Genomic DNA, 72,089 nt, shown 5'->3' with positions numbered 1-72,089 from the left:
GGGAAGAGCCAGTTTTGCGTGAAGCGTGAGAACCAGAAGGTGACATTGAATGAAATTATCAATGATTTGTAAGAAGATGTGGTGTCTTTGCAAACAAATAAGGAGATGGGGGAGAAGGAGAGGAAGGAGATGCAACAGAAGGTGGAGGGGTTGGAGATGAACGTTGCAAATGTACGGAAGCAGAAGCTGGAGGTAGAGCTTCAATTAAGCGCTGAATTGAAGGAGAAAAAGGAGGTCATAGCCAAAAATGAGGGGCAGTTGAAAGAAATGTGCGAGGTATGTGCTATATAGACTATCATGATGATTGTATGGTTGAAGCTTATGTTTCGAGTATTAATTGTTCAACTTGTTTGTTTTACAGGAGATGGAAGAGGCAGCAGTGGAGGCCACGAGGCAGAGCATTAGAGATCACAAAATTACAGAACGAAAGTTCGTAAGAATTGCCTAAGAGGACATTGGAAAGTATTTGGATCTTGCGTTGTGCAATAAGAAGCAGACCCTAGAGGAGAAATGGGCTAAGCTGGAGATGTACTGTAAAAGTATAGACATGAAGGTTGGAGGATAGGACATCGATCAGTACCTCAGTGAGCTCAGGGATCTGTAAATGAACTACCCGGTGTAGCATCTGGAGAAATTGAGGCAAAGGGGTGATGCCCTGGGTTCGATCTATATTGCAAGTGGAGAACCTGCTGAAGAAGGCGATGTTGCAGGGCAGGTGGCTTCTGTCTCGGGTACTGTTATCATTGCAGAGGCTGTTGGAGAGGCATCTGCATAAATGGTAGCAGAAAAAGAGGTGGACACTGTAACGACCTAAATTTGCTAATAAGGCTTGGAACCTTGATTAGTATGCCTGGAGGGCAATAATTGTTATACTGCATTAATTTATGTGAATTTAATGAATATGTGGTTAGAATGCATGTTTAGGTGAAATAAATATGCATGTGAACCCCGTTTGTATGATAGGGGTAAATTGGTAATTTTAGCCCGCTGAGGGCATAAATGTGATAATTGTATTATGTGATTTGTACCACGTGAGTGTGGTGATATTATTGTGATGCACGTACCGAGACGGTCCTAGAGAGCTAGTTAACTTAAAAGTCACAACAAGATTTTTATACCCAGCTCGGGAGGAGCCTAACGGTACTTTGAGAATTTCATGTTTGAGTTGAGAATTAGTGGTTATTGGTGATTGAGTAACCTGTGTAACCATTAGTAACTGCTGAGAGTAACAAGTTTAGATGGAAAATGGTAAAATTGTAATATAGGAGAAAGGACTAGAGTGCCCATGAAGGTTTAGTTAGGAAATGTTTTCTATGAGGGGTAAAATGGTCATTTGGCAGGGGATTAGATAATTTTCAGCTGGGAAAAAGGGGTGCACGGTTTAGCACTTAGCCATTTGGTGGTTTTGTTAAAAATTGAGAGAAGAAAAGCTAGAAGGAAACCTAGGGCAAGAAGAAGAAGAAGAAGAAGAGGAGTAGAAGGAGCTGAAATTTGGAGACTTAGGAGATGAATCAAGGAAGCTTAAGGGTGAATTCTCCACTTGAGGTAAGGATTCTATGCAATTTTAAGATTTGATCCTGTTGTGGTTTAAGAAATTAGAAGCATGGTTTAAGTTTTTGGTTTATGGGTTTAAATTTCTGAAGTTGAAATCAAATGGGTGGATTTTGAGTATGATTGTGTGTATGATCTTGATGCTAGTGTGTATAGGTTGTTAGATGGTTCATTTGAGGTTTCAAATTGGTTTTGGTGTTTAGATATGTGTTTGGGTTGGTTTAGAGGTGTTTTGGATGATGGAATTGCAGGAGAATAACCCATAATTTCTGGGTTCGCATAGCGGCACCGCGGCGCGCGGCTAAGTCAGGGGGGGGGGGGGGTAGGAACTTTCCGACTTCTCTGGGCGCCGCGGCCCTTGCGGGTAGCGCCGCGACGCTAGGCTATTTTCAGGATGGGAAATTTTGCATTTTTCGGCATTTTTTCCAGGGGCTCAGGGGATGTTTCCAATGCATTGTTTTAGAAATTTGGAGGTCCCGAGAGTACGGGATTGGTACCGGAAAGTGGTTTTGGAATTGGTTAGTATTAAAGAGTGTTTTATATGTGTTGTGACTAGGGTTTCGGTGACGCTCAAGTTAGAGGACCGTGCTCGTGACTTTGGTGCACTGTGAAGCTCGGGATACAGGTAAGAAAACTGTAGCACCCGTAGGACAGGGCATGGACCCATAGTGTTAATGCAAGGCACGACCCTGAATTGTATTACATGTTATGGTATAGTTTTGATTGAATTGTTATATGTTTGAATGTTATTTGAATTGTACTATATGTGATTATAGTAGAGAGAACGACAAAGGTGTCGAGAACGGCAAAGGTGCCGAGAACGGCAAATGAGCCGAGAACGGCAAAGGTACCGAGAACGGCAAGTGAGCCGAGAACGGCCAGGGAGCCGAGAACGGAAAATGAGCCAAGAATGGCAGCGGGGCTGGAAGTAACACTTAGCACATGGAATATTTGTTTAGTCTAATGGACTACTTGGTTATCTGTGGATTATTTGATAGGTTGATTATATAATATGCATATGAAATGTGTTGTTTGAGTTTTCTTGCTGGGCTTCGGCTCACGGGTGCTCTGTGTTGCAGGTAAGGGCAAAGATAAAGTCAACCAGCCATGAGTATGGAGAGCATGAAGCGGCGCGTACATGTTTGGCCTGCCCGACTGCTTTGGTTGGGGGCATTTTCTAAATGGTTGTATTAACCTGTAATTTGATAGTCAATCAATTGTTAATTTATTTCAAGTTGTAAACATTTTTGCAAACCTTATTTTGGGATCCCAAATAATAGATACTTGAAGTTTTCAAAAAAATAAAGTATTTTCAAAAAGATTATATCCTTAACTTTTGCTTAGTCACACTTTTGTTTTAAAAACCTCGGTTAGCAAGTTAATTGCACAATTTTTTGTTTGTAAAACTCACTTGGTAACGGCTCGAAGGTAGTAGGGCGTTACAGACACAGTGTCGATGCCAGTGACAGAGGAAATATCAAGGACTGAAAGAGGTTCCATAGAATGGTTGACATAGATTTTATATGTTGTATATATGTGTTCACCTCCCCTCTCATTTTCATTTTTGGACAATGATCATGTATAGTATTGAGACAATGTATATTGTTTATATAGTATTGTGTATCATATATAAAGTTTTTGGTTCTACCTGTTGTCGAATATGTCTTTTTGATATGATGAAAATGATAATATTGCAGCTTGTGAGGTACAGTTGACGTGTATTGATGAGAGGCTTCACAAGCCCTTTAGGCATATGTGTGAGAGATATAGGAGAAGCCCATACAGATGGTGGTAGAGAATGCCCAGTTAAATGTGGAGTGAGTTATGTGTGCATAGTTTTAAGGCAATCGAATGGTTATGATGATATTTCCATTTCAGGTGAGCATCGTGATTGGGTAAACGTGTCGTTTCTGAGGCGGATCTTTGATAAGCCATAGTGGCTGTACTCAATGTGGGCGTTAAATTAGTTAGTGAGAAATGGAATCCCATACTACATATCATGTGAGCGATACGGGATAGGTCATCCGAAGCTAGAGAGTGAGATGGCAGAGTACGTGCATCGCATTGAGTTGGTTTATTAAATAGCAGAAGGTGTATGGAACTAGTAATGTTATATTTGTCTTGCACAAAAATGACAATGAATTATGTAAGTAATTGTAATGTGATATTTAATAGAACGCATTTTATAAATAAAACTAATCTTTCGATAAGTTATTGATTTACAAAACACGTTTTCATTATCCTTGTGATTATTGAGAGAGTTAAGTGTGTTGTTCTTGTGTTCATTGAGAGAGTTGAGTGCATTGTTCCCTCCTTAGTACTAAGTCGCCCCTTGGTTGTGTGAAAGAGTAAGTTAGATGCTCTACCACTAGCGAGAGGAGACGACGTGGCTGAGCTCAGACTCAGAACGCAGCGTGCGAGGCGGGGCTCTGAGGCAGAGCTGAAAGTGGCAGAGCCTAAGATCGGTTATCTTTCCGTTTCCCTCATAACTTGGTTTATTAGATGCCTTTTGCTGAGATAGGCTCCTCGAAGAAAGGGAATGGCCATTAAAACAAACCGAGGCAGCCGACGGGTAGGACGCGGGTATGAGTGCTGGAAAAGTACCTCCCATTCTTGGATTTCCAAACCAGTTATTCTGAAACTGAGGTAGAGCCGAAGTGGGATATCCGATGGTTCTGTTGTAGTAGTTAGGGTGAATTAGACCGCATAGGCAGGGTTCCTTAGTTTGCTTGACCCGATGGGCAGATTGTAGTGCAATTTGTACACACATAATCTTTCAGCAAAGCAAGAGGACAGGGTAGATGGTGAATTCTACCTCGACAGGACAGCCGAATTCGCGTAGTCAGGTCACATTAGACTGCGAAATGGCTGGCCCTAGCTCCCAATTGTTTTAGTCAGGTCAGATTAGAACACATTTGGTTGTGTAATGCGTCCCCTGATGTGGAGCGCGTTGTGTGGATGCCACGAGTGAAGTAGAACGACTCATTGTTTAAGGGTTGGCTAGGTGAAATCATATGCCTTTGCTTGTAAGAAAACTAGTGAAATGAGGAAGGCATCATGCCTCTTTGTGTGTTTAATTGATCACCACATGGCCATATCTATATTGGACGTGGTAGGTGGGGTGTAGTGCACGTGAATAATGTTTTATCCCATATAGGTAGATAAGAATATATAAAAGTATGCATGTTAATAATAGCTCCTAGTGCGGACCAAGTAGGGTGGCAGTGTTCACATTTGTGTACTGCTTATGGTGCGTCAGGAGAGATTCCTTATGCAGATTTGCGTCAGCAAATGTTGACTATGTAAAGTATTATGCAGTGATGTAAAAAAAGGAAAGTTGTTTTATTACTTTTGAACTATGGAGTACATACAACTTTTAACAATAGTAATGTGTTAAAGACATTGAGTTCCAAGTACGTGGTACATTTTTACCAATATGTATGTTCTTCAGAGTGTAAGACCCTCATCCCAACTCTTCTGTGACTTTAAAACGACCCTCCCAGTTAGGCTATAGCTTCTTGTGATTGCCAATAACTTTGCGCAGAACCCAATCTCCCTTCTTAAATGAGCGTGAGTGTACCCTATAGTTGTAACAGCGTTCTGCTACTTTATGGTAGTTTTCATGTCTAATTTATCCTATCCTACGTAATTTGTCCAAGAGGTTAAGTTTGTGGGTCAGCTGCTCGTTGTTTGTGTTCAGATCAGAATCAATTTCTATGTGAAGTATTGGCAGGCCCACCTCTATGGGGATAATGGATCTGTTCCGTATACCATAGCATAAGGCGACTCACCTGTGGAGGTCCTTTTTGTTGTTCTGTATGTACACAGGACCTTTGGTAACTCTTCTACCCATGCGCCTTTTTTATCTTCCAAGTTCTTTTTGATGTTGATGAAAATGACCTTGTTAGAAGCTTCTACTTGGCCATTGTCTTGGGGATAGGTGACAGAAGCAAAGCTTAACTTTATTTTGTATGTATCACACAATTTTTGTACTTTGGCATTTTGGAATGGGGTCCCGTTATCAACGACTATTTCCCATGGGATCGCGAACTGGCAGATGATATGCTTCCATATGAAACTCATGGTGTCTGTTTTGCTGACTGTAGCGTAAGCCTCTGCTACAACCCATTTTGTTAAGTAATCAATCGCTAACAAGGAATATCGTCTTCCTCTAGTGGCCCTAGGGAGTTCACCAACTACATCCATCCCCCACTTTGCGAATGGCCATGGGGTGACAACAAAATGCAGAATTTGCGTCGGTTGGTGTATGGTAGGTGAAAATCGCTGGCATCTGTCGCATTTTTTCGCATAGTCACATGCCTCTGTCATCATATATGGCCAGTAGTACCCCGCTATTAGTGCTTTGTGTGCTAAGCTACGTCCCCCCGTGTGGTACCCACAGGCTCCTTCATGAATTTCTTCTAATAATTTTTTCGCTTCTGTGGGGCGCAAGCACCGTAAGTAGGGGCCATTAAAGGATTTGCGATACAATGTCCAAACAATAATGGAGTAGCATTGAGCTCTAAGGCGTAGAAGCTTGGCATCTTTTGTATTGGCAGGTAGTTCGGATTTGGTCAGATACCTGATAATTGGGTCCATCCAACATTCGGGCTCTGTCGAGATGGAACAATCTCTCGTAGCTTCTTGTGTATGGGTTGTGGAAATGGATGAGTGTTGCGAGCATTCCCCCATAGAGAATTTCTTTGCGAGGGCATCTACCTTCTGATTCAGCTCCCTGGGTATTTGTATGAGCTCGAACTGTGACTTTAGCGTGGACACCTTTTCCAATAGGTTGGTCAAATGGGGTGCCTTAGTGTCAAAATTACCAGCCACTTGTTCAATCATCAGTTTAGAATCTCCTCTAACTCATAGTCACTTGACGCCCATGTTTCGTGCTAATTCTAGTCCATAGATCATGGCTTCATATTCGACTTCATTATTTGTAGCCTGCTGTTCCAACCATATGGCTTCCTCAATTTAAAATGCAGAGGGTGCCTCCAATACAATGCCAATCCCAACCCCTTGCGAATTGGAGGCCCCATCTGTATGCATCGTTCACATCCATTCTTTTTCAAAATTCAGCAGTTCAGGAGCGGTCTCGGGCGTAAACTATTGTATTTCGACTAAGAAATCAGCCAATACTTGCCCCTTCTTTGCTTTTCGTGGTAAGAAGCGTATGTCATATGTACCGAGGTCAATTGCCCATTTGGACATTCTTCCAGAGAGGTCGGGCTTACATAAGATTTTCTTCAATGGATAGTCTATGTATACTACAATTGTATGTCCTACAAAATACTGTCGGGGTTTCTTCTCTGTTGTAATTAACGCGAGGACCAATTTCTTCATCATGTTGTAGCATGTCTCAGCGTCCAACAACATCTTACTACAGTAAAACATTGGCTTCTGCTGGCCTTCATCTTCTCTGAAGAGTACAGAGCTCACAACAAAGGTGGAAATAGACAGGTATAAAAATAGGTCTTTAATTGGGATGGGAGAGCTTAATATGGGCAGAGTACTTAGGTGAGCTTTTAATTCCTCGAAAGCTTTATTTTGATCTGCCCCCCATGCAGTGTTGGTGGTTTTCTTGATGCACTAAAAGAAGGTCTGGCAACGATCTGGCATGCGGAATATAAATCTGCTCAGGGCTACTACTTTGCTAGTTAGAGTTTGAATATCTCGGATGGTTCTAGGCTCCTTGATCTCTGATAGTGAGGCAATTTGGGTTGGATTGGCTTCGATGCCCCTCTTGCTAACCACATACCCCAAGAATTGTCTAGAGGATACTCCAAAAATGCATTTGGCTGGGTTCAACTTCATTTTATAGGTATCGAGTATGTTGAAGCACTCGGTTAGATCTTCCACATGTGTGACACCTTGTCGAGATTTGACCACCATGTCATCGATGTAGGCTTCCATGTTTTTACCGAGCAAGGAAGAAAAAAGCTTATGCGTTAGCCTCTGATATGTTGCCCCTGCATTTTTCAGACCAAAGGGCATGACTTTGTTGCAATATAAACCACGCTCTGTGGTGAAAGATGTGTGAATTCGATCCTTTGTTTTCATTGGGATTTGATTGTACCCTGAGTAGGCATCAAGAAAGCTCCTCCTTTCGTATCCTGTCGTGGCATCTATCATTTCATCAAAAAGGACTAGCACAAAGGCTTAAGGACGACCCAAAATCACTAACATGGCTTAAGGGCCTTGATTAGTGTGCGGGAGGGCATATTTGGTCCATGTGTGGATTAGTTGATTAAATACATGATTATATGTTAAGAATGCCTGTTTGATTATACGAATGTTAAATTGTGAATAAATGTTGTAATTGTCAAAACCACATTATTATGTGGGCAAATCTGCAGTGTACAACCTGAGGCGATTCTAGTGAGCTAGACAGTGGGAAAAGTCACAATGGGGCTTAATAGTTGACTTTGGATAACTCAGGGGTATTTTAGGTATTGGGTAGTTATTTAGACTATTGGGTTATGAAAATAAATATATGGAGATATATTTGAGGTTAGGAAGTCTAGGCGGGAATATTGGGGAATTTTACCGTTTTGGCCTCAGGGACGTTTCCGGCACCCCGAGCCTCGGGATTGACTTAATGGGATAAGGATAGGCTAAAGTTAAAGGAAAACAGTAGAACAAAAATTAGACCAACCCTTTATTCTCAGCCTTTTCTCTCTCTTTTCTCTCAAGGAAACACAAGAAAATAGAGGAAATTTGGAGGATTTGTGTTGGGATTTCTGAGAATTGAAGGTGGGATTTAGCAAATTAACTCAAGGGTTATCCAAGGAACTTAACCAGGACTAAGGTAAGCATTGAATTCCCCTCTTTGTGGTTAGAAATTCTGAGTTTTGGACCCCGCGTACCCATGATTTCAGCGTTGAGAGCCAGAGACTTGCTGCAGGGGGATGCATTGGTTTTCTGGCCAGTGTAGTGGACACTATTAGGGTTATGCCGGCAGGGCAGGGAGAGTCCGGATTGGTATGTGAGTTTTTGGATGTATTCCCTGAGGATCTACCAGGGTTGCCACCGCGCAAGGAGATTCAGTTTGACATTGAGTTAGCAGCGGGGACAGAACCAGTATCAAGGACACCATATAGGATGGCACTGGCAGAACTGAAAGAGTTGAAGATATAGTTGCAAGAACTTCTGGATTTGGGATTCATCAGGCCTAGTTATTCTCCATGGGGCACTCCAGTGTTGTTTGTTAAGAAGAAGGACGGGACTTTGAGAATGTGTATAGATTATAGAGAATTGAACAAGTTGACTATCAAGAATAAGTACCCTCTACCAAGGATTGATGACTTGTTCGATCAGTTGCAGGGAAAGACAGTGTTCTCAAAGATTGATCTTCGATTTGGTTATCATCAGCTGAGGATCAAAGATGAGGATATACTGAAGATGGCTTTTCAGACATGGTATCGGCATTATGAGTTCTTGGTCATGTCTTTAGGTCTGACCAATGCCCCGGTAACTTTTATGGATTTGATGAACAGGGTGTTCAGGGACTTCTTGGATCAGTTCATCATTGTCTTCATTGATGACATCTTGGTTTACTCTAGTTCAGAGGTAGAGCATGAGCAGCATCTTTGATAGGTTTTACAGAGGTTAAGGGAGCATCAGTTGTACGCCAAGTTTAAGAAATGTGAGTTTTGGTTGCCAGAGGTGACTTTTCTTGGGCATATAGTTGGAGCATAAGGGATTAAGGTGGATCTGTCCAAGGTTGAAGCAGTAAGAGATTGGTCGAGGCCAAGGAACGCCTCAGAGGTGCGGAGTTTCCTTGGGTTGGCAGGTTATTATAGACAGTTTGTAGAAGGGTTTTCAAAGATTTCTTCACCGATGATAGAATTGACAAGAAAGAATCAGAAGTTTGTTTGGTCAAAGAAGTGTGAGAACAGTTTCCAAGAATTGAAGCGACGACTTATTTCTGCACCTGTGCTGAGTCTTCCTTCGAAGGAAGGAAAGTTTGTGGTTTACTGTGATGCATCAAGGATGGGTTTAGGTTTACTGTGATGCAGAATGAGAAAGTTATAGCCTATGCAGAATGAGAAAGTTATAGCCTATGCATCTCGACAGCTGAAGGAGTATGAGCAGCGATATCCTACTCATGACATGGAACTGGCAGCAGTGGTATTCGCACTAAAGGTTTGGCGGCATTATCTGTATGGGGAGAAGTGTGAGATATACACTGACCACAAGAGTTTGAAATATTTCTTCACTCAGAAGAATCTGAACATGAGGCAGAGGCATTGGTTGGAGTTGGTTAAGGATTATGACTGTGATATCCTTTACCACTCAGGGAAAGCCAACGTGGTGGCGGATGCATTGAGCCGGAGAGGCCCAGGGCAGTTGTATATCTCCACCCAGATCTCGGAGGAGTTAGCTGATGAAATGTCCAGAGCAAGGATAGAATTGGTGGTGGGCCAGTTAGCTAATATTACCTTGCAGTCGACCCTGCTGGAGAGGATTAAGGAGGGAAAATTGGTGGATGCGAAGTTGCAGGAAGTCAGGCAGCATGTTTGAGCGGGGACAACTAAGGATTATTCCGTCTCTGAGACTGGTATGCTTCGATATCAGGGGCGGATCTGTGTTCCTGCAGATGAGGGGATCAGACAAGAGATACTGGATGAGTCTCACACTACGCCATACTCACTTCATCCGGGTACCACGAAGAGGTATGAGGATCTACGTACATTATATTGGTGGCACGGGATGAAGAAGGATGTGGTAGAGTATGTGTCTAGATGTTTGATATGTCAATAGGTAAAGGCTCAGCATCAGCGACCTGCAGGATTGCTTCAGCCTTTGGGTATCCTAGAGTGGAAGTGGGAGGACATCACCATGGATTTTGTAGGAGGGTTACCCAAAGCAGTGGGACTTTGTGACTCGGTGTGGGTGATAGTGGACAGATGCACCAAGTCAACTCATTTTCTGCCAGTGAAATCGACGTACTCAGTGGAACAGTATGCAAAGTTGTATGTGAGGGAGATAGTTCATCTCCATGGGGTTCCAAAGTCTATTGTATTTGATCGAGACCCTATCTTTACCTCCAAGTTTTGGGGAGCTCTGCAGAGAGCCATGGGGACTCAGTTGAAGTTTAGCACAGCTTTTCATCCCCAGACTGATGGACAGTCTGAGAGGATGATTCAGGTGTTAGAGGACATGCTTAGGGCATGTATGATTTATTTCGAGGGATCTTGGAGTAAGTACTTACCGTTGATTGAATTCTCGTATAACAACAGTTATCAGTCCACGATTGGGGTGGCCCCTTATGAGATGTTATATGGGAGAAAATGTAGGTCACCCATACATTGGGATGAGATGGGTGAGAGGAGGTACTTAGGACCAGATATGGTTCAGAGGACTAATGAGGCTATTGAGAAGATTTGAGCCAGAATGCTTGCTTTGCAGAGTAGAAAGAAAAGATATGCTGATCCTAAGCGTAGGAATGTCGAGTTCTAGGTTGGGGACCATGTGTTTCTACGAGTCTCACCCTTGAGAGGGGTAAGGAGATTTGGAATAAAGGGCAAGCTGAGCCCTCGTTTTGTTGGACCTTTCGAGATTTTGGAAAGGATTGGACAGGTGGCTTATAGGTTGGCCTTGCCACCGTCGCTGTCAGGAGTTCATGATGTGTTTCATGTCACCATGTTGCGGAAGTATGTTTCAGATACGACACATGTGCTAAAGTACAAGGACTTAAAGTTACAGACAAAATTGTCCTACGAAGAGCGACCAGTTCAGATTTTCGATCGGAAGGACAAAGTTTTCCGGAATAAGACGATTCCTTTAGTGAAAGTGTTGTGGAGAAATAGTAAGGTCGAGGAAGAGACCTGGGAGTTAGAGACAGCGATGTGGGATCAGTATCCCGAGTTATTCAAGTAAATTTTGAGGACGAAATTCTCAATAGGAGGGGATAGTTGTAACGACCCAAAATAACTAACATGGCTTAAGGGCCTTGATTAGTGTGCCGGAAGGGCATATTTGGTCCATGTGTGGATTAATTGATTAAATACATGATTATATGTTAAGAATGCCTGTTTGATTATATGAATGTTAAATTGTGATTAAATGTTATAATTGTGAGAACCACATTATTATGTGGGCAAATTTGCAGCGTGCGACCTGAGGCGATCCTAGGGAGTTAGATAGCGGGAAAAGTCACAACGGAGCTTAATAGTTGATTTTTGATAAGTTAGGTTATTTAGACTATCGGGTTATGAAGATAAATATATGGAGATATATCTGAGGTTAGGAAGTCTAGGCGGGAATATTGGGGAATTTTACCGTTTTGGCCTCGGGGACGTTTCCGGCACCTCGAGCCTCGGGATTGACTTAACGGTTAAGGATAGGCTAAAGTTAAAGGAAAAAAGTAGAACAAAAATTAGACCGACCCTTTATTCTCAGCCTTTTCTCTCTCTTTTCTCTCAAGGAAACACAAGAAAACAGAGGAAATTTGGAGATTTGTGTTGGGATTTCTGAGAATTGAAGGTGGGATTTAGCAAATTAACTCAAGGGTTATCCAAGGAACTTAACCAGGACTAAGGTAAGCATTGAATTCCCCTCTTTGTTAGAAATTCTATGTTTTGGCTGAGTAGTGAGATAGTTGTGATTTTGATGTTTAAGGGAAGAATTAAGGTTGAAGCTTGGCAATTAGTTTGGATTTTTCTTGGAGAAGTGGTTCAGTAGAAGAGGTAAGCTTCAATTTGTGAATTAGAGGTTCTAATTTGAGTTTTGCATGGCTGGTTTTAGTGTTTAAATCATTCTAAAAGTGCTGGGATTAATTTGTTTTGAATTAGGAAACTTTGGGAAGATTTTGGGTAAGTTTTAGGTGTTCAAAATGGTGGAATTTCTGGGCACGAAGGGTAGGGCCACGGCTCTGTTCTAGAGCGATGTGGCCCTAGGATGCGAAGGACCCAAGGAGGCTCGGCCAAGGGTGAGCGTGGTGTGTCTTCTTCCAGGGAGGCCCTAGGTTCTGTATTAGGGCAGGGCCGCGGCTAGGCTTCAAGGGCCGCAACCCTTAGGTGTGTACTTGAACGTTTAGGGTTTTAAAGCACGGGAATCTAGCCTAGAGTGCTCGGGATCGATTTCACCACCGTGCTTGGTGAAATTTGGTTTCCCGAAAGTTAGTTCTATATCCGGAAACCCTTATCTGAATATTAATGGAACCCTATATCTTGGTTGTGACTAGGTGTTGAGGCTAGGGCTCGGGAACGGATCGTGCTTGAGAAGCATTGCTCGTAAACAGTAACTGCAAAGATCAAAGGTATGAAAACTGCACCTGGTTGTATATCTATAATGGGACTAAGGGTTCCCTATTGTGTATGCTTGAAAGGATGGTATTATGCCACGAAAACTAATCAGTGAACCAACGGCCTAAGAGTGCCAAGGGTTACACTAGCGCACAGGGCGCGGCTTGGCCACTGGTAGCCAAGGACAACTTAATATGCACTGAGCTCAGTTTAAGCGGGTCGGAGTCAGTGGGGTAAACAGAGGGTGCGGCCTAAGTTGTCGGCCATGATTATTGTGTGATTTGGATGCAATGAGACTTGAATGTTATAAGTGATTAATTGCATCCTTGATTCTCAATATAAACGCTTAATGGTTAACGTGGATTATTTGTTAAAAGATCATTCTAAGTGAATTTACTATTTGTTATTATTGTTTGTGTTGCACATTATGTTTTCTTGCTGGGCCTTGGCTCACGGGTGCTACGTGGTGCAGGTAAAGGCAAGGGCAAACTTGATTAGCCCTGATTTGGAGAGCTCTACGAGCGGAATGTACATGACCAGTTGCTCAACCGCCACGGTTGAGGTTTTAGGCAGGGACGCGAGACCCAAAAATGTTCATTTTGCCTTAGTATGGCTGACAATTGTTTGTATTTTGGAGAGTCTGTAATCCAACTTTTAATCTCTGTTTCTTATGGGATCCCTTGTATATAACTGTTTAATTATATAAAATGTAACTTTTGAGACCAAAGCCTTTTTAACCCTAGCTCATACATGTTTAGTGACACGTTTTTAAATTAATGACTTGGTTAGCAAGTCTTGCACCTTTAGAAGTACACAGTGTAGCGGTCTTGGATATCCAGGACGTTACACTATCTTTGGGGCATGCCTTGTTCAAGTTAGTATAGTCTATGCACATGCTTTTTTTCCCGTTTTTCTTCAGGACCACCACTGGGTTTGCTAGCCAGCTGGGATATAGGCATTCTTTGATATCGCCTATGCTCAATAACCGTTGCACCTCTTCTTGTATTGCCTGGTTGACTTCGGGAGCGAACCTCATTTGCCTCTACTTGACGGCTGGGAAGTTGTTTGATATATTGAGGCTATGACACATGATTGTGGGATCTATACCTGGTATATCATGTGGGGACCAAGCAAAATTCCTAACTCTGGTTTTGAGGAACTTGATTAGACCTTGTTTTTTTTAATCTGGAAATCGGGCACTTACCAACAATTTTTTGGATGTATCATTTTCATCTATGCAGATCTCGTCCAGATCGTCGAGAGTTGTTTGTGGCCTATCGTAATCTTCCTATGTTTCCATGCTTCTGAGATATGGATGTAATCTGCCTTCTGATTTCTATTTAGTGGGGTCGTCGCCAGGGGTGGAAGTGTCAATTTCGTTTATCTTCTTCAGGGTCAAGTAGCACTTCTTTACCTGCCTCTGACACCCTTTTATGTAGATGGTGTAGTGTCCATTGGGAAATTGACATCGCATAACTTGGTGGAAAGTGGAGACGACGCCTTGCATTTTGTGGATCCAATTTCGTCCCATGATTGTGTTGTAGCTTGTGTAGAAACTACTATCAGGAAATCCAATTCTAAAGTGCGTTTTGGATCGACTACATTTAGCCTAATAGCGTCCTTCAGGTATACTCGTTGGCTGTTGAATCCCAGGATTGGTGCAACAAAGGGTCTGATCTGACTTTCCTCAAGACCCATTTTCTGGAAGGCCTCCCAGAAGAGGACATCAATGCCACTGCACTTGTTGACTAAAACTCTCCCCAACTGGCAACAATCTACTTGTATTTTGATGACCAAAGGGTTGTCATGGGGTAGGTGTACCGCCCGTAGGTCGTCTTTTATAAAAGTTATTGTAGAAGCGGGGTAGCACCTCTCTTTCAGCAGTGACAAAAGTGACAGCGTGCCCTAGTAATCTATATTGCTTTACTCTTTCCTCTATCCGCTTATGGTTTTTGGAGTTCCATGGTCCCGTGTATCATGGGAACTTGTTTGAGGGGTTCTTGTGAACTTGTATAAGCCACGTTTGTGGAGGCCGGGGCTATTGCTGGTGTTGGGGTAGGAGTGGTATTGGGATGTGGAATGTCGGGCCTGTTAGATCCTTTAATGTACTGGGTCAATCATCTGTTTCTCATAAGGGCCTGAATTTGGTTGTGGAGGTTATGGCATTCAGAAATTGTATGGCCATGATCCTTGTTGAAGGTGCAGAACCTACTCTTGTCTCTCCTTTCTAGGGTTGTGGTGATTTTGTATGATTCCCGCCAGATGGGTCTGTCTTTGTTCTCTTCATAGATGACCTCCTACGGGACAGTGTACTCGAAAGAAGAGAATCTTGATGGGTCTCGACTCGCTCTTGGACTCTTTCTCCCCTTCATAGGGTCTGACTCCTGCCTCTTTCTTTTTTTGTCCCTTGTAGATGGAGGGGATGAGTTGTTTGGTGGTGTTGTGGAAATGAGAGCAGACTTCTTCTGTGCGTGCTCTCGATATTCCAAGACTCTAAAGATGCCCTCAGCTCGGGCCTGAATTTCAACCATGTCACATTGTGGAGTCATAGTGAGATTTTCATGAAAGAGGGACCCCACATGCCTACTCTTGACGAAGAGGTTGGCCGCGGTTGCTGGCTCTACATCGTGAATTTGGTGTACAAGATCGATAAAGTTTTTAGGTATGACTTTTGGTGATCATTTTCTCCTTGCTCAATTCGATAGTGAACTGCCATCATTCTTGGAGCTTCGTAGTTGGCATTGTACTGCTGAAGAAAAGCTCTGCGAAGGCCGTCAAAGCTGCTGGCAGAGCCAGGCTTTAGTTGTCTGAACCACAGCAGAGCTAGTCCAGAAAAATTCATGGAGAATACTTTGCATTGTATGGCTTCATTATTTACTTCCAAGGCCATCTTCTATTGGTACTGGAATAAGTGATTAAGTGGGTCTCCCTTCCCATTGAATTCTGGTAGAGGGGGAATCACGAAATCTCTCAGCTTCGACTCATTCTGTATCCATTCTGTGAAAGGTGATCTCACATTAGTTCTTGAAACCAATTCCACGTAGTCAGAGCCGTGCGCATATCTCCCATCAGAGAACTTTTGCATCACCTTTCGCAGCATTTTCTCTTTCCAGCTTTCCAAGAACCGGACAGAGGGGGTAGGTTCTTCGATTGCTACAGCTTGTGGGACCCATGCCTGGGTTTGTTGTCACCCATTCTCTATGACAGTTTGGGCTATTCTTGTGGGTTATGCGTCAGTTCATAAATGTGTTTCGTACCACTCGGCACGTCGCTCGCCAGTCCTTTGATGGTGGCATGCCGGGGACGATGGCACAGGGCCCTGAGATCCCTCTCCGACATGATGAGAGTTCCCTTCGGGTGGGTCGATCTGGAGGACCTGAGTTCCTAATCCATCGAGGTTGGGACTTTCTTTGTCTTGAGTTTTGCGCATGGCTTCATTGCTTCTTTGCAACTCAATGATCTCGGCTTCTAATTTGGCCTGGGCTGTAGTCAATGCTTTGATGGCCTCATCGGATCTCTGTTGACTAGCTTCCAGTAATCGGCACATTTTGTCGATTTGGTCACTGGCATTCGTCGTAGGGGCGACCAGAGCTACCGTGCTTGATGCTCCATTGGTCTTTGGCGACATGGATTTTGTGTTCGACTGAATCTTGATCGTTCGAAAGTTTCGTGATTCAAAGATTTTATGAGAAAGAGTTCCCACAAACGGAGCCAAATTGTTGATGCAACAATCTTGTCTTTCTAAATTGGGTGGTACTTGTCGTCAAACTCTAGTTCTCTAATCTCTTTCCAGCAATGAGGATGGCTCTAGTGATCGTCGAACCGTCTAGGAGTACCTGCAAGAAAGGCACTCCAATGCTTAAGTTATATTCCGATCTTTTCTCTAAATGAGATCATGATATTAATAGGGTCAAAAATACTAAGAAGTTAGTCTGTTAGGTCTACTTCCTGATTGGTTGAATGAATAACTGAATTTCCTGCCAAAACGCTTCTGGATCTTTCAGGTATACAGAGGACAGAGGCAAGGTTTACCTCTGATCCGCGGCCTCTGACTCTCGCTCCTCTAACTGAACTAAAATGCTCTATTTTACTTCACCCAAAATAGCAAAACATTTGGGCCGAATATTTTGTAGAGTCCCAGAACTTTACTTAGCAAGTTAGATAGTAGTAGTAGTAGTAGTGGTGGTGGTGGTGGTGGTGGTGGTGGTGGTGGTGGTGGTGGTGGTGGTGGTTGTGGTGGTGGTGGTGGTGGTGGTGGTGGTGGTGGTGGTGGTGGTAGTGGTGGTGGTCGTAGTGGTGGTGGTGGTAGTGGTGGTGGTGGTCGTCGTCGTCGTCATCGTAGTATGATAGTTACTTTGGATTTTGGTTCAAGCCGGGACTTAGTTGTACACTCGTAGCAATACTTATAGATTTTATAAGTTCAACCTATAATTTAAGAATATTAATTATAACATAAGGTTTGATTAATATAGCTTATTATAAAGATGTTATTTATTATACAATAAGGTTTATATAGAATTAATAAGATCATGACACTTGTTGTGTGTACGTTTATTTAAGGATTTAATTATATTTTAAATAAAAGAAAGTTCAAGAAAGCTCTAGAATCTTCCAAGACCATTAAGAGCTTGACATTTGTCACAACCTTGTTTATTTGAGGATTTAAGCATTTTAAGTAGATAATTCAAAAGTATAAGTTTCTAGAAGCTCTAGACTCTTCCAGAACTTGCTGTAATATAGAATTACTCAGTCAAACCTGATTAATCAATTCAAATTATGCTGAAAAAGTGCAATTACGTGTTTACTATATTCACGTATGCCAATATATCACAGCATAGGAGTCGATGTATCTCCACATGGGGAATACGAAAAACATGTCAACTTCGCACAAACGAAAGGACGAGCACTCGGGACATAAGGCCAGGCAATATATCTCCTATGATGGGAAATATATCGGCGCTAGGGCCATATTTTCAAACGATGTTGAAACCGAGCTTGATTCATTTCCTAACCTCTTGACTGGCCTCTGAACATTTTGAATGAGTCTTCAGCACCTGCTGAATGAATATTCAAATATTTTTCAATTAATATTCATTATTTTATTCAAGCTAAAAGGAGGTAGTTTCACTCCTTGAACTCTATAGATAGGACCTAGTACCCAGCCATTTTTCTCATTCTTCAAGCTGTGTTCAGAGCCTTCAAGCTGCTAGGGTTACTATTGAGTGATAAACACTTGGGTTGGGATAAAAGCTTTATCATATTAAGCTTTATAAACACTTGGGAAGTGAGATTTATAGTGTGTCTTCAATATCAAGGTGTAGTTCGGTTCTAGTACATTCAATGGTATTCCTAATCTTAAGTTCGTTTTTATGGTTCCTTAGTTTCCTTTAGTTATCCTTACTCAAATCCTAACTCGTTGTTTCCATTCTTGGTTAGGTATTTAAGTTCTTTGAACTTAAGGTTTCTTTTCGGTAAGTTTCCTCCTGGTGGTTTAGTTCATTTCTGTATCATCTCTTTCTTTAGAAATACTCACTTTCTTATTGTTGGTTTTACGTGTGTTCCAAATCTCGTACTTGTTCTCAAATATCTCGGTATTGGTAAGGAAAATAGGATAGATCTTGTATGCTTTTATGTTTTGATATGTTTATGCTATATGTATGATATGTTTTTAGTTGTTTTAGTATATGAATTGTTTAGATAACAATCACATAATTTGTTTACATAAAAAATATATAACTTGTTTAGATAACAAGTCCGAACAATTTATTCCTTGGGCATATAATTGTTTAGACACCGTGCCCCATAAATTTATATGACTTGTTTAAATAACTAAGCCTCGTAAATTTATGGGCATATGATTGCTCAGCTAGCAAGCCCCAAGAAGTATGATGGCCATTATAATGCATGTTTTATAGTCATATGTTTTGTAGTCTTATGTTTATATTTTATGTTATATGTGCTAGTAGATTTTTCCTTGCTGGGCATTAGGCTCATTCCTTTATTTTTGATATATGCAGGAAAATAGATATGGGTGGAAGGATTCGTAGTAGCTTGGCTTGTGTATTAAGGATGAAGGGATTCGATGGACTGCGTGACGATTCGAGGACGAAGTTATTTTTAGTCTCTTTAAATTGTGTTTTTATGTATTTTCTGCATTTAGCTTTGTAAACAATTTCCTTTATTTTAAAGTTATGTTTTATTTTAAAACAATGGGATCTCATACCCCGCATGTATGTATTTCAATATTTACTTTGGAGTTTTCAATAAAGTTGTGAATATTTCAAATGTATGTTTTCTTCAAAAGTAGTAGCTAATTCTAGTAGTTTTTAATGTTACAAGGTCTTAGAATTATATGATCTTTGGGTATATATATTGTGTTTTGAGATCTCTATATATATTTGGGTTCAAAACAGAGATTCGAATTGTTGGATTAATTATTTTCCTCAGTTTGTTCTTTTGTGAGATGTAATGGCTAGAACCCGATTATCATCTTCAAAATTTAGGTATTGTAGCGCAACTTATTTCCTCAAGACGCTTAACTTCTCTGCTATGAACTTCATTGATTTATGTGTTAGATATTTATTTTTTAATCGTCAAATTCTACTTTGGGAGCACGAGGTATTTGTATTTGATTTAAATTGTATATTTGTTTTAATGATTTGATGCATGATCCATCTCCTATTGTTTTATTTTTTATTATTGTATATGGATTATTGGTAGTACTCCAAATGTTTATTTGTTCGAAATGTTGAAGAGGAATTTCAAAATTGGTTGGCTTTGAGATTAATTTTCAATACTTGGTCTTATATAAGAACTGAGTAGCCAAAAAAACAAAAATGAGTATCGTTTTAGGAGTAATGTATAAAGATGAGATATGAGTATTTCATGATAAATACATGGGTATTTATGGTCATCTTTCTTTTAGTCTTGCTTTTGGTCTTGCTGGATATTGTTGCGATATAGGCACAATTCTTTATATACGATATATAATAAAAAAAGATTGACTCAACTATTTGTTATATCTAACAACTAAAATTTATCTCTTCTCTAGAGATTTTCATGATCTTTTTCTTTTTCAATTCTCCTCTTATTACTATGCTAAACCCTTACATCTTGCTCCTGTCTTTCCTTGTCTCCATCTTATTCATATCTTAATTCTCTTTAAATTATTTAAGGCCTTCATCGAATTTTCATTGTTGAAAGGTAAGTGCTCCATTTTATTTGATGCATTTGTTTTTGGTAGATTGTAATGCTTTTCAGAATAATAATTTTGTTGGGTTTTTTTTATCAAATGAGGGATTTTTTGCCTTTTGGTTCATTGTTGCTGAGTTGAATGTCAGCTCTTCTGTTCTCTTGTTTAGGTTTAGGATTATATTTTCTAATCTTTGAATTTGAGAAATTAGTTTAAATATCTATTAGTTATATAATTCATATTACAAGAATAAATGCTGAAAATGTATTTTTTTTTTTTGTAATTTCTTTGATTTTTTTTAGTATAAATTAGAATTGTGGATTTATTTTAGTAATTAGGAAGTTGACCACAGCTGTATATATGAATCAATTTCGTGTTAATACCAAATATTTTGTATATTTATTCTTTCCAAAATTAGGGGATTTTAATGGTGTACTTTCTAGAATTAGCTATTTGTATTTATTAGGTCAGATTCTAGGTTATATATATACCCTCTCTTTGAGATAATAAAACATAGAAAAATATTCAAAATCTCACATGGTATCAGAGCTAGGTTCCGCTGCCTAGTTCTCCAAAAAAAAAAAATTCTCCTCTTCTCTGTGTGTCCATCTCTGTCCTTCTTTTCTGACTACCATGGCTGCCGAAAAAGACAGCTCCATCTCAGAGGTAACCTCCATGATCTCCTCACCAGTTCAGCCCCTCTCTAGTCCAACTCCCTCTCACGGCAATGAAGCTATATCCCTGGTTACCAGTCACAAATTTAATGGGCACAGTTATCTTCAATGGTCCCAATCTGTGGTGATGTATATTGGTGGAAAAGGCAAGGAGGAGTATCTCACAGGTGAAATCTCTGCTAAAAAAAAAGATGATCCTACATTCAAAGCTTGGAAATTTGATAATCACATGATTAAATTATGGCTAATCAGTTCTATGAACAATGATATAGGAGAAAATTTTCTCTTATATACCACAGCAAAGGAATTATGGGATGTTGTCAAAGATTCTTATTCATGTTCTGAAAATACCTCAGAACTTTTTGCAATCGAAGCTGCCGTGTTCGATCTTTGCCAAGATGATACCCCGGTCACGTAATACCTCAACACTCCCACACGGTATTGGCAGCAGCTAGATTTATTTGAAGAATATGCTTGGAAATGCAGTGACGACACTATATCGTACTATTGTGGAGAGAAAGAGAACTTTCAAATTTCTTCATGCCCTTAACAAAAATCTTGACGCAGTACGGAGTCGAATCATGTGCACCAAGCCACTTCCTAAGGTCAAAGAAGCATTTTCTGAAGTCCGTCTTGAAGAAAGTAGGAAAAAGGTTACGATGGGTTCTCAAAATTCTTTTTCAGATCAAGAATCATCTGCCCTTGCTGCCGAAAGACAGTTCCATGAAGCTACCCCTGATACTCGACAAACTAAGGGGTGCCCCTGGTGTGATCACTGCCGAAAACCTGGACACTACAAAGAAATGTGCTGGAAAATCCATGGAAAGCCTCCAAATTGGAAGCCAAAGTCTTGGGGTGATCATGAGAGTAAGGGGAATGTTGCTGCCACTACTGGTTTCACAGCTGAAGGAAAAATTGAGGCAACTGAGTCAGCTCCATTCACTAAAGCTCAACTTGAGGCCCTTCAGAATCTTCTACGTTAGTCCTCGACTCCGTTGACTGCCACTCATGGTACTGGAATGTTGGCAGAACGAGGTAATAAATCAATAGCTTATTTTGTCAATAAAAGAACTACTAAATCTTGGATTCTTGATTCTGGGGCTTCAGATCACATGACAGGAGATGCATCAAATTTTTCTGAGATTCACATGAGTACAGGAAATCATACTGTCAAAATTGCTGATGGTACACTCTCTAAAATTGAGGGTTTGGGTTCAGTCATCATTAATAAGGACCTAACCCTCATTTCTGTACTCTATGTATCGAAATTGGATTGTAATTTACTTTCTATTAGTAAATTTACTCGTGACCACCATTGTGTGACTAAATTTTTCTCAAATCTTTGTGTGTTTCAAGACTTGGATTCGGGGAAGAGGATTGGCAGTGCTGAGATGTGTTCTGGTCTTTATGTTCTAAGGAATGAAACTCGATCTACTAGCACAACCCAAAAGTTTAGTTTGCTTTCTTTGAATAATCAATCCATTTCTTGTTCTAATAAAGATAGTGATATTATGCTATGGCACTATCGTCTTGGTCATCCAATTTTTTTGTATTTGTAAATAATGTTTCCCTCTTTATTTATTAATAAAAATCCAAACTCTTTTTGCTGGGAAATTTGTCAGTTTGCAAAACACACTCGCAATAGTTATTCTAGATCAACATATAAACCATCCAAACATTTTTCATTAATTCATAGTGATGTTTGGGGGCCTTCGCGGGTCAACATTATATTGGGAAACAGATGGTTTTTATCTTTTATAGATGATCACACGAGATTAACTTGGGTGTTTCTCATGAAAAATAAAACAGAAGTGAGTGAAATATTTCAGCGCTTTCATTCTATGATTCAAACACAATTTCACACAAAGATTCAAATTCTCAAAACTGGCAATGCCAAAGACTTCTTTAATTCTGTTCTTGGTCCTTATCTGATACAACAAGTCATCATTCACTTAAGTTCTTGTGTTGATACTCCTCAGCAAAATGGAATTGCTGAACGCAAAAATCGACATCTCCTTGAAGTTGCTCAGTCTCTCATGTTTGGGACTCATGTTCCCAAATTCTTATGGGGTGATGCCATTCTTACTGCTGCATACCTCATCAATCGGATGCACTCGAATGTGCTAAAATTTCAAACTCCTTGTCAAACTTTTTTGCAACTATTCCCTCATACTCGGTTCATTAGCTTTTTTGACCCTAAAATCTTTGGATGCACTGTTTTTGTCAATCTCTATTCACAACATCGTAGTAAGTTAGATCCTAAGTCTATCAAATGTATCTTTATTGGTTATTCCTCCCATCAAAAGGGTTATAAGTGTTATTCTCCTACTACTCAAAAAACTTATAACTCTATGGATGTAACCTTTTTTTGAAAAACATGCTTACTACAAATCTGAGATTCAGGGGGAGAATGTAAATGAATCTCATATTTGGGAGAGTATTCTAGGTACCCATATTGACATTATTCTGGGTACTCATGCTAATACTCCACCTCTCGATCAATTTTCCAATCCAGTCAAGGACACTTCGACTTCTTCAGTCATGGAAAATCAAGGTCCTTCTAGTTCTTCCCAAGTCATAGAAAATCAAGATCCACTTATGACTATTGAGCCTCAACAACAAGAACTTAAAGAGATCTGTGTCTACCAAAGAAGGAAAAATTCTGACAAAGAATTAAAAGATCGAGCACATCTTGAGTGCCACCATGAATCGGAACTGGATCCACATCCTCCAGAAATACATTCAGGTTTGAGTAATCCTAGTCATGATAATGTTATTCATATAAATGATGACCTGCCTATTGCTTTAAGAAAAGGTGTTCGAGCTTGTACTCAACATCCTATTGGCAACTTTGTGTCCTACAAAATCTTATCTCCATCCTATCAGGCATTTGTTTCTACTCTTGACTAGTCATGATAGTGTTATTCATATAAATGATGATCTGCCTATTGCTTTAAGAAAAGGTGTTCAAGCTTGTGCTCAACATCCTATTGGCAACTTTGTGTCCTACAAAATCTTCTCTCCATCCTATCAGCCATTTGTTTCTACTCTTGACAGTGTACGAATTCCCCATACAATTCAAGAGGCGCTGATTGATCTTAGTTGGAAAAAGGTTGTACAAGATGAGATCAACGCCCTGGTGAAGAATGGTACTTGGGAAATCACAATATTGTCAACTGGGAAGAGACCCGTGGGATGCAAGTGGGTATTCACTATTAAGCATAAAGCAGATGGTAGCATTGAGAGGTTTATAGCTTGCTTGGTTGCCAAGGGTTTCACTCAGTCTTATGGGATAGATTATCAACAGACCTTTGCACATGTTGCTAAACTCAACACCATTCGTGTTCTTCTCTCTCTTGCTGCAAACCAGGACTGGCCACTGCACCAACTAGATGTTAAGAATGCTTTCTTGAATGGAGATCTTGAAGAAGAAGTCTATATGGATATTCCACCTGGTTTTGAGAATTCATCCAACCAGGATAAAGTATGTAGACTCAAAAAATCTCTATATGGCCTTAAGCAATCTCCACGAGCATGGTTTAGAAATTTCACTAAGTCAATCATTCAGAATGGCTATACTCAATACCAGGCAGATCACACATTTTTTGTCAAACTCAACTCAAATGAAAGGATAGCTATCCTAATTGTTTATGTTGATGATATAATATTAACAGGCGATTACAAGGAGGAACTAGTAAGGTTGAAAAGTTTCTTATCAAAGGAATTTGAGATTAAAGTTCTAGGGTATCTCAGATATTTTCTTGGCATGGAAATTGCACGATCAAGACATGGCATTTTTCTTTCTCAACATAAGTATGTTCTAAACTTAAAGAAATAGGAATGCTTGGGTGTAAACCAGCCTCAACTCCAATGAATTTGAACAAGAAAATTGGCTCGGGGAGAGATCAGACCCCTGTGGACAGGGGGAGACATCAAAGGCTAGTTGGATGCCTTATTTATTTATCTAACACTAGACCTAACATTGGTTTTCCTATTAGTGTGGTGAGTCAATACATGAATAATCCAACAGAGGAACACATGGAAGCGGTTACAAGAATGCTAAGATACATCAAGTTGGCTCCAGGAAAAGGTCTGCTATTTAGGAAGAATGAAAATAAGGAAATCAGAGTGTACACTAATGCAAACTGGGCAGGAGATATAACAGACAGAAGGACTGCTTCAGGTTACTATTTTTATGTTTGGGGTAATCTAGTAACATGGAGATGTAAGAAACAGATAGATGTTTCCAGAAGCTCAGCTGAAGCCGAGTTTAGAGCTCTAGCTCTCGGCATTTGTGAGGGAATTTGGCTGAAAAAGTTACTTGGTGAACTGGGAGTATTTACAGAAGAGTCTATCCAAATGTTTTGTGACAATCAAGCTGCCATCAGTATTGCAAAAAATTATGTTCATCATGATAGGACTAAACATATTAAGATAGATAGACACTTCATCACTAAGAAGATTGAGAATGTCATTGTTCAAGCTATTTATATTCCATCAAGATTTCAAACAGCCGACATCCTCACTAAAGCTCTCCCAAGAACCAGTTTTCAAGATTTAATTTGCAAGCTTGGGATGTTTGATATACACAACCCAGCTTGAGGGGGAGTGTGGATTTATTTCAGTAATTAGGAAGTTGACCACAGCTGTATATAGGAATCAATTTGGTATTAATACCAAATATTTTGTATATTTATTCTTTCTAAAATTAGGGGATTTTAATGGTGTACTTTCTAGAATTAGCTATTTGTATTTATTAGGTCAGATTCTATGTTGTATATATATTCCCTCTCTTTGAGATAATAAAACATAGAAAAATATTCAAAATCTCACAAGAATGTTTCTGAAAAAGTTTCCAAACCCTCATAAGCGGATTATTTACGGTTCTATTATAACAAGACTTTTATATCTAAAAGTTTCAAACTGGGATGCATTTTCTAGTGATTTATTTTGTATTCAACCTATACTCCATTAAAAAAAACATTAGTTTTAGATGTGATGGAATTGGTATTTAAGACATTCGTTAGGACTTAATGTTTATTAATGATTTGAATCTCACTCTATTTGATGTGCTCATTATTTATATTTACTTTCTAGCACAAATATAAATAGATTGTAGATGACCATGTTTTTTCTCAAAAAAGATGCAAAAAAGATGTGAGAAATAGATGGAAGGTGTTATGGTCTCTAAATTTTTTATTAAGGGCTTTATCTAGAGCTTCAACTGCCAAATGATAATGTATTCAAGCAGTCTTTGTGGGATAAGGTGGATGAAGATATTCAAAATGGTACCATAGTTTGACAAAACAAATTCCTACAAATTTCAATTGTTTAGTTGTACTTCACCATGTTTCTAACATTTGTCCTTCGTAGGCATTAAATTTTTTATGGAAAAAGCAATTAACTACAAACAAAAAAATGTGGTTCAACTTGTGGTTTTGAAGCCATGAATTTTTCTGAAGGAAACAGAGTTCATAGCCTCTTTTCATTTTCTATGTTTTTCAGCCATTGAACTCACAATCACCAAAAGGGCTGATGCTTAATGGTTGTCAATTTCTAGCTTAAATGTCACTGTTTTTTAGGTATGTTCAATATTGTCTTTGCCATTTATTGGATCTTTATCCTCATCTTTCTTTTCAGCCATGTTTATATGTTTACACTTGCTGTTATATTTGGTTATGTTTACGTGGGCACAAGATCAAAGCTATTATTTTCTTGTCATTTTTAGTGTTCAAGTAAGATATGTATAAGGTCTTGATTAATTTCCCCACTGCACCTCTTTCTTGCCCACTCTAATCCTATTTGTTATATTAGAAGGTGAGCTACACCAAATAGCGAATGGAAAAGGTTCAATACGACTATATTCTTGGTGTAGAATAATTCATATAATGCATATATTTATGTGTGGAATATGTTCTCAGTGACTCTTAAACTCTTGGTTTCAACTAATTTTATGTTATCTTCTACAAGTATAATTAAGTTTCTTTTGTTAGCTTACTAAGAGTACAGTGCACATTTTAATGTGTGAGTGTGAATGTAACATATAGTTGATATATATGATACTAGGTTCTCTACCTCAAAATGAAATTGCTAAAAAATCCCTTTGAAAATCTTGAAGTAGAACTAATTCCATAGAACACTTTAAAGGTTGTTGCAATTAAGCTAGTTATATAAGAAAATATCCCAATTTTTTCTTAGATTTTATTTTTTAAATGATTTGCTCTGTTTTTGGTTATTGTGAAATTGAGTGATTTCATATTTCAATGCACTTTTGATCAAGTATGGGTAGTTTCCCTTTACATTTCATTATTGAGTGGCTTTTTGTAATTTAGGAAAAGAATCTAAGAAAGTTTGAAATTCTAGCAGAATCTTACACCGAAACACGGTAGTGATATTATTGGTTTTTCTTGTGCTTCATAATAGTCTCTTTCAATGGAATATGTAAGTTTGTTTTAATGATTGGGATTTTTAGTATTAAGGATTATTTTTTTTGGTAGCTCTAATGACAGAATTGTTGACAGGAATGTTTCCCAACTTTCTTCAATATAGCTGCTTTTGGCTTATCTAGTTATTTGACAGTTTTTTAATATAGTGAATCATCCAGTTAATGTATTTTCAATGGAAATGCTTGGTTTACATGTCTGTTTCTTGTTAACAATGCAAATTTATTATTGTCTTCATAAATCTACATGGACTTGTGATTTTAATTAGTTTTTTCTGTTTGTAAATTTTATAGTAGTTCAACCGATTTCTTCAAACTTGTATTACAAATATCAGCATAATCTTATTGCAATTGAGGTATATTTCTTTTTTGTTTGTTTGTAGATTTTATTTTTATTCGTTCCTTGTTTTTTTATAGAGGATATTAGATTGTTTGTGAATAGTTCTTCTTTGTCTACTAGAATATCAGGTACATTTGCTGGCAGTAGTATTATTATTTATGATACTTGCCCCAAAGTGTCGACTTTAGGAGTCATTCGATTAGACTATATGTTGAATCTATTTGTGGCGCTAAGCTCTTGATTTCATAAAATGAATGGAGCAGAGTGGTCAATCAAAACCAGAGGATCAATAACTTTAACGCTTTACCAAATAAACTATCAAAGGGTCTCAGTATTTCAAACAAAAATGGGTAAGTATTTTTTTCATTTATTATTTCAACAATTTTCTTATTTTTTATGTTATTTAACTGTTTATATTTTTTGTGTTAGCACATAAAATTAACTAAATTTGATTTTACTTTTGTATACCTTATAAAATTTAAATTTCTTATTATAATCAACTCTTAAATAATTAACAAACATCAATTAGTGCACTCTTCCTACTTAGTGAGACTATTTAAAATTGCTTGGTATATTATGAGATTTTTTTTTCTTCTTCATAGTAATCAATTAATCCCACTTTCAAATTTTACTTTCTCATAAACTTATTAGGTTCTAGTTTGAGGAAGAGTAGTCAGCAATAAATTAATTACAGGAGAATACATAGTTGGTCTCATACTTTTTTTACATTCCTGAACAATTGAACTATGGTAGTTTTGCTCATTTTCTCTATAATTCAGTGTGTAAATCCTATAATTGGCATTTTTATAGAAATATCGTTTTTCTTAAAAGAGAAATTGGTTGATTTAATTCTTTCCTTTTATTATAATTTTCAGAAATATTTGTATTCCTTTTATTATAATTTTCGGAAATATTTGTTTTCCTTTTATTATAATTTTCGAAAAATAGATGTTTTCCTTTATTATATTGTTCGGATTTGTTTGGAAATATTTGGTTTCCTTTATTTCATTTTTCGGAAACCCTCTTTCCTCTTGTGTGTTTTTTGGTCAATAATATGCTTCCTTATTTAGCATATATTGTCTCATTTTGTTTATAAAGGAAACAAAGTTTATTGCAAATATTCTGTACTTGCCCAAAGTTATTTTTGGATTATTTGCTGATATATTTTCGTGCAGCTCAATGATTGCAATCAGGAAACTGGTTCTTAATATCATTAATTATTGTTTCCTTTTTGAGCTTGTTTTGATCCGACACAGGTCTGAGCTGTCCCCACCGATATCGCATCTATCGGATCAGCATCTTCTAAATAAGGCAACTCTTTGACAATCAAGAATATCTTCTGTGATTTTTGCCTTTATTAGAAGAATTCTTTCTCTGCCTTTGTGAGCACGAAAAAGACTCTATAAATAGGGCTCTAAAGGCAGTGAGAAAAGTGAACTCTTTGGTGCATTATTCGTGAGCTTTATTGTAATATTTGTGAGAGTTCCTCTTTGTATTCAAGATCATAAGTATTCACGTGATCTTGTAGAATTATGTGTGTTTAGTTTTTAGTGGTGAGTTTATACCATATTCATGAGTGAATACACATTGTAATTTGAACACAACATTTATAGTCTTCGGGAGAAGATTTTTTACAAGCCTTGCATCGGGAGGATGCAAGCACTCGCTGGCCATTGAAGGGAGTTCAAGTGGTTGAGCATTTCAATCAAGATCAGATTAGTGAAGAGAAGTACAACAAGTTGCAGCAAATCTCAAGAGGGAGTCTTGCTTTGTTTAAGTCAATGTTTTTGTACTTGTGATTCTTTATTAATTGGTTTTATTCTCTGGGCGTGGCCCCAAGGAGTAGGTTATCCGAAAGGGTTTCTGAACCTTGTAAAAATTCGTTGTGTTCTTTATTGTTTTGCACTGTCTTTTTATTGTGTTCAGTTTCTGTCGTGACAAGTTTGGTGTCTGTCTCGATAGAACTGTAATCTGTGTAAACAATTAATTGCCATTCCGCACTTTAGTTAATTTACTTGGTTTAATTAATTTGGTAATTACTAAAAACGGAATTTCAATTGGTATCAGAACGAGTCACTCATTTCTGAGTGTGATCTTGGTTTATTCCGTTTGTTGTTCTTGTTCTTGCAATGTCTTTTTTCACAGAAGGAGGTTCCATAACTCGCCCCCCTTTACTCAACGATTCAAACTATCCATATTGGAAAGTTCGAATGAGAGCCTTTATCAAATCTCAAGATGAAAAGGCTTGGAGAGTTGTTTTAAGTGGTTGGATTCCTCCAGCAGAAAGCGATGATATAACTAAGGTAAAATCTGAACTTGAATGGATTGATGCTAAAGATAAACTGTCCAGTTACAACAATAAAGCATTACATGCTATTTTTAATGGTGTCGGTGAAGGTTACATTAAATTGATTTCTTCATGTGTTTTGGCCAAAGATGCTTGGCAAATTCTTCAAACTCAATTTGAAGGAACTGCTGATGTCAAGCGTTCTAGGCTTGTTATGCTCACAACAAAATTTGAAAATTTGAAAATGAAACCCTCACTGAATTTTATGAGAAATTGTCAGATATTGCTAACGAATATTTTGCTCTTGGTGAAAAACTTGAAGAGAATGTTTTGGTTCGAAAAATTGTTAGAGTTCTCCCTGACAGGTTTCAGACAAAGCTAACTGCAATTGAAGAAGCAAAAGATCTGGACAAAATAAAAGTAGAGGAACTGATGGGTTCACTTCGAACTTTTGAACTAAACCAACAAATTAGACAAAAAGGTAAGACAGAGGAAATCAAGGAAAAATCTATTGCCTTGAAATCCTCTAAAGAAAAGAAGGAAAGTTCGGATGATGAGATGGCTCTGTTGACAAAAAATTTCCAAAAATACATAAAGAAATTGGGAAACAAAAAGGCCATATCAAAAAACCCAAAAGGTAATTTTTCTAAACCCTTTGAGACTAATAAAAAGGGTATTCAGTGCAGGGAATGTGAAGGATTTGGACACATTCAATCTAAGTGTGTAAATACCTTAAAGAAAAAGAAAGTCATGACAGCCACATGGAGTGATCAAGACTCTGAACAGAGTGATGAGGAGGAAAATAGTGTTGCCTTAACCTCTGTTCACAAAGGTATTATTTTTTCTTCAGTCGATTACAAGGATGTATTATGCCTTAATAATTCTGTTCAGAACAATGAGAATTCAGACAGTGATTCTGATGATTCTGATTTAGATGAGGAGTCATTGAAAGAGTCTTATAAAATAATGTATGATCAATGGCTGAAAGTGTGTTATGAGAATCGTCTAATGGCTGGCAATAATAAAATTTTTGTTGAAAATATTGAAAAACTTGAGATGATTATTGCTTCCAAAAATGATGAAATTGTTTCTTTAAATAAAGAAATTGATTTTTTGCAAAAAGGTGTCAAAATGCTTAATCCTAGATCTGGAATTTTGGATGATATTCTTTCTGTAGGAAAAAAGGTTGGTGACTACAGTGGATTAGGATCTAATGGATCTGAGTCCTCAAGAAAAATGGTTTTTGTAAAATCTATGAATTATTAGTCTGTTGTGTCAACTAACCATGTTGCAGGAACAAGTCACGTTGCTGAGAGGACAGAGTTGCCATCTGTTGCAACAGATCTACAACTAAAGAAAATTTCTCCAAAAAGAAACATTGAACATTTTGTACTAGTTTATCATTTTTGTGGGATGAAAGGTCACATAAGACCTAAGTTTTTTTCTCTGTTAAGCTTGTTCAAAAAAAATTATGATAAACACTTTGGTGGTATGAATCAGTTCTTGACCAAAAGAAATTCAAAATCAAAAACAGTATAGGTCAAGAAAGTTAATTCTGTTTGCTTGGCTACTTTTACCTGTCACAAAATGCATGCATCTAGTTCATGGTACTTTGATAGCGGTTGTTCGAGACATATGACAGGTAATGCCAACATACTTACCAACTTCAAATCCTTGATGTGTGGAGTAGTAACTTTTGGGGATGGAATGACAAGAAATATTTTGGGTAAAGGTACTCTAAACATTGAAGGGTTACCGAAACTGAAAAATGTGCTTCTTGTTGATGGGCTGAAAGCCAACTTAATTAGCATAAGTTAAATTTGTGACCAAGGTTTTTATGTTAATTTTTCACATGATGAGTGTAATGTTTTAAATCAAAATGGTGATATTATTCTCAAAGGCTCTCGTTCTTTGGATAATTGTTACACTCTCACACAAAAATTCACATGTCATGCATCTTCATCAAGTTTTAATATTACTGACTTGTGGCATGAAAAAATTGGTCATATAAATTTCAAAAACTTGAAAAAGATTGCTAATGCAGGTCTCATCCGTGGTATACCCAAGTTGGGTAAAGAATCGCTTGGTAAGTGTGAATCATGCCAATTGGGAAAACAGTTGAAAATTTCCCATAAAGCATTGTCTGATGTTAATACTTCAAATGTGTTAGAATTATTGCATATGGATCTCATGGGTCCTATACAAGTTGAAAGTATTAATGGCAAGAGATACATTTTTGTTTGTGTGGATGATTTTTCTAGATTTACTTGGGTAGATTTTTTAAAAGAGAAATCAGATACATTTGAAGCTTTTCAAACTCTATGTACAAGATTGAGAGTTGAAAAAAATTGTAACATTGGAAAGATTGTACGAATAAGGAGTGATCATGGTAAGGAGTTTGAAAATTCTATTTATGATGAATATTGTAAATCGTTTGGAATTTTGCATGAATTTTCTGCTCCCAAAACCCCTGAACAAAATGGGGTAGTGGAACGAAAAAATCGTACCTTGCAGGAAATGGCCAGAGTTATGCTTAACAGCAAAAAACTCACAAAGAAATTGTGGGCAGAAGCTATTAATACAGCTTGTTACACAATTAATCGTGTTTTTCTGCGTCCAGGTACAAACAAAAGTCCCTATGAAATCTGGAAAGGTAGAAAACCCAATGTTAACTACTTTCATGTTTTTGGGTGTCTATGTTATATTCTTAGAGATCGTGAGAATCTAGGAAAATTTGATGCTAAGAGTGATATGGGAGTTTTTCTTGGTTATTCCACTAATAGTAGGGCTTTTCGTGTCTATAATATGAGAACCCAAACTATTATGGAATCAGCTAATGTGGTTGTAGATGATTTAAAAGATTTTTCTGAGTACTCCAATGAGGAGGAAATTGACAGGCTCATTGATGTTCAACATCATAAAGAAATATTAGATCCGACAGCACAGCCTTCGGAGGGGACAACAGCCACTGCTGACGTATCAAATGCCAATTCTGTCGAAACAACAACTGGGCAAACAGAGAAGGAAAATCCAATTACTTCCTCTGACTCCGTTCAAAAAGAACCATCAACCAGAGTAAAAAAGAATCACCCTTCTGATCTTATTCTGGGAAATCTTGAAGAGAGTATGGTCACTCGAAAGAGGTATGTAAATTTGTTTCAATTTGTTTGTTTTACTTCCACTTTGGAATCAAAAAATGTGAAGGAGGCCTTAAATGATGAATCATGGATCAATGCTATGCAAGAAGAGTTAGATCAATTCACAAGGAATGAGGTATGGATTCTTGTCCCTAGACCGAGTCATACCAATGTTATAGGTACAAAGTGGATATTTAAAAACAAAACTGATGAATTTGGGACCATAATAAGAAATAAAGCTAGACTAGTTGCACAGGGGTACACTCAAGTTGAAGGAATTGATTTTGATGAGACATTTTCCCCTGTTGCAAGACTTGAATCCATAAGATTATTGCTAGCTATTTCATGTGTTCTTGGTTTTAAATTGCTCCAAATGGATGTAAAATCAGCCTTTTTAAATGGATTTTTGAATGACGAAGCTTATGTGGAACAGCCCAAAGGGTTTGAGGATCCTTACAATCCTAATCATGTTTTTAAATTGCAAAAAGCTTTGTATGGGCTGAAACAAGCCCCACGGGCTTGGTATGAGAGACTAACTCAATTTTTGGTCTCAAAGGGGTACAAGAGAGGGGGAGTAGACAAAACACTATTTATCAAAAATGTTGATGAAAATATTATGATAGCACAAATCTATGTTGATGATATAGTGTTCGGTTCTACTAATGATTCTCTAGTGCAGGAATTTGTGAAACAAATGCAGGAAGAATTTGAGATGAGCATGGTAGGAGAACTCAATTTCTTCCTAGGACTTCAAGTAAAGCATTCTGATGAAGGAATTTTCATTTCACAAAGCAAGTATGCAAGAAGTCTTGTGAAAAGATTTGGACTCGATGCATCTAAACCTGCTAAAACTCCCATGGGTACCACGGTCAAATTGTCTAAAGATGAAAATGGGAAGAAAGTTGATCCAACTCTTTACAAGAGTATGATTGGGAGTCTCCTTTACTTAACTGCAAGTCGCCCTGACATAAGTTACAGTGTTGGAGTGTGTGCTCATTTCCAAGGGAACCCCATGGAGTCTCATGTGACTGCTGTAAAAAGAATTATTCGTTACATCAATAATACTCTTGATTTAGGCATTTGGTACTCCAAAGAAACAAATTCTAACCTTGCGTGTTATAGTGATGCAGATTGGGCAGGAAACACTGATGATCGAAAAAGCACAAGTGGTGGTTGTTTTTACTTAGGAAACAATTTGGTCTCCTGGCATAGTAAAAAACAAAACTCCATCTCCTTGTCAACAGCCAAAGCTGAGTACATTGCTGCTGGAAGCTGTTGTACTCAACTTTTGTGGATGAAACAAATGTTGGAAGACTATGGGTTTGATGTTAAAACTTTAACCATTTTTTGTGATAATACAAGTGCTATTAATATCTCCAAAAATCCTGTTCAGCACTCTCGCACCAAACATATTGACATTCGTCATCATTTTATTAGGGAACTTGTTGAAAACAAAACATTGATTTTAGAATATGTTGAGACTAACAAACAAATTGCAAATATCTTTACTAAAGCCTTAGACACGGTCAGATTTGATTCCCTCAGGAAATCCTTGGGGGTTTGTTTTATTTGAAATTGCCAATAAATTGATTGTCTTACCTTGCATATGTGTTTGTGTAAATCTCTTGTCCTGACTGGAAGAAATTTGATGAGCATATTTTTTGTATTTTAGAAAATGATCGTTATGAGTCTTATACTTTGTTGGAATAAAAAAACCATATTTGAAAAATCATAGACATCCAAATTATATTTGATCAAATCATTATCTTTGTATGAGCATTCCTAATCCAGTTTCTTTTTCAGGCTCCATTTTGGAAAAGAGCTACCTATACTGATGTGTGAAAGCCGACACTGAGTAAGTTGGTACCAGGTAATTAGCAATTATATTGGAGGATACTCTACCAGCGTAAAGGGCTACCATCAGTATAAGAGTCATAGCCTCCATTATGGTTATAATTGGAAAAAGGCTAAAAATCGCCAAATATGGGCAATGACCCTAGCTTTAAAAAGGCCAAAAAGAAACGCCAAATTGCTTACACATGCACACACATATGCCTGTTCTAGACCGTGTAAGTTGGTTGTAAGACTCATACATATAATGAATTTACTCAAATATGTTTTGTGATTGGTATGTTTTTCGAATTATGGTCTCTTAGTATTTGAATTATAACTCATTTCTCTAATTTGTGAAAAATATTGTTATCTTGTTTCTTCTGAACAAGACTTGGGATTTACATGGACACATATGGTATGGCAATTTACACTTTATTTTCGGCAATTTTTGTAATAAAAATAATAAAAAAAAAAATTGAAAAAAAAAATCTGTTATCTACCGTGTACTTAAAAAAAAAGTTTGAAAAATTAATTTATGCAATTTATTTGTTTTATCTCAATATATTCTAAAAATATTCAAAAGTTTCCAATTTTGAGGTGTGACAGAATTTGTTTTAAAAAGGGAGATATTTTGGCATCTATCACTAAAAATCTGGTTACCCATTTTTGGTTACCCATTCTTGAACTTGCCTCATTTGTGTTCCGAATACTTTATATATTCGGAGTCCCTTTGGTTGTTTTATAATCAGTGTTTTTCCTATTAAATCCCTCACATATAACCGAAGTGTTTAGGGTTTCTTTCTTTGTGTGTTTCACTTGTTTCTCTCTTAGCAGCCATGAAGACTCGAGGCCATGGTTCATCTTCCAAGTGTATGAAATCTCAGCAGGAGACACTTCCTGAATCTGTTCCCACTGCCACTCCTTCGGTCCCAGCATCAATCCCTGCTGTCTCTCCTACTCCAGGCCGTCGTTCTAAAACCACAGCAAGAAAGAAGGTTCTTGCTCTTTCGGGTCCAATAAGTTCGTCTGTTTTTGGTGCTTCTAGCAAAGGAGTTACGTTCCCGAATTTGGATGCTGAGCAAATTCCAGCATCGACGGTTTCACTCGCCTCTTCCGAAGGTCAAATAAAAGCCAAACCGGCCTTGGGAACTAGTCAGTCCAAATCAATTTCCACTGAAGATGTGTCTGTTCCATTTGATCATGACTCTGAATCCTCACTATCACCTGATGTGTTGACACCCAAGGCATGGGGCAAACGTAAGTCCAAAGTTGTTGGGTCGAAGAAAGGGAAAAAGGCCAAAGTGGCTAAATCTAAAGGTACCAGCTCCATCTCTGATTCATCTCCTTTATCTCGTTTTAAATTAAAGGCCAAAATCAATCTTCCCCCATGCACCTCATCGGAGGAAGTCTCTCCCGAGTCGGAAGACTCTCAGCCTGAGTTGGACCCTTCTTTGACCGAGCCCAATCCTGAAGTTCCTCTTGATGATTTGGCTGAGGAAACTGACTCTGAAGAAGACCCATCTGAAGCCTCTCCAGTTGCATCGGACCCAAAAGGCACCACTCCATTGGCATTTCCTGAATTGTCGTCCAAACTTGCGAAGCAAAAAGGTGCTCCTGCTCGTAACTCAGGTTCTTTCAAAGCCCACTCTCTTACATTCTGTTTTAATGATAATGAGAAGAACATGCAATTCTATGACCATCGCCATTTTATTAGTGAGCGAAATTTTCTTTTTGCTCCTCATCGTGTTTTTGGGGTATTGCTTACTTTAGAGGAAAGAGGTTGGTTGCGATCCTTGTCTGGGTTTGATGGGTTTGTGCCTCGAGTTGTTAAAGAATTTTATGCAAATTTGAATGATGAGTTATTAGACCAATCTTCTTTCATGTTCCATAAAGTATATGTTAGGGGTAATTGGTATAACTTTAGCACGTCCGAAATTTCTAAGGCTCTCAATCTCGTCCCTGTGGAGATTGATGATTCTATTGAATTTGCAAAGGACCAAGTTTTGTCTGAACTGGTTGGTCAGGCTATGGTGTGGGAACCAAGCACCTCTCTTCGAGTCACCGATCTCACTCATTTCTATGGTGCTATTTTCAAATTTGCTATGTTTAATTGGATGCCTACCACTCATTCCTCCACCATCACACAAGATATGGCCTTCCTGTTGTTCAAAATTGGTACTAGAGTCGCCATAGATCTTGGAGCTGTTATTTTTGACCAAATCATGTCTCTAAGTGGTGCCAAACGTAAGGGACAACACTTGATGTTTCCTCAGGTCATTTACAAGCTTTTGGACTCTCAACGTCCTTTGAAGAAGTCTCATGAGACCTTGACTTCTCCTTTGGTTGGTCCCACCTATACTGTCAAAGATGATCATGCTCCGTCCACTGCTCAAAAAGTCAAAGGAATTAATCTGGCTAGTCGTGCTTCTGGAAATTTTGTGACTGGCACTCCTGCTGTCCCAACTGATCTTGGTGCTGTCCACACAGGAATTACCAGTCTTTCTGTCCGGTTCTCTCTCATGGAGGAAACTCAGCGCCAAATTCTTGCTTCATTGGCCACTCTTAATGCATCCAGCTCTCCTGCCCCATGATGATCTCAGTACCTTTGATCTATTTTTCTTTTGTTATTTGTAAAAGAACACTTAATGTGTCTTTCTTTTGGTTTCATTTACTTGTTCTTTGGCATTTTTTCAGACAATGAGGGGGAAAGAATGAGTCTATTTTTGGTACTTTGATTATGTTAACCTGCTGGTTATAATTGGTTTCTTTTGTTAACTGTGCTTTGGTTATCTTTCGCAGGGGGAGTCTTTTTTTTTTATTATTTTGTGACTCTTATGATTTTAAGCACTTACTTGTGTTTTGCAGGGATCTTTTAAAAATAGATATTCCTTGTCTATAAAATTGCCAAAGGGGGAGATTGTAAATCCTATAATTGGCATTTTTATAGAAATATCGTTTTTCTTAAAAGAGAAATTGGTTGATTTAATTGTTTCCTTTTATTATAATTTTCGGAAATATTTGTTTTCCTTTTATTATAATTTTCGGAAATATTTGTTTTCCTTTTATTATAATTTTCGAAAAATAGATGTTTTCCTTTATTATATTGTTCGGATTTGTTTGGAAATATGTGGTTTCCTTTATTTCATTTTTGGGAAACCCTCTTTCCTCTTGTGTGTTTTTTGGTCAATAATATGCTTCCTTATTTAGCATATATTGTCTCATTTTGTTTATAAAGGAAACAAAGTTTATTGCAAATATTCTGTACTTACCCAAAGTTATTTTTGGATTATTTGCTGATATATTTTCTTGCAGCTCAAGGATTGCAATCAGGAAACTGGTTCTTAATATCATTAATTATTGTTTCCTTTTTGAGCTTGTTTTGATCTGACACAGGTCTGAGCTGTCCCCACCGATATCGCATCTGTCGGATCAGCATCTTCTAAATAAGGCAACTCTTTGACAATCAAGAATATCTTCTGTGATTCTTGCCTTTATTAGAAGAATTCTTTCTCTGCCTTTGTGAGCACGAAAAAGACTCTATAAATAGGGCTCTAAAGGCAGTGAGAAAAGTGAACTCTTTGGTGCATTATTCGTGAGCCTTATTGTAATATTTGTGAGAGTTCCTCTTTGTATTCAAGATCATAAGTATTCACGTGATCTTGTAGAATTATGTGTGTTTAGTTTTTAGTGGTGAGTTTATACCATATTCATGAGTGAATACACATTGTAATTTGAACACAACATTTATAGTCTTCGGGAGAAGATTTTTTACAAGCCTTGCATCGGGAGGATGCAAGCACTCGCTGGCCACTGAAGGGAGTTCAAGTGGTTGAGCATTTCAATCAAGATCAGATTAGTGAAGAGAATTACAATAAGTTGCGGCAAATCTCAAGAGGGAGTCTTGTTTTGTTTAAGTCAATGTTTTTGTACTTGTGATTCTTTATTAATTGGTTTTATTCTCTGGGTGTGGCCCCAAGGAGTAGGTTATCCGAAAGGGTTTCTGAACCTTGTAAAAATTCGTTGTGTTCTTTATTGTTTTGCACTGTCTTTTTATTGTGTTCAGTTTCTGTCGTGACAAGTTTGGTGTCTGTCCCGACAGAACTGTAATCTGTGTAAACAGCTAATTACCATTCCGCACTTTAATTAATTTACTTGGTTTAATTAATTTGGTAATTACTAAAAACGGAATTTCACAATGAACACTTTATGCATAGTGAGCACTTTTTTTAATTCTTTATAAATTTTGGCCAATAGCTAATGCAAAATCTATGATCATGCATGAGCTTGAGGAAACACCTCATGCAATGGTTTAAATTGTTGGGTCATTTTAATAAACTTATTTTTGATTGCCAAGTATATTGTATGTTTTCCCTTTTCTAATTATGTATATTCATTATGTAATTTTCCCTTTGGTGATGATACTTAATCACTCTATCTTATCATATGTTTATTGTGGAATTTTTTTTATTCTTCTTTTTATGTTGTGTTTTGTTCTATTTTTACTTGAGTGATTTATTATGTTTTCTTTTTGTTATTGTCTTCGCACAAACACAAGTGAATATGTTGTAATATTTTGGATTAGTTGGGCTAGGCAATATTGCTGGATTATTTTGTTTCGACCACTTTTTATTTTTAAATTATTTTATTAAAATGTAGTTTAGTACTTTGCGATATTGATGTTGTAGCTTTATGACTTGTTCAAACTACTATATATAATGTGTAAAATATAATTTAAATTAATTTTTATGAATTTGTTCTCATTATTATTTCTTTCAAGTTGATTTATATTATTGAGCCAAGTGTATGTAAGGATACTATAAGAAAAAATTTAAAAAAAAGAAACTTAATTATTTCTTAAATATAAATGTATAGTGTAATTGCATATAATAAATAATGCAAATAAATGACAAATAAAGTCTAGTAAAAATTTTCATGTTAAAAAAATTCTATGAAAAGTATTAAAGATAACATTTGGTAACGTCATCATAGGTCAGCATTTGTGATGTGCACGTAAGCAGATATGACAGACACAAAATGTCATGACATCTTTCTATTAAATTTATAAAATTCTATAGTATTAGTTTCTATTGCAGACCGGCATCACATTTTTAAATCGTTGTAAAATAGTGGGGACTTATTAGAACATGGGATGACATGGCATTAGATTTAACATTTTATATTTTAAATGATAGTATTTTAGAAATTGTATGGTAAGATATTTTTCATGTAGTGCTCTTATAGGACCAAAAATGATAGAATGTAAGGCACAAAATAGGCAACTATCTAGGTTTTTTTTCTGGGTTTATAGGTTGAAAGGATAGCAATTTGGGCCAACAAATTAAGGGTTTCAAGTCTGAAATAGGGTAGCTTAAGCGACAAAGTTCTTGGGTGGGTTTTCATAAAAATCACCTTTTAAAACAACTGATCTGATTCGCGACTTCCGATGTGACTGTACCTCTCAAGATTAGGGCACGTGAATTAGGGGGATGTTTGGATACACATATTAGGGTTTCAGATAAGTTTTCAGCCCCTATAATATTTAGTTTGATTTGTGAAGCCTTTAATCCTTAGGTCTCCCTCTCGCATGTTCTTAAAACTAGGTTACATCCCTAGGTCACCTCTAACTAGTCGTTTTGTAATCAGGCGAGCAAAAAACACATTGAAAAAATAATGAGGGGCTACGAGATTGAGACGGACTCCATGTTTTATGCTTGGCCTGCTTTGGATGTTGAGTGGAGTTGTAGCCCTTTAGAGGATAACTTTGGGGCCTGGAGTGATGAGCACCTAAATGCAGGTGCATTCCTTCCCCTGAGCTCCTACTACACGAAATTTCTGAATTTCGTGAAGCTCGCCCCATTTCAGGATCCCACTCTAGAGGATAATTTTATTTTTTCTATCTGAAGCCCAACCTAGACACCAATACAAGAGGTGACAATTTCTATTACCTCACCCGGTCCCCAAATTCTGCTAGCATCATCGACCACCTTTGCCATCCTAGTGACTACAAGAACTAGTTCTTCATGTCGAATGGGTTCCGAACTTGGGAGCACCGCTACTTTAACCGGCCTCCTAAGTATCTTTTCCTTAAACCTTATTTGAGTTTTTATTGTTAAGTGTTGACTTGTTTTGATTTAGTTATTTCCTTGTGCAACTATTTAGAAAAGGTATGTGGCTTCTCCGGTCCGCATGGGTTAGTATCAGAATCTCATTTCTGCTTCTTCTGCTGAAAGGAGTATCGAGCCGTAGTGATTGATGCCACCATGTTGGCTTGTGGTTTCATCAAGGATGGTAAAACCTTGGCCAATAAACCTTGAGGTCCTAAGAGGCATCTAGCAGTTGTTGAAGAGGTCGAGGAAGAAGAATAAGTCACAGTTTAGTGAATAGGAGAAATGTTCAAGGTGAACAGAATAGTAACCAAGGTCGTGCAGAGTCGGGGACAGCAGCCGACACCTCTGGCCAAGGTAACCCTTATAGCAAAATTAAGCAGGTTGCTGCTAGTTTTGTATTATCCTGACAAAAACCAAGCAAGGTTATGACTTGGCCCCATGAGGATCAAGACATGGATGTCACATTGCAATAATGTGTCGACCTCCAAGTCCTCCGCATTGATCTTGCCTACCCTAAATATACAGTAATTGTAGATAACTCCTTCCATTTTAGGTCAACCATTTTTGAACAATATAGGACAATCCTTCATCCTGGGTACTCCTTAGATTACGACGCTTTTACCCCAGTCTTTACGGAAACCATATTCGAACCTAGTCCAGATGAGGAGATCTAGCCTGAAAGGGTTCCCAATTAAACTTTCTTAGAGTCTTCCCCACCCCCAAACAATCCAAGAGTTAGAATTCCTCACTGTGGCTAGCCCGGTACCCAATCTGGAGCTAATCATTGTAGTTTCCTCCTATAGTTTAGAGGGTAGGACTCTTGTAATTTTACTCTTTGTTGTTTACATAATTAGACTTTGTCCAACTCTTTTGGTCATTTAGCAAAAGACGATATGAATCTGAAAAATGCATTCACCAGCTCCGGCCCTATCATTAAGAGACAATAGGTCCTCAAGAAGAACATATCTGGCACTGGAGTTTCGATGGAAACTCCCCCGAAAGCAAAGGAGGCCGCCTCTTCCCAATAACAGACAAGGTCTTCCACGATAACAAGTAAGGAAACTTCTCCTCCCATTCCCCAGGACGCCTCCTCAGTTCCCTAGGTTGTTCCCTTGCAGTGTCAGGTCCTCCCATTTAGGCGAACAAGCATCCAAAGTGCTGGCTCCACTCCACGGTATCACCAGTCACTTGGTTGGGCATATTAGCCATCTAACTTGAAGGGATACGGAGGCTATTGAAGATAATTCTTCCACGGCCTTCCCTGACTTCACATTAGGGATGTCTTTGAACATGAGTTCTCTGATTGTCTTTTAAACTGCTCATATATATAATTTTAATTTCTTATTTGAATTTCAATGCAATCTTGCTTCACCCAGATCCGAGCTGAAGAGTAGATTTGCTCTCCCCTCGTCGAGGCGGAACAAACTGCAATGGAGCATGAATATGTAAAAGTGATCTTGGAGATTTCTCATAATAAAGAAAAGATTTCCAAAGCGCAGGCTTTGTAATTGATCCAAAGCTGCGACTAGCTTTAGAATGTGGTCGAGAGACACCAACTAAAGGTTAGGGAGAATGCTGCCCAGATCAAGGAAATAAAGCTTAAGGTGGAGGGGGGCGTTGTGGAGTTGGAGGGCGCATTGGAAACGATTTTTTACATGTTCTGGTGTTTCAACTAGGACGGGGACTTCACTTTTCTTGATGTCAAACTCTGTGAGCATTACCTCACATAATTCCAAGAGCAGATGGCAAAGGACTCGCAGAAATAGTTGACATGGGATACGGAGTTGGCGAAGATGGAGAAGAAGATGAGGTCTCATCCAAGGGCATGTTGCCGGAGCTCAGGGTTGAGGTTTATTTGTTTTAATACTTGTTTTTTGGGGATACTTCCATCCCTTGTAACAAGGGATTTTAGGCTGAGACAATTGCCTTAGGGCGTAGTTTGAGGTTAATTGTCATCGTTTTCAATTTACATATTTTTTATATATATGTTTATATTATACTCAATCTTTATGCTATCTCCCTTCTATTAGTTATTATAGTGTTTTTAAACTTTCATAGTTTTATACACTTGCATAGTTATAGGGAATGCTTTTTTAGATCGCGACATATGCCTGATGGCTTGACCAGTTAATTTCAATTCGTGGACTTGGTTGTATCCAGCAGTTTAATTACGTATACATGTTAGTATTAAGGCCTCAGACGTGGTTTAGTTCTAGGATTTGTTGTACCTAGTTAAATTCCAAGATTTTTCTTATGCTTTGAATTTTCCTAACTTAGTTCATATTCGAAATTACTTTGAAAATTCGAGCCTTAAAAATCCACTAGATTTCCAAATTCTAAGTTGCTAAATTTTTTAAATTTGCAGAATGTTTCGAAGACTATACTAGGGGTTATATGCCCCAAGTGGCCAAAATCTATAAATATTCTAGATGGCTTTAACACATGTACTTAAACAAGATTAAAAAATAAAGAAACATTTGTGGATGCCAAAAATCCACCAAGAAAAAAATCCCCAGTAAATGGTTAAAATACGCACTTAGTCACATTATCAGGCTCAGACCTGTAAGTCTTGTGAAATCGGGAGATTATCCCAAGGGAAGCATCACCTTGTGGGCTGTGAAGTATGGCCTTGCTAGGCTAGGAGGCCAAGCTACGGGTCACAAGGGGACAGGCGCATCAAGGGCCTCACGCCATGCACCCCCCGACCACGCACAAGGGTCTCACTATGCGAGGCTGCCCTTCCCCCGCATGCGAGGCTACCCTTCCCCCGCATGCGCCTGCCAAGGCCACAAGGGTCCCACTATGCCAGGCTGTCCTTCCCCCGCATGCGAGGCTACCCTTCCCCCGCATGCGCTTGCCAAGGCCACAAGGGTCTCGCTATGCGAGGCTGCCCTTCCCCCGCATGCGCCTGCCAAGGCCACAAGGGTCCCACTATGCGAGGCTGCCCTTCCCCCGCATGCGAGGCTACCCTTCCCCCGCATGCGCTTGCCAAGGCCACAAAGGTCTCCCTATTTGAGGTAGCCCTTCCCCCGCATGCGAGGCTACCCTTCCCCCCGCATGCGCCTGCCAAGGTCACAAGGGTCCCACTATGCGAGGCTGCCCTTTCCCCGCATGCGAGGCTACCCTTCCCCCGCATGCGCCTGCCAAGGCCACAAGGGTCTCACTATGCGAGGCTGCCCTTCCCCCGCATGCGAGGCTACCCTTCCCCCGCATGCGCCTGCCAAGGCCACAAGGGTCCCACTATGCGAGGCTGCCCTTCCCCCGCATGCGAGGCTACCCTTCCCCCGCATGCGCCTGCCAAGGCCACAAGGGTCTAACTATGCGAGGCTGCCCTTCCCCCGCATGCGAGGCTACCCTTCCCCTGCATGCGCCTGCCAAGGCCACAAGGGTCTCACTATGCGAGGTTGCCCTCACCCGCGCGCCTCGCGACCCAGATGCGCGCCAATGCCTCGCACAGCAAGACACACCTCACCACGCTCGTGTGCGTCTCGCGAGGTATGACCACACTAAGGAGCCTCGTACCACCATCGTCTTGTGGCTCTCATGCAACCCCATCACGCCTTGTGAGACCCATGTCCAAGCCTCGTGAATGCCCGGGTCATACATGGGTACTCACTTAGGCACCAAGGGTATTGCCTTGTGAGACCCATCCCCAAGCCTCGTACATGCCTATTTCCAGGCCTCCTACTTGGAGGTAAGGACGGGATAAAAGAAGTATGGATCGACACTTACTAAAATATAAAGAAACCTAGAGAAGATATTTAGGTAAAGGGGACCACTAGGGATGAGATAAATGTACAAGCATGGGATGTACAACCCTGAAAAAGGTCAAAGGCATGACTCTGACATCTGTGTCCTACAAGTAGTGGAGGTACAGATTTGTATAGAGAGTGGAAGCACTACATGCATACCTCTGACTATGTACCAGGCCGACACCATAACCTTCTGCTCCACCACGACCTGTGCCACTACCCTAACAATGTACCTCTGTACAATCTTGTCCCCTGGGACCACAATGTATGGGGAGCCATTAGAGCTCCAGTATAAATAGGTCATCACCCCTCTAGAAAAGGGGTTGGAAAATTGATTGTATGCTAAGGCTGTTAAGTAATATACAATTTCGACTCCATTGCAGTTCTACACATTTACTCTTTCAAGTTTTCTCCATCTTCTTCTGAGATACATTTGGCAATATAGTCTTAGTTTTCTAACCTTATATCGTTGACGAGATTTCACCGTCAACAACATTCTATTACTTTGTTTAAACTATATAACAACCTTTTATTGATTAAAAGATAAATAAAAATATATGGTCTTTATCATCAAGCGTTACAAAAATGATAACAAAAACTGAATCCAACAAATAAACCCTATTACTGATAGTACTTTTTAGATGTAAGGCATTCCAAGTTTATGGAACTGCCTTTCCATTAGACCGAGCTAGTCTGAAGGTACCCTCTCAAAATCTCCACAATCTGATATGGTCCTTCCCAGTTCAGTTGTAAAACACCATCCTTAGGGTCTTTGTTGGCTAAGAACACCCTTTTAAGCATTAAATCTCCCAGTTCGAGTCTTCGCTACTTGAACTTTGAGTTAAAGTAACGTGTCACCCATTGCTGATAATGGGCAAGTTGTATCTATGATTCTTCTCTCCGTTCTTCGATTAGATCCAGTGATGTATTAAGCAAATCACGATTCCACTCCAGGGCAAATGTTGTTTTCCTTTGTGACATTACCAAGGTCTCAACTAGGAGCATAATTTCACTTTCGTAGGTTAGTGAGAAGGGAGATGCCTAGTAGAGGTACGATGAGAAGTTTACACAGGCCTAACACTACACCAAACACCCATTACCATAACACATAATTATAATAGAATTTAAAAAGAGTTATTGTAAGGGAAAAAAATTTCAGGCGGCAACTTAAAATAAGGTACCGCCAAATGATTTAACTTTTTTTGACTTAACATTTTTCAACCCGTGTACCCATTTCCCCTATACCCATTTCCTCAATCATTCTTCGGTCTTCCCCTTCCTGGTCTCTCGGTCCCTTCAATCTTCAATCGTTCTTCGTCTTTCCGTTCCTGGTCCGTTCATGGTCTATCTCTCTCGGTTTCCCGTAGACCTATCCTCTCGGTCGGGAAATGAGAAAATAAGCAGAAATTTTTAATATTTCACTAACTCTCTATTCCCCAATTTCTATTTCTATCATTTACCACACAAAGACAACCCTAATCATTCTCTCTTCTGTCTTTTCCCCATGGATGGCTTGTTCTATCCTCTGTATCGTTTCCCACTGATGGTACACAGATAGTCATAGCCATTCTTCTTTTCTTTCACTAATTTTTTTTGCTCCAGTGCCTCCTCTTGGCCATGGCTAGGGCTACCATAAAGGTTTATTTCTTCATAATGGAGAGGGGTTAGTCCTTTTCAAAATCTCTGTTCCAGAAGTTTCTTCATCGCCAGCAAAGATTTTAAGGTCACTATATCATCTTCCTCTTCTCTAATTTTTATGTCTATTATTATTATTATTATTATTATTATTTGTGGCTTCCAAATGGCAATTTCCACGATTATCCTTGAGGTTCGTAAATTTGGGATTGCAAACCAGAAATTGGACATTAATAGCCTTCTGTTTAATATATAAAAAAATCATTTTGGGTCCTTTGAAGGACTAAATGGGATTAGAATTTTTTTGTGCCTATCGCTACCAGGTATCCATTTGTTCCTGTACTTTCTTTTAAATCTATTATGTATATATATATACATATATAAGCAACAATTAATAATTAGCAAGTGTTCTATGTATATGTCTATCTTTATGATGGAATATCTTAAGTGCTTAGATTGATAGTGTTAAATAGCTTTACGTTATTCTGCTGGTAATTATATGGGGTCTAGAGCCTAGACCACTTGCATCCATAAAAAAAATTATTAAAAAAATTGCTGGGTCAATATATCAATGATGAAATTTTGTTTTTAATGTAAAAATTATTTCTATTTCTAGGGTGGTGATTTATGGCTTGTTTGGATATTCAGATGGATGTAAAGAATCAATATTATGCAACTATATGGGTGCTCAAGATATGCATTTTCGAGAAAATGAGGTTTGTTTTCTAAATATCTAATTTCTCTCTTAGAGAATTATTTTGCTATAGGACCTAATTGTTTTGGGCATATAAAATAATATCAATAATGCTCTTTTCCCCTAGTATATAAATGTATATATGTATAAATATATATTTATATATAAAAGAAAGTTTAATTGAGTTCAACTATATCAATGAGAATTTTGTTGCTGTCGATGGGAATGTTTGAAAAAATGTGGCTTGCAAATGATAGCAATTATGGAGAGTTTAGACGGTTTACAACTTGGAAACAAAGGGACCAAATTGTTGACTTTTAATTGCCATATGAGATTTTTGGGGCTATGCAACAAAAGTGAGTACTATTCTGTTATGCCTTCATTCAATTTCTAGATGCGTAAATACAAACTTAATCCAATATGTTGAAGAAGTAATTTCTTTGGGCTCTTACTATAAAATTTGACTGTGAGATTGGATTTTTAGCTGACTATTGCTCATTTTAGATTGAAACTTTTTGAAATTAAAGATTAAGTTTTATGTAACAATGCTCATGGATTAAGAAAATAAAAAAAACTTCACTCCATATGTTTGGTAAAATGCCTTAGAAACATAATATAGTGTATAGATGTTTTATATAGACTATTCCATAGAGAATATAATATAGCTATGTTTGATCATAGATAAATCAATATAGTCATAGCTTAACATTTCCTTGGTAATGTTACACTTTAATTCAAAAGTTCAAACTTTTTTTCATTCTTTCTATTATGTATACTTTATATAGTTTTCTTCATGGCTGTACAATTTGGAACTCATTTATATACTGTCATGGTTTTCTATCATATTGAGTTGTTAAGAAACTGAACTGAGTACTTATTAAGCTCAATTTTGTCAGTTTACAGCATTGTGAATATCTTGGTTTTTTTTGTATACCTACAGTGTGTGAACATGCTTATTCTTTGGCTCAAAATATGGATCCTGACAGTGAAGGAAGAGGAGTTCTACAATTTAAAACTGGATTGATGTCTTTCATTAAGGTGTGTGCTTAGTTTGAAATGGATAAACTTGACTTCCAGATTTTTAGTCTGTTTTTTTTTGCATTCTATACACTTCGACAATAATATTATATTTGCCATATATTTACTTTTTCTTGTTTCCAAAATTTTAGCAAAAACTTGCAAAAAAAGGAGGGAGGAGTTATAGATAGAAGCCAAGACATTGCTCTTTTGCACGATTTCTACAAACTCTATCGAGAGCGGAATGACGTGGAAATGTTACGAGAAGAAGAGTTGAATTTAAGGGAGACTGGGGTTTTCAGTGGAGACTTGGGCAAGTAAGTATTTCACCCATTTGAACTCAAATAGATGACACTTTTATTTATTTGCTTTTGTTCTGTTTATGCTAATACTGTAGTTTTATTTTCTAATCTACCTATAAGGAGAAAAACATAATTATGTGAATGTGACTTTCAATTTTCTCCTTTTGTTTATTTTTGTCCCTTGGTTTATTATTAATTTGAAAACCTTCCTTTAACTATTAGGAAAAGTTTGATTTGTATATTCCTCTGTTTTTTTGGCCAGCCCTTTATCTTTGGTGTTAAAGGTATTTTCTCAGTTTTTCTTTCATGGCCATCATATTGATCTATTTATTGATTACTTTTTCCAGGTTGGAGAGAAAGACAGTTAAGAGGAAAAGAGTTTTTGCTACTTTAAAAGTTCTAGGCACAGTCCTTCAGCAGCTGACTGAGGAAATTCCTGATGAGGTTGGTTGTATGACTTTGTGATCAGTCGTAATGATTTACTATCACTATTTTTTAACATCCAAAATCTTGTGAAGCATTAATGTTGAGCCCCTAAAAAAAATTCATGTGAAGAATTAGTGACTAAATATTTGGAAAAAAATTGCATGATATGTATCTACAAAGGAGGGATATGTTTCTGCTTGAGCTTCTTCATTGAAAGTTGAAACTAACATAAATGGGACACATTCTATTTAATCTTGCATCTCTCAATTGGTTTGTTTTATGCAGCTGAGACGTGTGATGGAAACTGATGCAGCTATGACGGATGACTTAATTGCTTATAATATTATTCCACTTGATGCTCCTAGCCCAACAAATCGTATTGGGTTTTTCCCCGAGGTAATTCATTTAATAGTTTATGTTTCAAGTCCAAAATTTTGTTGTTTGTACCACCTTTTGGAATAAAAAATTTATGAATAGAACAAGAAATTTATGAACAGGTTCAAGCAGCAATCTCAGTGTTAAAGTATAGGGGACTGCCAAAATTGCCCGAGGATTTTCCCATCCCTGCTACAAGAAAAGCTGATGTTCTTGATTTTCTGCACTACATTTTTGGATTTCAGGTTTGTACGTCTAGATCAAGTGGTATATTGGATTTGGATTTAGTGTATTTTCTTTTATTTGTGCTATAAGTTGCATGTGGTTGCTATGAGTTTCAGGCAGGTAGTTCAGACACTGTTATATTTTTTCCTCTGAAAAATTTATTGTTTAGTTGTTCTTGCTTTATTTATATGGCGAGGAAATGTCCGAATCCTTCTATATGTTTTTCACATTGATGAACATTGATATATGCAATCATACACGTTCTGATATATATGCTTAAACATTCTGATTGTGTTATTTTTCTTCATAAGAACCTCGTCATTTGTTAAAAATATTGTACTTTAGGGGAAATGAGTTGATTCTTATTTCTCTTTTGAAACAAAAATTGCTTGTATTAATATGATCAATGAATGCAAGGGGTGTGGAATAGTCCATCATTATCACAGAGTTTATTCTTGTTTTGCCTTTGTTTCTTCCAATGATTGTCCATTTTAAGATTCTCATGAAGTGAGTAGGTGGGAAAAATTGCTTGGCTCATAAATTTTGGATTATGGTATTTGTCTTTATATCATAATACAGGACTAAATGTTTTGTTGTTTGCGAACTCTAAAATCATACTCATTATTGTGAGAGACAAATGCTTCTTAATCCTAATGTTTGAAGTTTGTTGTGCAGAAAGACAATGTTTCTAATCAGCGCAAACATATTGTTCACCTTCTTGCCAATGATAATACAGTTTGTTGTAGTACTTGCTTTTACTCGTTTTCTTTCTCTTCCCCATTTTTTTGGGATGTTCTTGCTTCCCGTAATAAAATTTGATCTTTCATCTTTTATATTCTTCTGAAAATTGTTAGCACTTAAATTTTTATATGCTCATAGTATAGTATACATCAAAGGAAAGGCTTTAGGCCCTGACTTACATTTTCTGTTGCTAGTTTGCATACTGAGCTAATTAGTAGGAGACACAATCTTAAGTAGAGCTACCTTAGTTTCTTTTATTTTTGTTAGTCTATGCAATATGATCTAGTGTGGCACCACAATTTTTACTATAAGGGAAAGAAAATCAATATAATATGTGATGTGGGAGAGTTGAATTGATAACTTTGTCCATGTTGTTTTTTGTTGAAGTAGTTTTTATGGATGCTAATAGTTCTGTTAATACGTTATTCAGTTTTGGCCTCTTCTCTTTATGGTAAGCCTATTTAGTTTTTCCCCTTTTCTTACTATTTGTATTACTGTTATGAAAATCTCTACAAATTAAACAAGGTATTTCATAACAGTACACAACTTTTTAGAAAAGTTTCTCTTTACACTGTCTATAATTTTTATGTAACGATTTTTTTTGTTTAACACCTTATTGTTTCTCTGATATTTCTTTGTTGTAAAATTTAAAATTTGATGGATTAATCTCTTCAAACAAAAAGAATTATATATATATATAAATTATGATGAGTTAAAATTAGATTCTCTAAGTTGGAATTAAGTGTTTTATGTATATAATAGATTAAGAAAATGAATATTAAATTTTTTTATTAAGCATTAAGTACCTTTAGTATATAATATATATATAAAATTGATGTTTATAAATATATATTTATTGTTGTGAATCTAAAAAAGATGGTATCACCTCTGTTTTGAACAAATTGTGATATTTGGATGCTTTATTTCTCTTGTTTGCGACTGTTTTTCTACAGGGGTTCTATTTATATTGAGTATTTTTTGGTCTTCTTTTTAGTCAATATTATATGGGTTAGTTTTAATTTGTTGGTTGTTTCATTGCATTGACTATCAGATGAAGTCCATGGCTGGCACCCAAGCTTAGCCTTGGCCCCAGAAGTTGAAGAAGAAAGCTTAGAACTTTTTGTTCATTTCAAGTAAGTAAATAAGCTTCTTTTCCTTTAGAACTCAAATTTTGTATATAATATAGATTTAGCATTTGCCTATGTTTTTGTCTTAGTTCTGAGTTTTCTGTTTTTGGATGATGATAGAAAATTGGCTGAGAATTCTGAACTTTGCATTTGCTATAGAACTCACTTTTTGTATATATATTTATATATTGGCTGAGATTTCTGAACATTCCATTTACTTTTGGTTCGAGTCATAGATCTATGATAAATAAAGTTATAAAGGGCCATCGATTGTAAGAACAAATCTGAGTTTATAACCATTTCTTATATATAGATGATTATATATCTAGGGAGGTCAGGTGTTAATTAGTTTTCCAGTACATAAATGCAGGACTTGATTCTTCTTCTAGTAGTGTGGGTAATATTACCTTAGATGTCTTATCAGCTGCCAAGAAGAGTCGATTCCCAGACCTCAGAGGTTTTTGCCACTCTTTTTTACTTCCTACTTTCACTATTATACCTTTTGTTTCAAGATTTAAGTAGCTTTTCCCTGAATTCTCTTGCTGCAAACACTATATTCATTATGCTTAAATACTTGATTTTTAGCTTTTGCATTTCATTTTATGGCTTGTTTCTTAAATTTAATATTCTTAAATTTTGTGTTTGAGTTCGGCTAGTGGCCCAAGATAATTTGGGCCAAGTGTCCACTGTGTACTATTCTCAGCGAGCTCGCTGTGTACTATGTTATGAAAAGTTGAACCAAGATCATTAAACAACACTAACCATGACTATCAAAAATAAACATTATTTAAGTAAGCACATTAATATTTTGGATGGCTTTTGTATTTCTTTAATACTATTCTGGTTCCTCTTACTTTTTCGATTAAGTTGATTTGTATTGTCTAAAGTTATTGCTTGTTTTATTGAATTAGTCTTAGATGTGTACACTTAAATATAGAGCTCACCACAGATTAAGTAGATCTTATTTGAATATACGACCTTATGAAATATTTTTTAGATTTAATGGTTAATTGGCCTTGTTAAAGCTCTGTTATATGCTGTTGCATGTTGGTGGGTAATTAACTTATATGGGTTTAGAAGCTATTTGCACTACATATTGGAGCTTACTGACTTTATTTTGCTCACAGAGATGACTCTCTAGTCACTGAAGTGGAGCCTTATATTCCTTTTAATTTCAACCCAGTAGGAATGCAGCATGTTCTTACCACTAATTATCTGTTGGCCGTCCCCAGCATTCTTGCTTTACAGATGACGTTATAGTCACTGGGGTCTTAACTACAAGGTGGTCGCCTGACTTAAAAGATGTTCGCTGCGACCTTGATCCTGTGTTGATTGCTAATCATGTGAGGTAAATGTAACAGCTCTGTTTGAAAGAAGAAACATTTTTCATTGTTGAGATGGTTGTTGTTCCATTGGAGTCATACATGGTACTAAAGAGAGGTAGTTCTTTTAATTTCATAAACTCTGCTTAGCCTTGGTGAACCTTGATCCCATCTTTCTTATGATGCATGGGATTTCACTTATGCAGCTAGTTGATGTTTCGAAGGGATAGAAAATGATTTGGTGGTAACTCTTTTAAGGGATGCTAAAGTAGTATCAGATAGATTGAAATAACTACCGATACTGAAAAGAGGCTCAAAACTTGTTACAAACTTACAAATATATTTCTATATTAAAATAATGCGAATAGGTTTTTGGAAAAAACCATAAAGTAGAAAATAGTTTTGTATTTCAACTTATCTAAGTATCAAAATTGGTTAGAAATTTTTCTCTCTTTCTTTCTTTTTTTTGGAGTGAAGCTTTGGTTACTATATGCACTTGACATACTTTTTATACACATATTTAGGAGAACAAATGAGCTGAAATCGGATATTACTATTGTCTTATAATTTATTGTTTGGTTTCTTTGTTTGCTTTGGTGTAGTTGTGAATCTATTATTTTGTATGTGGTGTCCTTTCTTGGATATAATTTCCATAACATTTTTCTAGAAGTAATTTGTGATGCTAGATAATAACAATAAAATATTTCTTTGTTTATTTTGCAGATATGACAAGTGAATTATAAAAGGATACTTAAGACTCCTTGAAAGTAGTAACTTTGTTAATTTCTTTGTGTTGAAAGTAGTAACTTTTAGACTCTTTGAATACTTAAAGAATATTTTGCTATTGATGACAGTGTTGAATGTTTTAAACTAAATTATGGATTGTTGATTTAATGTAGAATGTTCTTACTTTTTGTTATTTGAAAATCAAGTTCATTTGATGATGCTAGTATATATTAGAAAATTAATTTTAATTATATAAAAAAAATTAAAATATAATAGAATAAATTAGTGTAATATAAATAAAATATATAATGAGAATTTAAATATATCTAAATATAACAATAATACAAAAATTGAGTTATAATATATATTACAATAACACTTTTTATGTAAAGAATTATGTTATGCAAACTTCATTATATAACACAAATAATGTGTTATACTAAAGTGTAGTATAACACAAAAAATGTGTTATACTAAAGTATAGTATAACACAAAAAATGTGTTATAGTAAAGTGTAGTATAACACAAAAAAAGTGTTATACTAAAGTGTAGTATAACACAAAAAAAGTGTTATACTAAAGTGTAGTATAACACAAAAAAAGTGTTATAGTATCGACTATAAATAACATAATTTAACACTTATCTATATATTAAAATAACACAGAAATTGTGTTATCGTTGACAGTACAATAACACATCTATATAACACTGATAAAGTGTTATGTAAAGTACCCTGACCTACGATAACATAGTCTATCTTAACACATCAGAAAGTGTTATCGTAGGTTTTGATAACACATTTTTGGTGTTATTAAAAGCATTTTTTCTTGTAGTGTAAAGCACTTGTTGGAGCTATTCTGGCCATAGTCGTATAGCATCCTCTAGTCACTTTTTTAGACTCTCCTTGTCACTTTTGTTCACTCCTTGACTTGTCCATTAGCCTGGGGATATGCCACTGAGGAGAAACTTTTGGTGATGTCGTATAGTTTCCCAAAAAATTGTGAACAGATCGTTATCGAATTGAGTTCTGTTATCAGACATGTTCTTCTTTGGAAGTCCAAAATCACATATTAATTTTTTTTACCACAAAGTTCAGTACTCTCTTCAAGGTTATATTCGTCAGTGGTTCAACTTCAACCCACTTTGTAAAGTAGTCGATCGCGACCACCGCATAGAAAACTCCTCCTTTTTCAGTAGGCAGTGAACTGATTAGGTCAATCCCGCAAAAGAAAAATGGCCACGGTGAGGAGATCATAGAGAACTCCATGGGTGCAGATTGCGTAATTGTGGCAAAGTGCTAGAACTTGTCGCATTTTTGGACATATGATGTCGAGTCCTTCAGTGTAGGCCAAAATTAACCCTCCCTCAACACTTTCAAAGCCAAGCTTTGCCCCCCATTGTGGTCTCCACAGAATCCTTCATGGATATCCATAAGGATATCTTGCGCTTCCTTGAGCAAAAAATACCTTATAAGAGGCATGGAATGAGCTCGTCTGTAAAAAATACCTTATTGAGGTTGGAGAAGTTGATGTAGGTCCTCCACTTTCTGTTTGGTTTTGGAACTAGGACGGGGTTTGCTATCAACGTCGGATATTTTGCCTCCCTCATGAATTCACATTTTAAGAGTCGAACTACCTCTTCCTCCAAGGCTTCTCCTCTTTCCTTCCCCAATTGCTTTTTTTTCTAGTGCTTTGCAGGTACACTCTTGTCCAAATTCAGTGTGTGCATGATGACACTCGGACTGATTCCTACCAAATCAATGTGTGACCAGGCGAAGACATCAAAAATTTTCCTTAGACACTCGATCAGATCTTTTTTATGTTTTGCATTGAGGTTCTTACAAATCTTGACAACTTTATAAGTTGTTTTTGGATCGAGGATTACTTATTCTAGCTCCTCTAAAGCCTGACGCTCAAATCTATCTTCACCTACCACCTAAGGTTCTTACACCTCTTCAAAATCTATTTCTTCTGGCTAGGCGACCTCATTTACTGCCACCTGAGGTTCTTACACCTCTTCAAAATCTATCATTGTTTGAGGCTCCTCATTTTCTTCAATTACCACCATGGATTGCTACCCAGGTTATGATTTTCCCTTCATGGAAATGCTATAGCATTCCCCGATAGTGAGTTGGTCCCCCCTTACATTTCATATCCCCGAGGGCGAGGGGAACTTCATGGCCAGTTGGCAAATAGAGGCTACGGCTTCAAACGTCATTAATGTCGGTCTTTCCAAAATTGCGTTACAAGCACCTAAGTAACAACTCGTACTTCATCTCCAATAGTTACAAAGAGCTGGATTGTCCAAATAGATGTTGTTCTTTCTCCTGAGAATCTTGAAAGAGTTGTGGAGGTCGCCTTCAGATCGGCTAGTAACAATCCCGTCTTTTCTAGAGTAGATCTGAATATGACATTTACTATTCTCCCATTATCGATCCACATTCTTCTAACTCTCCAGTTGACGAGTTGAATGGTTCTTACAAGAGGATCATTATGAGGGAATTGGACATGACTAGTGTCCTCTTATGTCAAAATGATAGGTTTGTCCATTCGTTGTTGCTTTGATAGCCGCTATTCAAGGGTGAATATTGGACCCTCATGAGTTTTTAGCTCTTAAATGTATCTTTTCTAAGCCTCGTTGCTTATGCCCACCAAGTAGCCGCGTCTCTTCCTTCGATAGAAGGAGGGATGATTTGATTTTCAGAAGCTGGGACAGTTGGTGGTAGATTAGTTTTATTAGGAATGTCAAAATGACCAGGTAGAGCAGTGCAGGTTGTAGCTCTGATCAGATGGGGCGACTTTGATCCAGATTAAGCAGGTCAAAAAGCAGAGGGGTGCTGCCCCGATCCAATCTGATACTGATTATTGCGGGGCGGGCGGTAGCTCTTTTGTTTTTTTTATAGAATGCTTTTTTTAAAATACCTTAAACCTGAAACGCAGTGTCACACGTTCTCTCTCTCTTTCTCGTGGGTTCTCTCTCATGGATTCTCTCTCTTACCAGGGTTTTTCTTATTTGGGGCTTTATCATTTTCTTTTATTTTTTGTAATCTTCCTTGCCATGAAAACTCAGATTTGGTAAAAATCCAAACACCGTACGGCTATTGTTTAGATTGTTTTTATTTTTCTCTTTTTTATATATATGTTGTTTCTCTTTGTTATTTTTATTTTGTATATATATTTATTTACGTTTTGTTCTGTTTATAATATTTATTAAATGAAATGGTCATCATAAGGATATGATGATATGCGTATGCATCGTTTAATGCATTGTCTTCTTTTCATTATTAAATAAAACTATCTATTTTATATAGATTTTTTTTTTGTCAGAACAATTCTTTCTAGAATTGACTATAGCTTTCTTTTCATTAGAGAACAAGCCTTTGGTTGATTTTCATTTGAAATCTATAAGGAAGAATCAAATTTTATTTTTCATTGTGAAAACATTTTCTAGAAGAGCTTGTAGGTTTTATTTTCATGTTATTTTCCATTATAGTTTTTTAAATGATTTTATTTTCTATAATTTAATTTTTTGTTAATATTTTATAAAATTCAGACGAGTTTGAATATCTTACATATTCATCCATAGTGAGTAGTAGGTTTTGAGATTTTTGTGTGCTACGGTGATAACAGAAGAATGAGAACTTGTGTGTCTTAGTGAAGTAGCATCTGATAAATTTGTGAGTTGTGGTGACATAAAGTTGAAAACTTGTGTGTTGTTTGATTGTTTTAATTGATATTGACGTATGGTTAGATCAATAAAATAGGAGATATGTTGCTTGATTTTTTATATATCTAGTTATCATTTTTTGAATATTTTGCATGCATCATTATTTTGATATATTTTATAATGTGGATGTAATGTAGGTTAAATCAAACTATAAGCATGTCTTACGATGATGTTACCGGGTCTAATTTTGTTGGTGATATTGATTTTGTTATTTCAATAATTACACAAGAAGTGCAATCTCTTGATAATAGAAGTGATGGAAATGAGAGTATAGGTATTGTTGTGATAATATTCAATCAAATATGTGCAAGTGTACACAGTCACAAGACAAGTAATAAAGTGATAAGTATACAAGATCGTCTCCACAAGGATTTCAAATTAAAACTAAATGCGCCAATTAATTACCAAACAATTACACAAGAGTAACCAAATTAAATTGTTTTAATTTTTGTAAGCTAACACTACTTGGAATCAATTAAAAATGCTAAAAAATAAAATGCAATGCTATTATAAAAGTGAGATAAAATCGATTGGTTAAAACAGGCTTGAATTATTAAATCCTGCTATGTCAATTGGCATGTAAGTTTTTGCTGCAACAAAATCTCAGTAAACTACCCAGAGTAACAAGAATTCAAAACAAGTTCATGAAACTTTTCCAAGACCCATGATATTATTTCTTCCACTTAATTTAACATATTCCTATGCCAATCAAGTTAAAGAACCCAAAATGAAGCATCAATTTACCTAAGGCAAATAATACATTCCTATGTTATTCACAATCTAACAAGATTATCCACTAGTGTAATTCAAATCTATTCATTATATTCAAATTTTCCAGCACATATAACTCAATATCTTATAATTGGTGATCAAGCAATAACAAGAAATCAGCATTAAGCACAATTCAATGAACAATGGGTAAATTACTAAAATTAAGTGCTAGAAATTTAGAATTTAGACATAAAATTCATCAACAATTCAACCCACAAAATATTAGTTCAAGGCTAATTTAAAGAGCGTAAATCCACTTTCAATTCTGCCCATGAGTATCAAAATTCACACATCAAAAGAGGAAATACAAATCTAGAGAGAGAGAGAGAGAGTAAGAACAAAATTTCTTCAATGGAGATGTAAGATTCCTCTTCTTTTCTCTTCTTGGACTTCTTGTACTTCTCCTACCTCCTTTCTCTCTGTCCTTCCAACTCTCTCCAATCTCTCAAAAAAAAATGGCTCCCAAAAAATTCCGTAATGGAGGCTGTCTTTTTCTCCTCTTTCGCTAGGGTACCAAACTCTCTTTTCTCTCTTGCCAAATATGTCATTCAAGCACTCCACGTGAGCCCCTCCTTTTTTCTCTAGAATCTTCCTTCTAAAATGTCACTAACATTCTGATTTCCTGCCACCTCACCACCCTTTGACATATCAATTAATGAAGTGACACTTGTTTTTCCCTTATATGCTGACTTTTTCTCTTTGATTCCTGCTGAAAATGCTCTAGAAAAGCCTTTTTTGCTCCAGCAAACCTAATATTTCAGCACACAATAAACAAATAAGAGCCTTTTAACTTTTCATTATTTTCTTTGGAAAATTTTATACCTAAATTCCTTAATTTCTACCTTCATCTCTAAAACACCAAAAATTTCACAAGAACACAAAAAAGAAAAGAATGAACTAAACATAACAAATAACACATACATCACTCAATCTAATTCTAAAATTATAAGCTCAAAAGTATGAAAAATGATTCTTTATTCAAGAGTTATCAGGTATAAAAAGAAATAAAATATTTGTTGCACGGGATTATTTTACATTGTAAAAGATTAATGGTAAAATAAAAGGATTTTGCAATCACTGTGGGAGGAAATTAGTGGGAGAGATTTGTAAGGGGACTAAACACTTCTTCACATGGAAAGATATCCAGCAAGACAGGAACAACTTGCAAAGAATCCTAATGCAGGCCCCTCAACTACCTTCAATCTTGATCCTGAACTAGGAAGAAAAAAGTTCATCGGAATGATCATTATACATGAGTACCCTTTGTCGATGGTAAATCATAGTGGATTTATAGACTATTCAAATACTATTTCACCTATGTTTCAAATAGTGTCAAGGAATAAAATTAAGTCTAGCATCTTGAAAATATATAAGACAGAGAAGGAAAAGTGTAGAGAAATTTTGGAGAAAAATAAAAGTAGAATAGCATTAACCACAGTTATGTGCCAATCATCAAAATATGGGATATATGGCTGTGACATCTTACTTTATTGATGACTCTTGGAAGTTGCAGTCATATTATAAGCTTTAGATATGTGTCGTGCCCACATGATGCTCCAACACATACAAACACTCTATGTTCTTGCATGTTTGAATGGAATATTGAACAGAAGATTAGTACACTTACTATAGATAATTGAACTACGAATAATGCAATGATTCCACTTTAGAAGGAACAATTTGATTCTAAGTGTTTCCTTTGTGCGCATATTTTGAATATAATTGGTAGGGATGAATTGTCTGTTATTGGTGACAGCATTGATAAGATTCGAGATAGTGTTGGCTATTGGTCGGGCACACCAAAAAGGTATGAAAAATTTGAGGACACTGCTCATCTTCTCAAAGTGACATATACTAAAAAGTTGTCACTTGATTGTGTGACAAGGTTGAATTCAACGTGCTTGATGCTCAAAAAAATTTTATTGTACAAGATAATGTAATAATGATCAAAGCTATGTGATCCAAAGTATAAATGTCTTCCATCAGAAAATTATTGAATTAGAGCTCAGGCATTATGTGACAAGTTGGAAGTGTTTTATGAGGAGACATAGTTATTTTCTGGAACTAAGCATTCTACAGCTAAGTTTTTTTCCCAAAGATATGTCAAATAAAGATTAAAATTGAAGAATGGATTATATCAGATTTGTTGTTTATTAAGAACATGGAAACTCAAATAATGTCTAAGTTTCAAAAGTATTGGGAAGAGATTCATGGACTTATGATTGTTGCAGTTGTTTTGGATCCAAGGTCAAATTTAAGTTGATCTAGTATTTTTTTTCTAAGCTTTATGGAAATGATCTATATGAGATTGAAATTAAGAAGGCCCGTAAGCTTTGTTATGATCTACTAGATGAGTATAAGTCTAAATATCCTAATTTGAGTGAAATAAGTCAACAAATGGATGATGCATCAACATATTTTCAACACAGGATGATCTATCTAACTATGATACATATGTTAGAGTTGCATCTGGTATAAAAAGTATGAAGTCAGAGTTAGAAGCCTATTTTGATGAGAAAGTGTTACCCATGACTGATCAATTCTTTGATATATGCAATTATTTGATGGTAAAAGTGTTACGACCCAAATTTTCTAATAAGGCTTAGGGCCTTGATTAGTGTGCCTGGAGGGCAATAAGTGAATTACGATTATAATATGTGAATTTATGTCAATATGTGATAGAGATGCATGTTTAGTTGAATTAAATATGCATGTGGGCCCCGTTTGGATATTAGGGGTGTGTTTGTAATTTTAGCCCGTTGAGGGTACAAATGAAATATGCTTGTGATATATTTATGTAGCACGATCTGAGACTGTCCTAGGGAGCCGTTAGCCAGGAAGTCACAACGGGGTTGAATATCTGACTCGGGGCGAGTCGAGGGTTATTTCGGGTAATAGATGTCTTATGGGGTTATCGGGTTATGGAAATAAATATTAGGAAATATATATGAGGTTAGAATGTTTAGGAGGGAATATTGGGAAAGTTTACCATTTTGGCCTCGGAGACGTTTTTGGTACCGCGACCCTTAAGGTAACCACATAGATTTAAGTTAAATAAAACAAAATATAGGAAACCCCTAGACTTTTTCTAAACCTACCCAATCCATCTCCTTTGCTCTGGTTTTCTTACACTCTTGAAGGCCTAGTAATATCTTGGAGAAAACCAGCCAAAACTAAGGAATTGAAGCTAGGAACCAAGCTAGAGTTTTGGAAGCTTGGAGCTTAGGAAACTGAGTTGTGGATTCAATTATGTACAAGGTAAGCTTCTTAATATGTTGAGTAGTGTTAATTTGCAGCTGGTTTTAGGTTGAATATTAGAGTTTTGCATGTTGGAGGGATGAAGATTCAACTATGATTTTAAAAGGTATTTAGCTTGAGTTTTTGTTGGGTTTTGCTGTTGAATCTATGGTATAACCTCTGTGATAATTAGTTAGGATGGTTGGCTTGATTTTGGGGATAATTGGACTAGTTTTTGAGGTGAAAATGGTGAGTTTTTCTGGGCTCGAGGGGTCGGGTCGCGGCCTTGTTCTTGCTGAGCCGCGGCCCCCTTGATCTTGGGGCGTCTGGAATTGGAGGCACGCCGCGGTGCCCTTCAAGAAGGGCCGCGACGCGTGTGGGCTATTTTGAGGCAGGGCCTTGGGTTGAGCTGGGGGCCGCGGCATGAGTCCTCGCGACGCTTAGCGCATTTTTTGGTTCTAGAGGAGTTTTAGGCTCGGGATGGATTTTATCACCTGGATTGATAGAATTCAAAGTTTCGGAGACTAGAATTATGAATCAAAGCTATTTAATGGAATAGAACTTGATGGATGAATATTGTTAATGCGTTGTTACTAGGGTTTCGGTGAGAATCGAACTAGGAAACTGTGCTCGGGACATCGGTGCCTAGAAAGCTCGGGACACAGGTAAGAAAATTACTGTTCCCATAGAGCTTGTGTTGCAGGGCTCGGCCCTATATGACTATGTTGCAGGGCATGGCCCTTTGATTGAATTTATATGTGTTTAGATTTCTGCTTAGCTTTATCATATGTGTATGTAAATGATGGAACAACGAATGCCGGGAACGGCGAAGGCCGAGAACGGCAAGGGGACGGGTGCAGCATTTAGCACGGGGAGTGCGAGCTGCCAGGGTGAGACCCCAAGGGATATCTGGGATATCCTTATGGTTTAGACCGCGAACCCAGGGCCTGGTAAAGCGCCTGGGACGGCATGGTCGTACATGTATGACCGGGTGTTGGCTTGATTTTATATGAAGTGTTTGATATGCGTTTATTATATGCTTGTGAGGGTTTTCTTGCTAGGCTTCGGCTCAAGGGTGCTCTATGGTGCAAGTAAAGGCAAAGGGAGAGTCGATCAACCTTGAGTATAGCGAGCGGGACAAGCGGTGCGTACATGTCCAGTCTGTCTGGCTGCCACGGCGAGGGGTGTTTTTGGGAGATGTTTGTACAAAACCTGAATTTTGTCGTTTATTCGACTCTAATTATATTTTGAGTTGTAAATTCTTCTAAGCAATGTTTTTGGGATCCCAAATGTTAAATGTCATATAAATTTTCAATAAAAGGTTTATTCTCAAGTTTTTTACTCTGATTATGATTTAATTACACTTTTATCTTAAAACCTCGATTAGCAAGTTAATTGCACATTTTAAACTCACTTAGTAATGGCTCTAAGGCAGTAGGGCGTTACAAAAAGGATCTAAATATCCCTTGTTTAACATGATTTCCGAAGACATATTTGTTGTGCCTATAAGCATTGTTGCCTCAGAGTCTACATTTAGTACTGATGGTAGACATGTGGGTCCACATCAATCAAGACTTCAACCAACAACATTGATGGCAAAGGTCTGAACTCAAAGTTGCTTGGTGAAGGACAAACAAGGTATTTATACTTATCTTTTGTTTTATACATATAACATTATTTTGATAGTTAATGTTTGATATTTTTTTTTCTATAGGAGTGACTAAACTAGTCACCATCAACGATGAAGATAGTGACGTAGATCCAACTATTGTTATTATTCTAGCTTTTAAAATAAATGAAATAAATTATTAAACCTCCATTATTAATACTTATGTTTCTTTTCTTTGCAGGACCCATACATAATAGATCTTGATGATTAGGGTAGTGTATGAAAGTTTTATAGTTGATTTAATGTAGTTAATATACTTCATTATTAGTGATATGGATTTTAGCAAAAACTTTCATACTATGTTGGGTAAATTCTTAATATAATTAATAATATAATGATATGATTCAATCAAATATATGATGCATACAATAAAATGAAATGTAAATGAAAAAAGACTAATGAAAAATTAAGTAAAATGACACAGAAAATAACTTCAAATGTAATTCGATTAATTTGATTTTATATGGATGTTTTTCTTAAAATTATTATATTATTAATGATATAATGATATGATTCAATCAAATATATGATGCATATAATAAAATGAAATGTAAGTGAAAACAGACTAAAGAAAAATTAAGTAAAATGATATATAGAAAATAATTTCAAATGTAATTTGATTAATTTGGTTTTATATGGATGTTTTTTTGGGTCGTCATTAAAGTCTAGGATCACCAAATCCATATATAAGATTCGTTTCTTTGATATAATAACTTGTGTCAATAGTGATATGGATTTTAGAAATTTTAAACCTTGTATTTTTTTTAAAAATAAATTTCTTTATACTTTGGGACTTTTTAATAGTACTATGTTATGATTATTAAAAAAAAAAAGGTTGCATTGAGTTTGACCCGACCCAGATGGATCGGGTTGGATCAGATCTGATCCGCTAAGTTTGATGTCCCTAAGGTGGCTGTGTGCTCTACATGTTCGACAGGTTAGGAGTTACCATGTTTTGAGCACACTATGCCTACGGTCCAGCTCAGATGAGTGTTTCGATCTTATCCTTTAATTGATGACAATCATTAGTGTTGTGGGCGATGTTGTTGTGATAACGAAAAAACTTGACCGGATCCCTCTTTGCTCACTGATTTCTCAGGGGTTCTGGTTTATTCAAAGGAAGGCAGGCAGAATTAGCCAACTAAATGTTTTCACGCAGGTCTGTCAGACCTGTATACGCGGTGAACATAGAGGCATACTTCTCTCAAGCCTTTCCCTTTCTCTTATTATTCCCTTCTTGGTTGTTATGGGCACCGAGCTGAGCCATAGATGCAACATTCGCCACCACTCCAATGGGCTGAGTAGGAATTTGGTTAGTTCTGGCCATCGCAGACTTTGCTTCCTCGAGGTTTATCCATTCTTGAGCTCAGGCCAAGAACTCATTTGTATTTTTTACTTGGTTCCATTGGAGCTCATTCCACAAGTTACCTCCCATGATGATTCCTGATCCCATGGCCATGAGCTTCATACTATCATCGACGTCCCTTGCTTGAGCTGCTATGTTTGTGAACTGGTTGATGTATGCCTTAAGGGATTTACATGTTTCCTATTTTCTATTGGCTGGGGAGTGGCCTCTGCTTGAACTTCTTTGTCAACTTGAAACTATTTTTTGAATTCAGTCGATAATTATTTCCAGGAAGTGATCGAATGGCTGGGAACAAAACACAGTGTAGGTCGATGTCGAAGTTGTGGGCTCTCATCAAAGCGTTGATCGTTCCAATACAAATCGAGGGATTAGTAGTTCAATCATAAATGTTCGGGTTCAGCATTTTGAACCCAACATGATACGGAGTTGCTACAATATGAGGAGAAAAAGGTTGGGCTCCTCATCAGAATCACAACTGTCCAGGTTTTTCCGAATAGGAGTCATTTCATCTGTTTTTCCATTATTGCCAATCGATCAAGGGTAGGATCCTTTAATTCAAGGTTATTTGGGAGCTGATTATTAACCCCTATTATTTTATGCCCGTTATTTGGGTTATGTACCCTCCATGCTTGACCTCAGTTAATCGGGACGTTCTCATTGTCACACACTATAGAAGGATCTCCCAGGAGTGTAACTCAAATCGTTGATGTGCATTGGCTGTCCTCTATGAGCGATTCAATGATCACGCAGATCAGAGTGAGGATTAGAACACAAACTTTGAGCCGAGCTCAACTGATTTCATAGGTAACTCTCTTATCTTCCCTAACGATGGCTTTTTGTCCAATATCTTCCTTCCGCGAAGCATACCATTTGCGGCTGAGGAAGTGGGGCCTGATTGTTCGCGTGAACTCGGACTCCAATGTCTAGAGATTCTAAAACATCCATGTCTTTTCTGGGTACAAAATTTTTTCGATTGTGCCCGCAAACTAGAACAATCTTTTATGGTCGCGAGAGTGCTGGATGACAGCAATGGATGGTGCAATATTGGTGAGGCAATTCCCCTTCCATCAGAGCAGAACAAGCTAGCTCTCACATTGTAGAGTCCAAGAACTTTACTTAGCTAAGATAGATAGTATTATGATAGTATGTATAGTATTATCATTGTTACTGTGGATTTTTGGTTCAGACCGGGAATTATTTGGACACTCATAGTAGTACTTATAGATTTTCTAAGTTTAATCTATAGTTTAAGAATATTAAGTATAACCTAAGGTTTGATTAATGTGACTGATATTAAGGATTATATTTATTATATTATAAGGTTTAGACATCAACCAATAGGATTTTAAGCACATGTTATGAATGGTGATTAAGGATTAAGTATTTTTGAGGATTTAATTTAATAAGGAGTAAAGTTTGAATCCCCTAAGGTCAGTCAGCAGCTTTGAATACGTTGAGGGCTTAGTCAAGGCTATTTACCCCATTCAAACTTAGCTAAAAATGTGTAATTTCGTGTTTAATTATTCAGCGTATGCCGATATATCGCAGCTATAGGGGCTGATATATCGTAGCGCGTAGATACGGAAAACACGAGACGATGCACGGTCGCCTCGGGCATACTGGCCCAGGCGATATATCGCGCACAGGGGGCGATATATCGCCTCCTTCAGCATGAATTCAAACTCTTTTGAATTCATTTCCTTTCAGCCATTCAAACTCCTTCAACAGTCCAGCATCTTTTGAACGAGTCTTCAGCCTCTGCTGAACGATTATTCAAATGATTTTCACCTAAAAAGCCATTATTTTTATTAAAGTAAAATCAAGATATTTTCATTCCCAAACTCTATAAATAGGACCTAGTACCCAGCCATTATTCACCATTTGCTATAAGTTCAGAAGCTGCTAGTGTTAAGTGAGTGTGAGAGTGTAAACACCTGGTTTGGGGAAAAACTATAAGCTTAAACATCATAAGCTTATCAAACACTTTGGGAAGTGAGTTCTATAGTATTTCGGTGGAGGTTAGATCGATCTTGCAAATCTTTGAGGTAAACCCGAAACTCTATTTCATTTACTTCATGTTATTTTCTTTCTCAAAATCCTTCTACTCAGTCCCCTAACCTCATTCTTATTTTGGTTAGGGAATCCAAGTTCTTAAGCATATAAGTCAGTAAGTATGTTTTTTATGGTTTAGTCTTTCCATCCTTCTCATTTCTTCTTCTTCTTTCAACTCACTCTTGTTCATTATGGTTTTAGGGGTGTTCCAAAAAGTCCCAACTCAGTCCATTTTATCCCGGTAACTTTGGTAAGGAAAATAGGCTAGAATCTATATGTTTATGTTTATGTTATCTTATGTGTTATGTTATGATATGATATGAATATGTTATGAATATGTTATGCATGTGTTTGTTGTAGGCTTGGGCTTATGCCCTATTTGACTAACAAGACCCCAAAAAGATTGTGGGCATATGCCTATTTAGCTGGTAGGACCCCACTAATCTCATGGGCATAAGCTTGTTTAGTCTATGGGAACCCAAGTAATAATGGCCATTATAATAAGTGAATTATGTGTTATGATATGTCTTTACGTTATTATGAAATTATGTTTATGTTTATGACTATGTGTTAGATTTTTCCTTGCTGGGCATTAGGCTCATTCCTTTCTGTTTATGTGCAGGAAATAAGCTTTAGAGGTGGAAAGATTCGTGACGCTTGGAGGATGTGTATCGATGATGAATGGAGTCAAGGGGCCGAGCATTATTCGATTCGAGGATGTAGTCTCATTTTATGTTTTTATGTGTATTTTCCGCACCAATTATGTAATGTCTTTTATTTTAAATAATCTTTTGTTTTTAAAAACAATGGGATCCCATAATCCTTCTTAGTATTCTGTTTCTTTGTAAATAACTCTTATTTTGCAAGTTACTCAATAAATTATGGTATTTTCGTAAAAATGTAAGTTTTATGTATAGTTTCGTTAATGGTCCAAATAGTCTAGAGTAGTGGGTCGTTACACACATTATCCATTATTGTGTCTCAAGTTGGTTGGAAAATTTCCTCATTTCGTTGTACCTGACTAGCTTGTCGGGTTGGTGCTGTAGGATTTACGGGGACTTCCACTCTCTTTGATGTGGTCCTTGCTCGTCTCACCTGACTAGGCAAGTTTACGGTGATGTGAGTTGTCTATTCAGTCCTACCATTGTGCACAGGCTTGTTCTTTCGAGGAATTTGTCCAGATGGCACAAATCTCGGGATTGTTGTTCGAACAGAACAACTCACATCAGGGCGGTTATGTCATGGGATCTAGATCGGTGGGACCCACTTGCTTTCCTTTCGACATTATCATCAGTTGCAGGAGGGGGTAACCATGCCATGATTTCATCAATTCACCTATTAGCCTAGGCGAGGTGGCTTCTCATTGAGCATTCTCCATCTCTATGGCAATGATGTAACGCCCGAATTTCTTGAGATTTTAACTAATACAATAAATAATTTTGAAATAAAATACCATTTTTTATAAAGAAATCATATGTGACTAACAACCGAGCGTTAAAAAAAAGAAACTACAAATTTTCGTAATTCTCGTAAATAAAAAAAAATTAAAAAAAATTGAATCCAACAATAAAACTTAAAAATTTATTCAAATTCATCAATAAATTCCCTAATAGGACTAATCCTTTGCGGTCGTTAAATCCTTGACAAGTACGCCCTCCGCCAAAAATCTCCAACTCATTACACTATAACCACATCTTTGCCTTTATCGACATCATAAAATACCCATGAGCCAAAGCCCATCAAGAAGAGCTTTGTAGGACACAACTCCCTTAAAACATACCCAAGATCATAATTCAATTCAACACAACATTAGACAACTAATTTATGAATGATAACATTAAACAATAGTCATATCAAAAGAAAAATATACGTGCATTAAAGCACATAAGAACATAAGCATACACTTCCAACATATCATAATAATGATAACTTGTAACATAGACATGCATTTAAGAACATAAGCATGTAAAGCAACATATCACACGTACAAGTATCGACATAAGTAACATTTTAGCATAAACTACTTACAACATGTGACATTCACTAGCATAACCATACATCAATTATAGGTAATTTAAACATAAAAATTCTACCGTTAAGAGTAAGTCAAGTGTACACACTAACGTGTCCCTTCAAGTATCCTTAGCAACCTAAACATATCATATAATATCCAAGCCTGTAAAACTCAAACTAAATCAAAACCATATTAAAATAAACCTACGTCCCTCCTGAGGCAAACTCATGCCCAAAATATCCTTAAGAAAATCTTAAAACCATATTGTATAAAACCCGAAACCAAAAGGTACAAATTTATATCAAAAGGGTGCATTTGATTAACAAAATATTGCATTTCTGGATAACAGGTGCGATTGTTCCCACAGAGCGCACGAGCATTCTAGCCGAGTAGCGCGGTCGCGAAAGTGCTGGGCGTGAACACACTAGGCCTTTTTTCTAGAAATGGCATATGCAATTTTTAAACCTATATATCAACCTAAATCGCAAAATTTCAACCCCAATTCACCAAATCAGCCATCCTAACATGTTTCGAACCCTTGAAACACAGATATAGTCAATCATAAACCTCTAATAAACAATTATAATCCCAGATACAATTAAATCCCTCTTTTAAAATCAAAACATAAATCTTTATAAACATGAATAACATAGTTGAAAGGAATCACCTCTCAAATACTCAGTTTAAATCTTCAATGTTTTTCTTCCGTTGTGCGATCCTTAGTCCACTAAAATACAGAATCCACACTCTCCTTTGCATCTCCAAGTCCCAAAGATTCAGATCAAGAACATGAAGGATATTTTAATCCTGACACTCTATCGCATAATGAAATCAAATGTGTCTAACTATCATATGAATTTTAAACCTAATTCCCATTATTAATTTTATTTCTATTAATTAATCATACAAACCAAATTTACGACACTATCCCCAATCTCAAAATTTTCCTCAATAATTCCTTAAGCAAATTGTTGTAATTTCCATGAAACCTAATAGTTTTAACTTTCCTAATAGTTTCAACTTTCCTTAATCACAATTTTTACCATAAAACTCATATTTCTACTTTGACCCCTAATACATGAAAAAACACATGTATGGATTGTAACGCACTCGATAACCAAGACCGTTACACTGTGTATTTTAAAAAAGTGCAAGACTTGCTAATCAAGTCGTTTGAAAATGAATGTGATTCTAAAGTCAACTAATAGGTTAGGGTTTAAAGATTTTGATCATAACCGATTCATTTTCATTAAAACAAATGTTTGCTACTTGGGATCCCAAAAAAACAAGGTTTATGTGGTAAATACAACTCTAAAAAACTGATACAACAAAGCTAGTCTAATGGCAAAATACAATTTGGAGCTCTATCCCTATAACTTTCCCTTGGTCATGGAAGTCGAGCAGTTGACGATGTACACTCTGCCCCCAGAGCTCTTCAACTCATGGTTGGTCTAGTTTTCCGTTCCCTTTACCTGCACCACGTAGAACCTGTGAGCCAAGGCCCGGAAAGAGAACCATATACAACAAACACATATAGTATCAGTAGCATTCAATCAACTTTAATCCAATTAATTGAAGTATTCATTAGAGTACAAGCATTAAGTTTAACAACAGTAAACATGTATTTTCAAGCATACATCTCAATCAGTAATACGACTGTTAAGGTATCGGCGCCCTTAGGCTGAGCCCTCTGTTTATCTAGCTAATCTCAGCTTGCCTAGGCCGAGCTTCGTTCAGTACGCTTATCATTAGCTGTGACACCCTTAGGTCATACTTTCATATAACGCATAACAACCATATAATCACATAATACATACGTTTAATTACAGGGAAACTCAGCCCCGTTCACAACCACATGGGTGTTGTTTTCTTACCTCGAATCCTGAGCGATAAATAAAGAGTGGTCCCGAGCACGATCCTCAGTCCTGAGACATAACGATAATCCTAGTCACAAATAACCATGGATAATTATCAATCTCTAATTCAAATAAATGTTTTGGAAACAAATACTTGCCTCTGAGACCTCAAATTCTACTAAATCTGGTAGTAGAATTCGTTCCGAGCTCTTAGGTTTGAATCCCCTAGCCTAAGACTTTGGTTTCCCTTAATTTCTCACTTAGGGTCATGACTTTCCCTTAAGGTCCGCGACCCTCCCCTTAAACAGAGGCCAGGCCTTCCCTACTGGAGGACACGGGCCGCAACTTGCATCCCCTGGGTCGCGGCACGCCTAGCGAAACAGAGGGACCCTAGCCTCTTCAAACACGCAGGCCGCAGGGCCTGAAGAACAGGGTCGCGACTCGAGGCCCCATACCCAAAAATTCCAGCATTTCCCTCGAGTCCAAGCCTTAAAATTCAACCCAAACCTCCAGCCAAACTCAGAATTGAGCCTATCATTCTTATCCCTATAACCTAAATATCATATCCAATCTTATAAACAATTGATACTCTCCTTAACACCCAAAATCAACCTTAAAAATCATTCTCATGCAGGCTCTAAGCTCATCATCATTTCAATAGAAATCAATAATCATAGATTAGATTTTTATCTAAATTGATAGCTTGAATCCCCCAGCTAAACTCTGTCCACTTCTAGCCTTAACTTCTTAGCTTTTCCCAGCTCAAACTCAGCTCAATGCCCAATTTGGTCTCCATCAATTCTCCAAATTTACTTAGGTTTTAGAGAAAGTGATAGTGAGAACGTGCGAGGAAAAAGGAGAGTGAAAGAGAGTTAGGAGATTTCTGGTGAGTTCTGTCATTCCTAGAATCAGCTAGGTGTATTACCCTTAACCCAAAATGACTAATTTGCCCCATGAAGTCACTCAACCCTCTAATGATTTGTAAGGGTAAAAGAGTCATTTTCCCGATTCTCACTAATTCCTCAAGTGTTCCTACCATTTACCAATTAATCTCGTTGTGTGCAAATAATTACCAAATCCTTATTCATTATTCAATCAATCCCAAAATATTCTCTAAATTCCAAAAATACCCCTAGGCTCCCTCGAGCATGGTATTCAACCCTGTTGTGACTACTTCGCTAATCCGCTTAATAGGATCGTCTCGAGCCATAAACTACAAATATATCCATATTATAATGTGGTCTCATCCATTTATGACATATAGTCACATTTCTGCCCTTAATGAACCAAAATTACAAATATGCCCTTATAAATAGTAAAGAGCCCATATGCATATTTAATACTCATTAACATGCATATAATATATTCACTTAATAATATAATCATGCATGCCACATAGTCATGCATTTAACTAATTATACACACATATATCCAAGTATGCCCTCTTGGCACGCTAATCAAGGCACTAAACCCTTTTAGTAATTTTAGGTCGTTACATGGATGGAGTGAAAAGTTCATGTAAAGTAAATCATACGCTAAAATCATGCATATCATAGCTTAATTCATGTATCATGTAAAACATACAAATTACTATAATACCTTAGCCCACGCCACATTACCAAAATATCTTTTATTAAGAGAGTTTAAAAATATTACAAGTGAGATATCTTTGGTTAGGATTGTGGGGGCACGAAGCTGAGCTTCCAGTATCGCCATGGTTGTCATCCTGATTTTGGGGATCTTCCCAAGATGATGAGGTACAGTGGTGCCCTTAATCAAAGTACCAATTTTGCATACAAAATCCAGTCCTTTTTACCGTCAATTCCCTTTGTATTAATTGGGGGATGATGGAGAATTTTTGTAACAGTACAATATTTGATAATTTACAAGAATGAGTAACTTGCCAAATTCATAATTCCTTAAATATGTTGATTCTCTTGATATTTGGGATTTAGTAGATAACGATCACAAGTATTAATTATGTATAGAGAATCTTCCAGTTTATGGGAGTTCTTCCTTATGTGCGTCACAGTACTGCCACGAGCTAAATGTGATCTTCAAACTGGAGGATATACACGAAGGGCAATCTAACTCAAGTGATTCTTGATCTACAGCATCTCACACTATCTAGAATTAGCGATGCAACCTCAAGTTGTTTGAATAGACGAATTGATGAAAATGTCAATAGAGTACAATGTCTCATAACTAAGAATATGAGATAGATCTAAGACATACTTACGT

The 72,089-nt window shown here is 37.2% G+C and overlaps 2 protein-coding genes across 6 annotated transcripts; both read left to right on the top strand.

Annotated features, from left to right (window-relative positions):
* The first annotated feature begins 35,544 nt into the window (after nucleotides 1-35,544).
* LOC133832528 (endochitinase A1-like) lies at nucleotides 35,545-37,299 on the top strand. The gene is made up of 3 exons (XM_062262862.1): nucleotides 35,545-36,337; nucleotides 36,575-36,952; nucleotides 37,076-37,299. Exons 1-3 carry the CDS (start codon nucleotides 35,545-35,547, stop codon nucleotides 37,297-37,299), a joined length of 1,395 nt encoding a protein of 464 aa, XP_062118846.1.
* Nucleotides 37,300-45,805: 8,506 nt separating this feature from the next.
* On the top strand, nucleotides 45,806-53,350 carry LOC133830787 (callose synthase 9-like). 5 transcript variants are annotated; one of them, XR_009892220.1, is made up of 9 exons: nucleotides 46,391-46,918; nucleotides 48,066-48,230; nucleotides 48,563-48,659; nucleotides 48,927-49,037; nucleotides 49,139-49,261; nucleotides 51,034-51,115; nucleotides 51,480-51,566; nucleotides 52,237-52,457; nucleotides 53,155-53,350. XR_009892220.1 is itself a non-coding variant. In XM_062260864.1 (7 exons), exons 2-7 carry the CDS (start codon nucleotides 46,851-46,853, stop codon nucleotides 50,058-50,060), a joined length of 708 nt encoding a protein of 235 aa, XP_062116848.1. In that variant the 5' UTR covers nucleotides 45,806-46,290; the 3' UTR covers nucleotides 50,061-50,072. The 5 variants fall into 5 exon arrangements, 3 of the variants coding, with proteins under 3 accessions (XP_062116848.1, XP_062116847.1, XP_062116849.1); XR_009892221.1 differs by lacking the exon at nucleotides 51,480-51,566; XM_062260864.1 differs by lacking the exons at nucleotides 51,034-51,115; nucleotides 51,480-51,566; nucleotides 52,237-52,457; nucleotides 53,155-53,350 and adding exons at nucleotides 45,806-46,290; nucleotides 49,917-50,072 and having other exon boundaries at nucleotides 46,851-46,918.
* Nucleotides 53,351-72,089: the final 18,739 nt, after the last annotated feature.

This window comes from Humulus lupulus, chromosome 4, assembly GCF_963169125.1.
Source record: "Humulus lupulus chromosome 4, drHumLupu1.1, whole genome shotgun sequence".
NCBI lineage: Eukaryota > Viridiplantae > Streptophyta > Magnoliopsida > Rosales > Cannabaceae > Humulus > Humulus lupulus.
The sequence above is the reverse complement of the archived record's forward strand: the minus strand, read 5'-3'. Positions and strand labels throughout refer to the sequence as shown.

What these genes read in the sequence shown, in the direction of transcription:
- LOC133830787 (XM_062260863.1), top strand. Translation starts at nt 46,830, where the DNA reads ATGGCTTGTTTGGATATTCAGATGGATGTAAAGAATCAATATTATGCA. An exon ending in TTCAGTGGAGACTTGGGCAA is followed by an intron (nt 48,231 to 48,562) that starts GTAAGTATTTCA and finishes TACTTTTTCCAG; the next exon opens with GTTGGAGAGAAAGACAGTTA. An exon ending in GTATTGGGTTTTTCCCCGAG is followed by an intron (nt 49,038 to 49,138) that starts GTAATTCATTTA and finishes ATTTATGAACAG; the next exon opens with GTTCAAGCAGCAATCTCAGT.
- LOC133832528 (XM_062262862.1), top strand. Translation starts at nt 35,545, where the DNA reads ATGAAGACTCGAGGCCATGGTTCATCTTCCAAGTGTATGAAATCTCAG. An exon ending in TGCTCCTGCTCGTAACTCAG is followed by an intron (nt 36,338 to 36,574) that starts GTTCTTTCAAAG and finishes ATGAGTTATTAG; the next exon opens with ACCAATCTTCTTTCATGTTC. An exon ending in GTCTCTAAGTGGTGCCAAAC is followed by an intron (nt 36,953 to 37,075) that starts GTAAGGGACAAC and finishes ATACTGTCAAAG; the next exon opens with ATGATCATGCTCCGTCCACT.